The 54416-nt window shown below is 42.1% G+C and overlaps 5 protein-coding genes across 5 annotated transcripts; 2 read left to right on the top strand and 3 right to left on the bottom strand.

Moving 5' to 3' along the window:
* Positions 1-347: 347 nt before the first annotated feature.
* mespba (mesoderm posterior ba) lies at positions 348-2038 on the top strand. The gene is made up of 2 exons (XM_072660772.1): positions 348-1066; positions 1865-2038. Exons 1-2 carry the CDS (start codon positions 371-373, stop codon positions 1904-1906), a joined length of 738 nt encoding a protein of 245 aa, XP_072516873.1. The 5' UTR covers positions 348-370; the 3' UTR covers positions 1907-2038.
* Positions 2039-7092: 5054 nt separating this feature from the next.
* Positions 7093-8095, top strand: mespaa (mesoderm posterior aa). Its single transcript, XM_072660043.1, has 2 exons — positions 7093-7767; positions 8012-8095. Exons 1-2 carry the CDS (start codon positions 7093-7095, stop codon positions 8093-8095), a joined length of 759 nt encoding a protein of 252 aa, XP_072516144.1.
* A 2544-nt stretch (positions 8096-10639) lies between these two features.
* LOC140537649 (aminopeptidase N-like) lies at positions 10640-21965 on the bottom strand. The gene is made up of 20 exons (XM_072659774.1): positions 21372-21965; positions 20438-20580; positions 20104-20243; positions 19855-19981; positions 18820-18974; positions 18617-18730; positions 17955-18098; positions 17775-17840; positions 17621-17686; positions 17308-17483; positions 16779-16855; positions 16435-16565; positions 16272-16327; positions 14807-14954; positions 14628-14719; positions 13861-13971; positions 13075-13242; positions 12316-12456; positions 12149-12230; positions 10640-11115 (listed from the first exon to the last, which is right to left on the bottom strand). The coding sequence occupies exons 1-20, from the start codon at positions 21929-21931 to the stop codon at positions 10963-10965; spliced, it is 2850 nt and encodes a 949-aa protein (XP_072515875.1). The 5' UTR covers positions 21932-21965; the 3' UTR covers positions 10640-10962.
* A 3297-nt stretch (positions 21966-25262) lies between these two features.
* On the bottom strand, positions 25263-35262 carry LOC140537650 (aminopeptidase N-like). The gene is made up of 20 exons (XM_072659775.1): positions 34712-35262; positions 33774-33916; positions 33069-33208; positions 32855-32981; positions 32280-32434; positions 32076-32189; positions 31390-31533; positions 31210-31275; positions 31056-31121; positions 30774-30949; positions 30604-30680; positions 30262-30392; positions 30075-30130; positions 29140-29287; positions 28901-28992; positions 28709-28819; positions 27655-27822; positions 27139-27279; positions 26977-27049; positions 25263-25415 (listed from the first exon to the last, which is right to left on the bottom strand). Exons 1-20 carry the CDS (start codon positions 35260-35262, stop codon positions 25263-25265), a joined length of 2832 nt encoding a protein of 943 aa, XP_072515876.1.
* A 1006-nt stretch (positions 35263-36268) lies between these two features.
* Positions 36269-54181, bottom strand: anpepa (alanyl (membrane) aminopeptidase a). The gene is made up of 21 exons (XM_072659976.1): positions 54067-54181; positions 48545-49214; positions 46776-46918; positions 46398-46540; positions 45328-45454; positions 45076-45230; positions 44849-44962; positions 44494-44637; positions 43994-44059; positions 43823-43888; positions 43547-43722; positions 43358-43434; positions 42395-42528; positions 40923-40978; positions 40664-40811; positions 40477-40568; positions 40250-40360; positions 39865-40032; positions 39195-39335; positions 39004-39085; positions 36269-37398 (listed from the first exon to the last, which is right to left on the bottom strand). Exons 2-21 carry the CDS (start codon positions 49132-49134, stop codon positions 37246-37248), a joined length of 2886 nt encoding a protein of 961 aa, XP_072516077.1. The 5' UTR covers positions 49135-49214; positions 54067-54181; the 3' UTR covers positions 36269-37245.
* Positions 54182-54416: the final 235 nt, after the last annotated feature.

Below are 54416 nucleotides of genomic sequence, written 5' to 3'. Positions count from 1 at the left end.
TACTGTTGGCATTAAGAACATTTATTTTATCCAAATTATGATTGGATCAAATAAACATTATTCATAGCATAAAAGGTCTCCATTTTTTCAAACTAAGCTCATGTGAACATCCTACAAATATTGTATTACAACAGTGAACTAGACCGAAATTAAGTCTGAGAAGAAAACTGCACTGAAGAGGAGTCGAAATTCACACCTCTGCTTCTGTGGCCTCCCTCAGCCTTTCCCATACACAGCCCTGGAGCCCCGGCTGCTCCAAGCCTGCAGAGGTGTCACTTCGCACCTTCTGGTCCGGCATAAAAACCTCCAGCCTCCAGCTCCTGCCTTCATTCGCTCTCTAATCTTCTCCAAGCCTCTCCAAGCCTCTAGCATGGATCCATCCAGCCTGTGCTGCCACCACCCTCAAAGCCAGTGGAGCTCAGACTCTGAGTTCTACAGCATTTCTTCTCCAGAAACCGTCTCGCCAGCTCCGTCAATGGATTTCAACAGCTCCCCGTCCCACCAGGCCAAGCAGGCCAGGCCAAGCCAACCGGCACGATCAAAAGTGGCCAAAAAGGCAGCTTCCAGAAGATCCAGGCTGAGGAACCCAAGTGAGCAGCGGCAGAACGCCAGCGAGAAGGAGAAGCTGAGGATGAGGGACCTAACCAAAGCTCTTCACCACCTCCGAACCTACCTGCCACCTTCGGTAGCCCCTGCAGGACAAACCCTGACCAAGATTGAGACTCTACGCCTCACCATCCGCTACATCTCCCATCTGTCCGCTCAACTGGGCCTCACTGAAGAATACCTGTCCCAGAGGAAGCAGATGGACAGCTGCAGTGGATGGAGGAGTTCTCCAGAGATTCTTGGTTACTTTCAGTGCAGGTCCACACAAGGGCAAGAGTACAGTGACTACACTGGACAGCATCAAACTGGCAGCAGTGTGGTGTACAGAGACCAGAGAATGGACATGAACCAGGGCAGTGGTCAGCTTTCAGATCCGTGGACGGATCAGATCTACAGCTCAGATCTGAACCTGAACACCTTTCAGCCTCAGCAGTGTGCTCAACTGACGCAATCCTGCCAGGTATGCATGCTGACTTCATTACTGCAATTAAAACACTGCCCACACTATATATATATATATATATATATATATATATATATATATATATATATATATACACTGATAGTCCATAGGTTTTTAAATGATGTACTATACTGTTATATGCAACTGTACCATACACCACTGTTACACTGCCATACAACTGTACTAGGCAGTAATATGCATTACCATATAGCTGTATTTTACAGTTATATACAACTGTACCAGACCCTGTATACACTACTATTCATCTGCACTATACAGTGCCAATTAACTGTACTGTACAGTAGCATACCCCTATGCTATGTACTATACAGCAAAATTCAATTGTGGCATACACTTACAGTACTATACAGCTGTACTATATAGTACTATACAGCTATTCTGTAGTTATATGCAACTGCACCAGACACTGTATACACTACTATTCAACTGTACAGTAATATTTAGCTGTACTATATGACAGTATTTTATTGCACTATAAAATACTATACAGCGATACTATACAGTGCTATACAGATGTACTTTATAGTCCTCTACAGCTGTACTGTACAGTTATATGCAACTGTAACAGACATTGTGTACACTACTATTCAACTGTACTGTACAGTAATATTTAGCTGTGCTACATGGTATACAACTGAAGCATACAGGACTATTACACTGTACTATACCCTGTACTGTATCCAGCTGTACTTTATAGTGATATTCTGTAAATACATGATTTGTATGTTTGTGGTTGCCATGTCACTAATTCTCACTCTGTTTTTAATGTTTCAGGTTTACGGCTATCAGCTTGTTCCACCGGCTTTTTGGAGCTGAGAACTGCCCCACTACCGCCTACCAAATCTACTGGCAAGCCAAACCTGGTGGATACCCTCATACTGTGAAACTGAACAGACCAATTTATTTCAAAAATTATTGTCAATATATGTTTTAATAACGAAATACTAATTTATATATATGTTATCTATGTATGTCTTTTGTAAATACAAAACAACTCTATTTAATATGTATTTATAATAAACAATGTATTTTGAATTAATTTTTTGTAGTGTTTTATGTATATACATGAAACTAAACATCTCTAAAACATCAAAGCTTTCATGTTTATTTGTTCAAAGTTTATTTATTTGCCACACAAACAACAACTTTATCAAAGAAAAACAGAAAATGCCTTGAGATGACCAGAAGAGGGCGCCAAAATATTATCTTACAGTTTTGCTGAATTGCTGACACATTATTGAAATGATCAAATCTGTAAGTATCATCACTTCATTAGTTAAAATACATATAAATACATATTTCACAGCACAGAAATGTGCAGTCCATTTTTTGTAAATAAATATACAATCAGAGACAGTCTCACAGGGTAACCTGAAAGTGACCCTGTACCTCGTCTCTCATTGAGACAGTTACCCACTGTACAGTAAAGTCAAATGTGATCCATAGCCAGGTGATTACAGTAGCAATAGCAGTGGCCAATCAGATGCCACACCTGTATACTGGTACTGTGTCAGTCAGGTCAACACAGTCAACCCAATTCCTGCCAAAGTAACTGAGCTGAAACACAGCAGCTGATGTGTGTTGAGTGCTGAGTGCTGATGTCGGCATTTTTCATTTTCAGCTGGATGGACACAGTGGTAAATTCAGTACAGACAGACAGACAGACAGATAGATAGACAGACAGACAGACAGACAGACAGACAAACACACAGTCACAGTAACTCTGTCGTCAGGCTGGAAAGTTTAACTGGACGTAGCCTCCCCACATGTTCCTTTTTCCATGGGCAACTTCCTCAGGGAAAACAGCGTCACCTATGAGCTAAATGTGGTAATTAATTACTGTGAATCTGCCAGGTGAGAACACTATATACCCTCTCTGATCATTAATCAGTGTGATGCTTTAAAGCAAGAGACAAAGCTCCACTTTTAATAAGGAGATAAATCCTTAATTTATTCAATATATTCTTATTCATAAACAAGCAGACAGACAGAAAGATCACTAGAAAGACAGACAGAAAGATCACTAGAAAGACAGACAGAAAGATCACTGGAAAGACAGACAGAGAGACAGATAAGCAGGCAGACAGATCAACAGAAAGACAGGCAGACAGACAGAGAGACAGATAAGCAGGCAGACAGATCAACAGAAACACAGGCAGATGGGCAGATAAGCAGACAGACAGATCAAAAGACAGATAAGCAGACAGACAGATCAACAGAAAGACAGGCAGACAGGCAGAGAGACAGATAAGCAGGCAGACAGATCAACAGAAACACAGGCAGATGGGCAGATAATCAGACAGAGAGAACAACAGACAGATAAGCAGACAGACAGATCAACAGAAAGACAGGCAGACAGACAGAGAGACAGATAAGCAGGCAGACAGATCAACAGAAACACAGGCAGATGGGCAGATAAGCAAACAGACAGATCAACAGACAGATAAGCAGACAGACAGATCAACAGAAAGACAGAGAGGCAGACAGAAAGATAAACCGATAGATAGACAGACCAACAGACAGATATACAGCTAAAGACATACAGACAGGTACACAGAAAGGTAGCTAGATAGATAGACAGACAGACAGACAGACAGACAGACAGACAAATAGATAGACATACAGACAGACAGATAGACAGACAGACAGACAGACAGATAAACAGCTAAAGACATACAGAAAGGTACACAGAAAGGTAGCTAGATAGATAGACAGACAGACAAATAGATAGACAGACAGACAGACAAATAGACAAATAGACAGACAGATAGATAGATAGATAGATAGACAGACAGACAGATAGATAGATAGATAGATAGATAGATAGATAGATAGATAGATAGATAGATAGACAGAGAGATTGACAGATGTATGGATATGGTGGATATAAACAGCGCTCTGTGTGTGTGTGTGTGTGTGTGTGTGTGTGTGTGTGTTGTATCAGAGCTGTAATGTGTATTGAGTGGTCAGCGCAGGCAGGAGAAGCTTATTGTAACTAATGAGGCTTAAGTGTGTAGAGCTTCTTCACACTGCAGCGTCTAGTCACAAACCCGGCCCACGCATACCTCCACCCACCAACCCCCCCCAACCCCCCCCCAACATCCACACACCCCCACCCCCCCACACACAGCCCACACACACCTCCCACACTGGAAGTGTCCCAGAGTGAGAAGACTACATTTAAATGCATGGAACAGTGGAGTGTGAATGGAAGTGAAGTCATTAGGCCGGCAGGTTTGTTTAGCCAGTCAGTGCAATGAGTTTGATGTGCAAAACCCTGATCCCAATCCACACTGAGCCCTTTCATCTGCGGAGGAAAAACACACCACTTAAAGACTGAGTATGTAGAGCTGACGTGTTAATTAACTCATTACGACGTGTGTTAAACCACATTTGAGGAAACTGTCCAATTAAGCTGCAGCCTTTGACCTTCTCAGGTTTTGCTGTGCTCTGCTTTGCTGTGCTTTGGCCTGGCTGGAGAGCTGGAGTTTGACCGGTCCTCCACTTTCATCAGTTAAAGTGTTCATCATTACCAGTGGTGAAATCAGCCTGGTTATTTAGCTTTTAACAGCACTTTAATCTAATATGCACAGAAAAGGGGGACGGCAGCGTTGTGGCATTCCCTTTATCACCCTCCACAAATCGAACCCTGGCCTGAGAGAGGAATAATTCATCTGAAATTAGGCCAGTTTTAGTTTTTACCAGCAATCCACAGGTTCAGCACGGCTCATAATCTGACACACAGGCCTGTGCTGGTTTCTGTGGAGATTGTGATGCAGAATCCTTGAGTTCAGAGAGTGTAAATAGTGCTGGTGGGAACTTGACCCTCTCCAGCTCACACCTGTCAGAGGGTCCAAGGTGCCATTTCACACTCGAAACCAAGGGTTAATATACAAACCTTTCAGTGCAGCAGAATATATATATATATATATATATATATATAGTTGATTTTGTAAGTTTATATATTTTAGGTATATATATTCATACGTGTCAAATGTTTCAAATGTTTAAAATATGATGTTATACAATTGTAGAATGTATACATATACAAGATTATGAAAATTAAGTTGTATGTAGTAGGTATGTATGAGTTGTATGTATATTCTAAGTGAATTTATTTACATATTTAAAATGTTAAAAAAATTGTTATACAATTGCTTAATGTAATGTGTTGTTAATTTATTAAAGAAATAATGTTTATATACAAAAGTGCTAAACAAATCTTATGTTATGTTATTTTTTTCTCAATATCTTAAATTCACATATTTAAAATGTTTGTTTACAGCGAAGGATTTATTAATATATATTTATATTTATTAAAATATATTTATTTATTTATTTAAGTAAGAGTGGGGTGTGTTTGTGTGTGTGTGCATGAAAGAGAGAAATGGGGTAGTGGGTGGGGGGGTGGGGTGCAGGAGTGTGTGGTATGTGTTCTCTGAGGATTCAGGAGTAAAATGTAACACTTGTGGTTGTGGGAATGGCCGGAGCTGAACTAGTCCACCACTTCAGCCTGCATTCCCACGCAGGGGTCGGCTTCTGAGGTTAAAGGTTCAAAAATACACCGAGGCTCAGAACTCACCTTTCTTTCTCTATAGACATGAACACAGACCCACTGCTACCTGTGTAATTACAGGTTCCGTTCAGTTCAGGTTCTCTGGACCCTAAATGAAATACAGCTCACACACAGTACACACACAGTACACACACAGTACACATACAGTGCTGTAGGAGTCGGTATGCTTGGATATTGGGATTAACCTGAAATTGGACTCTAACCCACTCTCTGTGGAGAGTGGACTCTCATTTTACACAGATTAACGCAAGCCTGAAGTCAAGTCTGTCCAAAAGGAAAAAAGAGCTGAGGCTCATCCTTATTGGATGGTCCTCCAGTTTGGGCCTAAGCTATCCCAGAACACTATAGCTAACAGATAGTTAGCTAGCAAGCTATTAAGATTAAGTCTTGGAGAAGTTTTGTGTAGACATGAGCTCAGAAGCTCCTCAGCACCTCTCACCTCACAGACTTTTTACTTTTGAACTAGTGAGTCCATTCAGCTCCAGTGTCCCGCCGTCAAGCCGAAACACCAGTAATAACTGCAGATTCACAGCGACCAGATTTCAGTCTGACTAATCGGAGACACATTCGACTAGCGGGTGTAAATACACGTGGCTAAAATCTGATCAGGACACCATTCAGATTCTGTAATGGTGTAAATGGGGTCAGAATGTCGACCTTTGACAAGCTGTGGGTCATGATCGGACCCTTTGTTGGACCAGTCGTTTCCAGTCACCTTTCACATGACGTACAGCTTGATACATCATCATTTATTCATTATTTATATAGTTATTTATTATTATTATTATTATTATTATTATTATTATCATATATTATTATCATATGTTAATTTTATTATTATTTATACATTTCTTATAAATTATACGTTTTTCGCATTTTGGCTGTAGCGATATTCTAACTTTCTCACCTCGTCCTGGAGTAAAAAAAAAAAACATTTTTTGTAATATTTGGGTATTTTTTTCCAAATGTAGGGCTTTTTCTATTAAATTTTTTTATTTTATTTTGCACAGTTTTTGCAAACTGAATGGAAAAATTAGATTTATAAAAATATGAAAAACACCCTAAAGGACGAATGGATGCCAAAACCTGCTAAATCTTTCATTCCTTCACAAAAGAATGCAAAATAACATTGGCAACAGTTTCCAAACCGTTTGAACTCTCCTTACTTCAAACCTTCAGACATTTTCCTAAACATAGCTGTGAGAATGAGTTCTGAGGTGTTTCTTCTGGAGCTCGCACCTCAGCCTTGAGCCTGGATGAGCTGCTCTTTCCCATGGCCCCCCTGCCTGAGCTGTCACCTCAGCCTTCAGTCCTCAGAAACAGCTCCTGAAGGTGCCACCTCGCACCTCCTGGAGGATATATACTACAGATCCATGCTGCAGCAGCATCCACAGCCACTCTCAGAATCTCCTCACTCAGAGAAGCCATGGATACCTCCAGCTCTCTCCCTCAGCTCCAGGACTTCAACTCTGCCTTTCCGTTCGACTGTGAGAACCTTCTGGACCAAAGCCATGCAGCGTCCGACAACGGCTACTACAGCGCCTGCAGCAGCCTCTCTCCAGCCTCGTCCACAGACTCCTGCTGCTTCTCCCCTCCAGCGATTCACCATGAAAGTTGGCAGGAGAACATTGCGGACAGCTTTCTGGAGAGCCTTCCAGTGAGTTTTCAGTTGAAGAGCTCCAGTGACCAAGAGGACAAGAAGAAGGCCAGGTCAGCCAGGAGAACGGGACGCCCAAGGTCCAAGTGTCCAGGGATAAAGCGGCAAAGCGCAAGTGAACGTGAGAAGCTGAGGATGAGGGACCTGACCAAAGCTCTTCATCATCTCAGAGGCTTCCTGCCTCCCTCGGTAGCCCCCGTCGGACAGACCCTGACCAAGATCGAGACCCTACGACTCACCATTAACTACATCTCCCACCTCTCCGCCCAGCTGGAGCTCAGCCAGGACGAGGTTGCCAATGGGAGTCTTCCAGTGTTTTCTGGGCAGATGGAGGCTCCAAGTCCAGCAGCCTCAGACGTTTACTACCCAGAGAACTTCTGCCAGGCCAGCCCACCAGCCCAGAGCTTCCCCACTCAGGAGTTCCTGAACATGTCTTCATATCAGGTATGTACTCCCTTTCGGAGCAACACTCTAGAATTCTAGGTTTTCCATTTAGTTGTTGCAGCTGAAGTGGAATTTCAAAGCCAGACCTACTACTGAATGACTGCTGTTCGCAATGTATCCATTAAATTAAGCAGGAATTTGGGAAAATCTGTGGAATTCCCATATAAGGCTAAAAGTGTTGTATAAAGGGATTCATATACAACCATATATGTAACTGACGTTCCTTCTTTTTCATGTTTTGCAGAATCCAGAATGCAGCCTGCCTCCAGCTCCGGCTCAGGACTACTGGTTTTCCCAGCAGCAGTACTGCTACTATGGACAATCTTAATGGATATGGAGAACAATGTGACCTTCATGCAATGATATTGATTCTTTAAAAGCTGTACATAGTCTCTAATTTATATAATTATTTATATTTTTGTATTTTAACAGAGAGAGAGATATATATTTATTGATTACGAAAGTTAAATAAAGACATCCATTCTTATGATCGCTGTGTGGTTTTCTTTTATTTAAAAAACAAAATTAGACTAAAATATTAAATATTACCATCACATAATCTTCTTTATTTTGTAAAACATCCTTTTAAAAACACAAACCTTCAAGAAATCAAGTGTCTGTCTAATTCTGCCGAGATGCAGGCCTCTCCAAACACACCCTAACGACAGACAGGTGAGTGACAGTAAAATCAGGTTGTAATTAGCACCTTGGAGGAAGCTCCCCCACAGAGTTAAAAATAAGCTGGGCCGGATGGTAAACTAATTCTCACCATGTAGGGCTTTTAATGTGGCTTGTCGGTAAACAAAGTGGAGCATTCAGCTCGGTGGGATTCCCTCTCTGAAATGGGGGGAGTCTGATATCTCATTTCCTACTAGCCTAGTAGGAATAGGCTCCTATTAGAGGCACAGCGGGGGTCTAAAGATGAAATATGAGGACTGGCAGGATTGCTGCTGTTAACTTTCAGCTACTGTGAGTGATTGTAAGTTGTAAGTAATTGAACTTGATACTGCAATAAACAACATTCATGGAGAAACATTGCACTTTTTAAGATTATGAGATTACAGGCCGGCGTCCCAGACACTGCATTCAGTTTGAGCTGCGTCTCGTGAATGTTTAACCTTTGACAAGTAAAGGTCAAAGCAAATTCCCAATTCCCAGTGGGAACGTTTGGGATAGGTTTGTGAACTCACCATATGATGTCAAATCATAACATATAAACCATTTTTCTGCTTTTAAACAACAGAAGCTTCATAAAGTTTACAATAAACTTAAATTTTATTAATTTTGAAAAATTGAAGATTTCACATAGGTTAAAGTTATCAACAGCAGCTTCCATGGAGACGCCAATATTTTTTTTTTTACATTGTTACACATGTGAAGGTCAAAATGATGAAATCCTGAAGTCTGTCTTTCCACTTACAAGCCAAGTCAAACCCAGCATAAGTCTAAATCTACTAGAACTAGAAGTATTTCCAATGGTGATGCACTAGTAACATGGTAATGCATGGCAAGTCTACGACCAGGTCTAATCCTTGCCTAAAAACCAGCCCTATAAGCTCTATATAACTATTTAAGACTATATATTACTGCACTGGCATATCAGGCCACTTCACCTCTAAGCATTAGTTTAAAAACAAGCACTAATATTGTTGCCTTTTTTCAAATTCAATAAAGCTATTTCTATTTCCCACCTACTAGCTGGGGCTCCTCATACCAGACAATGCTACAATGGATGGTGTAAGTCAAAATGTGCTTCATCCAAGTCACACAAAGCACGCCAACCAACAACGTCCGCAACCATCGTTCTGTTGAATGAGCTAACAGATGGCCATGCTGGCTAGCATTGCCCTGATGGTGGGAGACGGAGAGACACCCAGACAGAACGAGGCCATGTATGTGGATGACTGTGGCATCACAGAGGAATCAACAATGGCCCAATGATAAGGCCAGCGCTTAGGCAGTTGCACCACCCGGGAGGCTTAATGTGTTCTCACATTGGGAAATATTAGCCATAGCACTTACAATTATGACACCTAAACATCTTCCACTTGCCCAAACATCTTTGAACTTACAACTAGGATATTTCTGCCTGAGTAAAAGTCAAAGAACAAGAGCACAGTCGGCCTCACAGAGGACAATTTCCCAATGATAAGGCCAGCGCTTGGACAGTTGGGCCACTCGGGAGCTCTAATGTATTCTCAAAATGTGAAATTATCTTTGAGATGTTTCCACTGGCCTAAACGTCTTATGCAGTGTATTTATACAGCTCTCTTCCTGTTGCACATGCCTGCAGTACTGCAGCGGCGACAGCTGCCTTCCTGAGGTCAGTTTGAAGGTGTGTGAGTGAGTGTATGCATGTGTGCAACTGAAAACACCCTACCCTGCAGCTGTTCCCAGACACAACAGTGACACATCGCACTTCCTCTGTCCATCTGTGCTGGGTGTCCTGTCTGCTTCCTCTCAGCACGGGGCTGTTAGAGCAGGGCTTAATCAGGGTCTGATTCTGGAGGATGGGCGGGCAGATGTAAGCTAAAATGGGGACGTTTTTATCTGCTTAACGCAGTCAGCTCCTTCACAAACACTAAGACTACACAAAAAGGGGGTTGAACTGGTTGCATAGATAATAAGTCAATGATTCAAAGGGGTTTGTATATATATATTATTGTATATATATAGTTTGTATATATATATTAGTGGTGTCAACTGAAGTTTAATGATGTCTTCTGATTAATCATAATTTAGCTAGCCTGTCCTTGAATAAATAAATAAATGTGTGCCTAATAAACTGTCTACAGAAACCTTTTTTCTTATCTTATAATATCTCAGTGTAGTTTTTTAAAGAACTTTAGCCACAAACATGACGAAGCTCGAACACAGAAGCTTTAATCGAAAATAAAGCTTCAACAGTATCAAGAGGTACATGAGGATGATCAGTCATTGGGCTGGATTAAGCTACGAGCTAAGAGGGGAGCAGCTGTGTGTGTTTGTGTGTTTGTGTGTGTGTGTGTGTGTGTGTGTGTGTTAGAGAATGAGAGTTAGTTATGAGATTTAATCCATATTTTAGCATAAATAAAGTTTAATCTACCCACTGGGCTCTGTAAAGAGAGAGGGACCTATGGGAGGACCTTGGGGCTAAACTATAGCCTATATATAAACTATACATATATATATATATATATATATATAAGAGCAGTCTCAGGCTGATTTCTCAGTTAGCCACCTCATCACTTGGTCCTTGTTCTCAGCCACCCACTTCATATTAGCTTTGGTCGTCTCTATGGCCTGATCCACCGCCAGTGCTGCAGACCCAAATCCAGCTGCAGCATTTTCTTCTTTAAACAGCTCTAACTGTTGATGCACACATGAAGAGAGAGAGAGAGATTTTAGAGAGAGTTCCCATCTGCATGAAGTAATGAAAACTAGCTGCAGGAAGTGTGCTAAATACTTCTGAATTCAGCACATGGATTTAATTTTGGCCCAAAAAAAGGCGAAAAATCTAAAGAAGACAACTGATCACTGAAAACAGATGCGAGACAATGTGTGCTTTCTAAAGTGTGCTTCTTTGAGTTGATTTTGTTTCGAGAGAGGCTAACTTCTTTTAGTCTATAAACACAAGCCATAATCAGTCAATTAAAGTAATTTAATAGAAGAAAAGTACTGCCAATAGAATAGGACTCTCTCTGGAGCAGATAAAAGGTAAAGGTATTTGTCACTGTACAGCGAAATGTGTCCTCCGCATTTAACCCATCTGTGGAAGTGAACACACACACACTAGTGAACTAGGGGCAGTGAGTACACACACACACACCCAGAGCGGTGGGCAGCCAACTCCAGCGCCCGGGGAGCAGAGAGGGTAAAGGGCCTTGCGCAAGGGTCCAACAGTGGCAGCTTGCCGAGCCCGGGAATCAAACCCACAACCCTGTTATCGATAGCCCGGCGCTCTAATCGCTGAGCCACCACTGCCCCTGCCACTGCCACTGGTAAACGTGAACCTCCCAGAACCATGCTGCCTAATAATGCCAGGATGGGCTAGAGGGGTATAAAGCCCCCCAGCATTGAGCTGTGGAGCAGTGGAAGAACTGTCTTCTCTGGAATGATGAATGGAGATCTATCCAATACTTTTGGGATGAGGTGAGGTGGTGATCATCATCCAACATTCTACGAGCAGGTGTTCTTTCTCTTCTTTAGTATTAGTAGTAGAAGCAGCATTGCTAAAGTCATAGCAATAGAAGCTTATCATATCAAGCAGAGAACCATTAAAGCATTTAAATGGTTCTCCGAGTTGCAGTGATCCATGTAGACCCACTGGCTTCACTGGAGAAAGGGAGTATTTTAATAGTGCTTACCCAAGCAGGGGCCTGTTGGGTCTACTTTTACGTACCTGTTCCAGCTCAAATTCTGTAGAGAACCTCTTAGTGACACCCAGAATAAGTCTTGAAAATGAGAGAGACCCCCCTCCATAACTGCAACACATAAAAGCCCACCGTTACCATCATACAGTTTATGGGATCTCAGACAGATTCAGGGAAATGGGTAGATTTCACTCACTCGTTGAAAATATGATTCCAGTTGGCTCTGATGAAGTCCCAGGCTAACGGCTGTCCAACCACATTGCCGGCGATGTACACAATGACGTAAGTGGCATCCTGCTTCCGTATCATGTCCGGGTTTAGTGCATATTCCAGATACCTTAAATAAATCACATTTTTTAGTTCAGTGACTAACATAAATGGGAATTTCCCCACTGCGGGACTCTTCTGAAATCAAAGATAATAAAAAGAGTTCCTCCTGCTTTTGTATGACTAACTGTCTCTACTGTCCAGGGAAGAAAGCTTTCTACTAGATTTTGGAGGAGCATTGCTGTGAGGATTTGATTGATTGCATTCAGTGACAAGAGTGTTGATGAGGTCAGGATGTTGGGATGTTGGATAATCACCACCTTACCTCATCCCCAACTCCCAACTCATCTCAAAAGTATTGGATGGAACTCCACCAACCATCATTCCAGAGAACATAGTTCTTCAATGCTGGGGGGCTTTATACCCCTCTAGCCCACCCCTGGCATTAGGCAACATGGTGCCAATAGGTTCATGTTTCAGAGAGTCTTATTCTATTGGCAGTACTTCTCTACAGGGACTAGACAAGCTGTCTGTGTGTGTGCATTTGCACATGTGTCAGCAATGGGGTGCAGCTTAAAGTAGCTGAATGCATTCTTTAGAAGAGGTGTCCACATACATATAGTCTGTCTGTCTATCTGTCTGTCTGTCTCTCTATCTGTCTCACCTTGGGTGAGTTTCATGGGCTCACCTGTTTAAAAGCCAGGGCTTTTTGGTGCATGACAAAGCGTACATCAGCTTGTCAGCTTCTGCAGCACTACTGCTGTTCTTGTACATCTTCCAGCCAAATTCCCACTCCTCCACACCTCCAGCAGCGATGGCGTTACAGTACACAGTCGACTTCAAGTTGGGGTTAATCCTGGAAGAAGGTTCAACAGGTTAATGTGGGAAATTAAATAATGTTAAAGCAACTGTATGTAGCATTATTACCTTAAAAAAACAGCTTCAAAATCAGGTTGATTGTACATTGACTTGTAATGGAGAGAATAGCATCTCTTTCCTTGCTACTCTGGGCTCAGCATGCCGAGAACTGCACTATGTAACTATGGTGAAGCGAGCAGGACAAGGGCTTGCAAAAAACTGCGTAACGCTGAGTGACCCGAGTAATATTACTCCACCGCCTCAGTCCATGTGCTTCTTTACCTTTTAATGCTGGTTCGGTATTTCTCAGCTTGTCAAGAAATGCATGTAGAAAGCATGTCCTTTAGTGGTGGTCTGAATTACACTTCCTGGCCACAGGGGTAGCTCAAGGGCAAGAAATACCAATTCTCACATAAAGCTGCTTTAATGAAAAAATAAAGGAAATCTATGTCAAGCGGATTCTTCTCCATGGAGACCACTATAAGGACAAATCCTTCAGTTTTGGCAGTAGTGAGTCCTCATGATCAGTACTGGGATATGACATTAGATCGAAAAAATACATGGAAAATTGTGTTTAAAGTGTTGCTTTAAAAGCAGAACTCAGAAAGTGTCTTACGGGTTCTTGTCTGGATTTTCCATCCACTGGCGGAACCACATTTTGGTGAGATCTGTGCATCCTTCTACTTCTGTTGTGCATCCCAGGGTGATGGCGTTAACCTGGTTATATCTGAGAAGATTGTTGAATCAGATGACGAAGCTCTGTAGTGCATGTGCAATTTTTGTTCATATAGATTCATAACTGCACAATTTTATATATATATATATATATATATATATATATATATTTATTTATTTATTTAATTTATTATTTTATTATTATTATTATTATTATTATTATTATTATTATTATTATATTTCTACCCATTTTTTCCCCAATTTGGATCACCAGTTACCCAACCCATACATATTCTCCCCCATCACATGCAACGCTCCCGACACATGAGCAGCCAGCCAGCGCCGACTCTGATGCATCGGCCAGCAGACGGCAGTAAGGGCCAGCACTGCACTAGAGTGATGTAGGGAGAAGGTGCCATCTACCCACCCTGGAGGGAGCAAGGCCAATTGTGCTCTCTCAGGTCCCGGCTGCCGATAGCAAGCAGCATGACTGGGATTCAACCTAGCGATCTTAAATGCACAAAATTGAGTTTTATATATCTGATAAATTACATACAAAAAAAATAATGTATAAATACTATAATTATATGAAACTGAAAATTGTATGTACACATCATGGTGTAAATATAATCTTTACATTTATTAAAGATAAAATGCACTGATTTAAAGTTTGCTTTTGAAAAACAATGATTTGAAGCTGGTCTTTACTGGTCAGTGTGACTTGAAGGAATCTCAGTCCAGTCAGCAGTGATGTTCTTGAAGTACTGAAACAGTGGCTGAACTTGGCCCTGCAGGTACTTCTACAATGATTAAAGGAAAGCGGGTTATAGTTGGTTATATAAGAATGCATGTGAGAACAGAACCACATTCATCTGACGTGAAAGTACCTGCAATGCTCCGTAGACTTCAGACCGATCAAACATCAGAAAGAAGAAATTGAGGTTCTTGATGGCGGCCTCCCATGGCATGTACTCCCTCTCCTCAGAGAGATACTTGGTGGTGCTCAGAGCCACAGTTGTGCTGATAATCTTCGCCCTTGAGAAGATTATGAAAAAAAAAGAAACAAGCCATGGTTTTATTTTAGGTAACAGAGATAAAGACTGAAGCTCCGTAGAACCAGAAGAAGGTCTTTAATGTAGTTGGTTGGGGATCTGTCCGGTTATGAAAGTATTCATCTCTGCAGTTTCCACAAATTACACACATTATGCCACAGGACACACTATAACAATAGCAACACATTGCCATTATTACTGTCAGACTAGGGTGAATTCATACTGGAGTAAAATCCCTCCATGGATAATACTGCCGTATTTGTCACTGTACAGTGTGGACTGTACAGTGAAATGTGTCCTCCGCATTTAACCCATCTGCTAGTGAACACACACTCACACATGTGTTAGGGGCAGTGAGTACACACACACACACCCAGAGCGGTGAGCAGCCGACTCCAGCGCCCGGGGAGCAGAGAGGGTAAAGGGCCTTGCTCAAGGGCCCAACAGTGGCAGCTTGCCGAGCCCGGGAATCGAACCCACAACCCTGTTATCAATATCCCGGCGCTCTAACCGCTGAGCCACCACTGCCCCTACAACAGATACAACAGATTCATACTGGGTTAGAATCTCTCCACAGTTATTTTTATCAGGCTTTAAAAAAACTACATACACTGGAAATTCATACTGGACAATTACAATTAATCTCAGACTGAAAATTCATACTGGGGTAACATCACCCCACAGTTATTGCTGCCAAAAAACAACATACACTGGAAATTCATACTGGATTAATTACTCCACATTTATAACTGTCTGACTGTGAAAATGACTCAAACACTGTAGATTCATACTGGAGTAAAATTGTTCAAAAGTTATTACTGTCAAATTGTAACATACAGCAGATTCATACTGAATTAAGTACTCCACATTTATAACTGTCCGACTGTGAAAACTACACAAACACTGCAGATTCACAGTGGATTAAAATCACATTGCAGTTATTACTGCCAGACTGTAAAAAATACATACACTGCAAATTCACACTGGATTGAAAATAACTCCACAAGTATTACTCTCAAACTGCAAATTCATACTGGAGTAAAATCACTCCACACTTACTCTCAAACTGCAAATTCATACTGAGGTAACATCACTCCAAAGTTATTACTGTTAAGGTCGCAAGACACTGCAGATTCATACTGGAGTAAAACCACACCACATTTATTACTATTAGACTGTAGAAATTTCACACCCTGCAGATTCATACTGGAATGAACCCCAATCTTATCAGTAATCACCTAATTTATAGTTTCACCCAGGTAAAAATAATCCAGCTCCAGCAGGACTTGAGAGTTCTTACCTTGCCAGGTTGAACGCATCATCTATAGTCTGAGCTCTGTTGATTACAGGTATGGCCTGCGTTTAAGAGCCCAACAACACAAGTTTATTAGCTTTTTATTAGTTTAGTCAGTTTATTAATTCCAGTGAGGTTGAAAATCAACTGAAATGACTGAAGATCTCACCGAATGATCCGTAGATAACTGTGAGAGAAGACGCTGCCAGTTCTCGGAGTCATAGTTGACCCTGTAAAATCCTGACACGTTCAAGTTGGCCAGCACCCACTCACTGTTCGTCTTCATTGGCTCATGAGTAGCTGTGAAGACAGAGATATGAGACATGGATAATTGGTCACAATGCAGACAGTGCTATTGTTTACTAATACTGCTGTAATACTCAGCAGTAGTATTTAAATTATCTTCAGAGAAAAAACTGCAATTACACATTTCTACCAGAGGGGTCTCCAAAACCCCAAACACTCCCAGCGCTGTTTTATTTGAAGGTAGCTTTTGCTTAGTGTTGTTGGTACCTGTTTTCTCAAGCAGCCAGTGCTGGTCCATGACAGTTCCATTCTTCATCCACTTGATGGGCACAAACCACTCATAACTGCAGCACAATAAAACAGGAGAGAGATTATATCCACAGTTCTACATCTACGGTTTTGCGTTTGACAATACAAACACAGTATATTCCCTGTGTCACTATCCAATACTCCAGCAATAATGTCTATTGACCTACAGGGACTAGAGAAGCTGTATGTGTGCATTTGCGCACCAGTGTCATCAGTGGATGCAACTTAACTTAAGTAGTTGAATGCATTTATTAGAAGGGATGTCCACAAACATTTGGACATATAGTATATAGCCCATTTTAATATATATTTTAGTTTGTGACATATGGATGTACATGCTGAATATGAGAGAGTTCCATTTTTTCGAATATATGTTACATATCTGACATCTATAAATTGCCATATGTCAGATTTCTGTATGGGTAATGGATGAAATCGATGAAAAAATGAGTATTATTACTTGTGAAATGCGGTGTCATAAACATACTTGTATACAGATGGTCTGTCTGGCTTGGAGTCTGCGTCCAAAAGGAAGTGATTTTGGGAGATGCTTCCTGTTTGGGTGTCAATGGTGACTACTGGGAAACCCATCTGGAGAATCCAGCGATTCATGATTTCAGTCAAGGTGGCTGGAAGCCTGACCTCTGGATCGGAGTCAACCACCTTCCGAAAGCACAATTTGCAAATTAGCATGAGAATTTCAGCATCACCCTATGGCTGCCCTTTATATTGTCTGGGCATGTCATCATTTCGTGGTGAGTGGACCAGTAGAAGTGGTCCAAAAAAATGTCAAAACGTACCTCCTGAAGTTTTCCCCACAGGTCAGTGTACACTGTGTTGCCATACGCGAACTGCTTCAGGTAGGCCTGTGGAGTCAGTTGAGTATTTGAGTAATTTCTCATTACTGAGTTCATTCAACCACACATCTACTGAACACACTGTAAAATAACCTACACTGAGTCCTCTGGCAAAGACCGGCTCAGACAAAAAGTCTGACAGCATCCTTAACACAGCGCCGCCCTGCAGGTCAGAACAGAGTACTGACTAATAACCATGAACCACATTTAATGGATAAATCAGACTTCAGTGTAGATCTTAGAGTGTTGTGGACAACGGGACTGGGTAGGGAAGTACCTTGCTGTAGGTAATGGTGTCAAACAGGGCATTAATTTGTGCAGGAGTGTTGACCTCCTCTTCCAGGGAAGACAGTGGGTGAGAAGATGCCAGAGCGTCGACTGCAAATGCTTTATGAATCTCCTTCAGCACCATCAGATCTTTCTAGAATAGACACATGTATAGGCATCAAAACAGATTCCGACGTAAAACTTGGGAAACGAATGATTTTTGTGATACACCAGACCAGCTTTTGCTGGTTTCAGAAGGTCTAAGTTGGTTTAAGATGGTCTAAGGTGGTTGAGAAGCTGGCCATCCAGGCGAAAACATACCCTATGTTTGAGTTTGAGGAACTAGCTTGTCTATCTGCATGGCCAATGTGACCAAACTGCTCATCAAGCTGCTCATACTAGGTGAATAGATTGGTAAAGCTGGCCATGCTGGTCATCAGGACCGGTATTGGTCAGGTTGATCGTGTAGCTAAACTGAAAAGACAAGACCTCAGCTGGTCACCAGCTTAACCAGCTTGGCCAGCTTGAACTTTTTAGAAGGTTAATAGGAATGTCAGTTATTTGTAAATCATTAAATATAATTATAAGATCTGAATTGTCACAATATCTGGTTGAAGTGGACATTTTTTTTCTTTAATTGACCAAATGATATACCGGTAAAAGAGCACTTACGATATTCCAGGTGGGTTGAGCCTTATCGGCCCCAAGGTACGAGGCGTAGGTGGCAAAGCCTTCATTTAACCACAGATCGTTCCACCATTTCATGGTCACGAGGTTTCCAAACCACTAAACAATGAAACATCATTTACAGAATTCAGTCATGGAACTGGACGATTAGACATCAAAAGATTTGAGATGATCTGAAATGTTCGTACCATGTGAGCAAGCTCATGAGAAATTACAATCGACACCCATTCTTGGTCTCCATTGGAGGACATACTGGGGTCATACAGAAGAGCTGTTTCTCTGTACGTGATCAAACCCCAGTTCTCCATGGCTCCAGCACTGAAATCAGGCAGTGCGATTTGGTCTGTAGGAAGAGGCAGAAATGTTTACAACACTGAATTACTTGTGGCGTCCCACAAGGTTAAATTTTAGGGCCTTTGCTTTTGTCTTTATACATGTTACTGTACCTCAAGGTAATGTCAAGGACAATTAGACCAATTTACATAGCTATGCAGATTAAATGCAGTCATATATTTACTTAAATATATAATGTAAATATATGAGCTCTGTACATAGTTTTAATAAATAGCTTAATGCAAGACATTGTTCTGCTGATTTTCTGGAATATCATAACAAACCTATAGCAACCTCTAGGGATCAAGAAATGCATTTTTGTAGTTTTATGTATGATACTGTTTATATTTTTAATATTTGGTTTCATTAATTACATTTGTTTATTACTGTTACTAAACTTAATTACTTGTATGTAAAACACTTCCAGCTGCAACTTGACTGAATAGTGCTCTATTAAACATAAATATATACACTTTGCTAGTTACTATATGATGTAAATATTATTTTAAATCTTATTTTTTTACTATTTATATGTCTCATTTGTTATATTATCATAATACACCCCCCAATTTTTTTTTTTATAATTAGAAATTATACAATTGAGATTTAAATAGTATGAAATAAAGAGGAACAATATATAAACAATATATCTTAAAACATTATATAAGAATAACAGATAACCATATATTCACAATTTCTTCTGAAATGACCTTTGGTTTGTCCATAACTTTTGAAAAAACAAATAGGCAAATTTTAATTGTTGCACATAGGATTATCATATGAGAATTTGAATATTATTTTTCTCAGCAGAAAATTCGATTTTTGGATTTCCATATTTCAGTACATTCACATGCACAAACCGCTAAATATTTTCTACTGAAAATTCACACCTGATTTTGGTAGTGGATATTTTGAGCTGTAGTAATTCTGAAAGAAATCAAGGATGGGACCAGTGATGTTCAAGGCATAGTCCCCCTGTCCAGCTTCAATGGCTGCCCTTCGAGCCCAGATTCGGATCTAAAGAAAGGATCATCTAACGTTAAACTTAATTACAAGAAGCAGCACATAAACTGAGTTTCAAAAAAAGGTGCAGCATTTGTAGGAAACACTGAACTACAAAAAAGATCCATCTTTCTTACCAAAACCTCGGCCTCTGCTGGTGTCTTTATAAAAGTAAAGTCACTGACGACAAAAGCTAGCAGGTACGTTGACATCTTTTCAGTTGGATCAAACTTGGTCTGTAAAACGTGTTGATCGTTCAGGGTGATCGTCTCTGTGCCTAAAAAATCCAAACAAGTAGATTTTTGTAGTTTTTATGTCTTTTAAGGCCTAGTTACTATGGTTACTATTCTAAATGATTTTAGCTGCTATAAAGTATTCAGTAACTGCTATAAAACAATATACACCTCATATCATTTGAGGATAAGGAAGTGAGGTTAATCATTTGTCAGCACTGATAAGAAGCCATCTTACCCTTTTCCATGCCGTTAGATAGAGCCACCGTGCCGGGTGGATGAATAAGCGTCATGTGGAAAACGGCCTTCATCGCCGGCTCATCAAAACATGGGAAAGCTTTCCTGGCGTCGGTGGGCTGCATCTGCGTGGTGGCAACGACTCTGCCCAAACAATCAGTAGATATTCAGCATCTGAGGCATGTGCTAGAACAACAAGTCCGATCTACAGTGGCTTTACATCACAACTTACAGGAATTAAAGGATCTTCTGCTAATGTAGTTTAGTGCCAGATACCACGGGACACCTTCAGAGGTATTGTGGAGTCCATACCTCTGCAGGTCTGGAGCTGTTCTGGTGGCATGTGGAGGACCAACAGCCCATATTTGTGGGGTTTTACTGGTATACAGTGGTCAGTACCTACCTAAAGTGCTACACTGAAGGTCAACCAGTGAACTGGCAACAGGGTCATGGGTGCACCAAAGCTTATTGATGCTCATGGAGGCCCCACATCATAGGGCTACTTATGTCTTTGTGCAAGATACCACAGCCAGACACCTGAGAGATCAGACCAGAGGTCTTTTGGAGTCCATGCCTTGATGGGTCAGAGCTGTGTTTGGCAGCTCAAGTGGGACCTACACAATACTAGGCTGGTGGTTTTAATGTTATGGCTGTTCGCTGAACATTCCAATGGAGGTCCCACCTCACAACTTACAGGACTTACAGGATCTGCTGCTAACGTCTGCCAGGTACCACAGGTATGTGGACCTGTGGAGTCCATGCCTGATGTTTTGGCAGCACAAGAGGGACCTACACAATACTAGGCTGGTGGTCTACACAGTGTTATCTCTCTCAATCTCGTTCAGGGTCCAATCATATCGTTCAAACTGCAGTTTCACAGTATCAAGCAACAGCCATTACTTTTTGCAACACATTTTAGTCTTATGCAGTCTTACCTCTTCACTCCGTCCTCAAAGTATTCACTTCTGTAAAAACCTCCAAGGTCATTGGCCAGCTCTCCTTGGAACTCCATGTAGAGCCAGTAGGTCTGTCCAACCTGCAGGGTCTCGCTGAGCTGAACCACCAGATACTGGGTTTCCACTTCAAGCCATGTTTTCTTAATGGCTGGAGCTTTAGCACCATTCAAACCGGTCAGCTTGGCATGGTGTCCGTCTGGCGTCAGACTGTAGTTCAGCTTGTTGGAATGAATGAGGATCAAGCCTGTTTCTTTCACGCATGCGAAGGCCACTCCTGAATGTCCGGTGAAGATGTACATGCCGTTAGCGTCCGCCACAAGTCGAGGCCACAGGGTCACATTGTAGTACTGAGAAGAGAGCGTGCTGGGTAGCCTGTAATTCTTCCACAGGTCGGTCTCATCTATGGAAGGATTCACCACGGTTTTGGACTTCTCGTTATGGTAGACCACCGACAGGGCGATGATAGTGGCCACGGCTGCAATGGCAAGGACAATCGCAACAATCCCCACGGGCCTGCTAATGTACAAGCCTTTCCCCATGTCTGCGGGTTTAAGGGAAGTCTAAGAAGGTATTTCTTTCTTATATAGTCTCTGGAGTCTCTTGAAGTGCGGAGGTAACGCAAGTTAATGAGTGACTAAGTGGGTGAGGAGGATTTGTAATCATAAATTCAGAGATAGGAGAGAAAAAAATCTGCTGACTGCTGCAGACCACTCTGACCACTTCCTTGTGCTGGAAAAATAAAATCACCAGTAAAAAGAGCTCGTCCAGCATCGAATATTTTCAAAATCTCAAAAATCTTAAAAAATGAAATTAATTGAAGGTTAATTGAGACTTCTATCTGTCAAGGCTTGCTGACAGTAGCCTAAATATAAGCCATTTATGTCATGTAGTGTAATGCATGAATTCACACTCATGACTTATGTGTAGCTACAGTCTCATAGCATAACAACGCACTTCAGCCTACGTAGAATTACATTGTCATTATTACTGCTCTTAATTTGGTTTAGAAGTTGCTAATATCCACCTAAGGCCATGTTACTCAACTCCACGGACTGGGAATGACAAAGAAGACTCCTCTGAAATAGGAAATATCGCCAGTAAAAAAAAAAGAGCATGTCCAGCATCATGTCCCACTTAATAATTGGTTGCTAATGATAATGCCAGGTTAACACCTGTTGATTTGAACATTTGCACAGGCTTCTGTAGCACAACCAATCACATTTCAGTTAGACACTACCATTTCTAACCTCTGTCTAGCCCTCAGAGGTAAAATAAGCTGACCTTTATGACCTTAATGATTGGCTGCCCTGTATTTCACCTCACTGAAAAAGCAGTCCGGACAGGCCCTTGAGCAAGGCCTTAACCCTCTCTGCTCCTGGGCGCTGGAGTTGGCTGCCCCACTCCTTTTTACCTTTGTAGCTGCAAGGTCCCACCCTCACACGTACACAGTGTCATCCTAACTACAGTGGATACCCGTATGTCCCCAGTGCGTCCAGAAATGTGGTCATCCCAGTATTTGGACCATAAGATAAGATAATGATCAGCACACATTCAACCAGGTGTGTCCAAACTTTTGACTGGTACTGTATGAACTGTACGGGCAGTGGTCAGTAGGTTTTATAGCACATTAAACTGTGTTATTATTATAAGGTTTTATTATATGTTATTATTAGGTAATATTAGGCTGTCCATGATGTCATTTATTTAATCATGTTAAATTCATTGAAGGTGTCAATCTGTCAAGGCTTGCTGACAGTATCCTAAATATAAGCCAAAAACATCCTTTGTGTCATGCAGTGTGATGCATGAATTTATGTAGCTACAGTCTCATTGCATAACAACGCACTTCAGTCTTCCTAGCATTACATCATCATTATTACTGCTCTTAATTTGGTTTAGAAGTTGCTAATATCCGCCGTGTTACTCAACTCCACGCACTGGGAATGACAAAGAAGACTCCTCTGAAATATAGGAACTACAGTGACATCATAAGCTGACCAAATATCCCTGCTGAGAAAAACTGCACAGCCAGCTGAAGGCCAAACCAGCATAGTGTATGTTTTCATTTGTGTTTGAAGGGTCGTCGGGTCTACAAGCATGATCAGCCTGAGCTAGACAACCAGTATGACCAAGCTTGACCAAGTTTGTTGACCAGCATGACCAAGCATGACCAGAAATGCAACCATACACTATGCTGGGCACAGGTTACCAGCACAGGTTCTGTTTTCTGGATGAGGTTTTCTTCTCAACCACCATCAAAGGCCATCAAAGATGAGCTTAGAACATCTGAAACCAGCTACCAGCAAAAGCTGGTCTTCAGCTGGACGTTTTAGAAGGGATGTTTACTGAAAAAGAGCAGTATAAATCTTTTATTGGTATCAAAGATCAAACCTCATTCCTGCCAGTTCTCCGCAGTGCAGAAGGCGTGGCTCTGTTGTAGGAGAATCCAGTGTTTGCCAAAGATTAAATACCAAACCAAGCCTAATGAAAAAACACTGTACATAATGTGGTGGTCCAAAAGCTTCAGAATCGCCATTCAGGTGGACTTGGTTTAGATGAATAACAAGTAAACAAATAACAAATGTTATTGTCATTTTAATAAATTCGTTTTAATAAAAAATTAAATTTTTCCCTTCTTTTTTGGTGCTGCCAATTAACCCACCTGTATGTAGCTCCCCCTAGCAATAGCTATGCTCCCGACAGCAAGGATCTAACACATGTCTTCTGCCATACATGCAAACTCAACTGTCGCCTTTTTTCGCCATCGCCAGGCAGCTGCTCTGACATGCTCTGAGGAATGTGCCGGGTCCCCAGCTCCACCACACCAGCTAACAGACACCTGTGCCGACCAACATCGCTTAAGAGTGATGAGGGGAGAGAGAGAGCGCCATCTACCCACCCGGAGAAAGCTCTGTTAGTTGTGCTCTCTCAGACTCCGGCCGCTGATGGCATGGCAAGTGCCATGGCTCGGGATTCAAACTCACCACCCCCAGGCCAGAGTGGTAGCACATTACACCGGTGAGCCTGATGTGCTGGTCAAGTTGGTCGATGAGGGTGGTCTTTGCTGGTCTGTTTTTTTTTTTTATTTTCAGTGATGACCAAAGGGCCTAAAAGTTCAAAGTTCAGTCCTCCCAAACACCTTCAATGATGTAGAGGTCAGGACTCTGGGGTGGCAACCCAACGTGGCCCTGTCAGAGTGATTGGTGAGACCTCAAAGACAATGCAAGGTATTTGATTGGTTGTTTGGTTTAGCTCAGTTGTGTAGCATGGCAGACTAGGGTTCAATTCCCAGGCTGGGCAGGTGCACCACTTGGGCAAGACTCCCAACACTATACACTACCTCTTATGAGTGTAACATGACTCAGCCATGGGTCTTTGTGAAGTGTTTAGGGCGCCCAGGGGTGCCAACCACTTATGGACAAACAGACTCTGTTATATAAAATCATTGCAAAGTGTTTTTAATTATTTATTTAATATATCATTTCTATTACATTATTATATTACAATATAATTTATTTTAATAACTTCTTCACAGGCCTTTTCAAATATTTAATACATTTTTTATATTAAATACAATTAAAATACATGATCTTATACCTTTAAAAGAAAAATAAAAAAATAAATATGAAATGTTTAAAGCACCATTTCTGGAGGGAAGGCTCTATTAGCAGAGGTCAGTCCACAGTACAGCAGAATACACCTGTGAATCCGAGGTGTTCCCAGCTGCTCCACTGTGCTGCAAAAGAGGTACTTGTGGAGGAAGCTGTACGGTGGCCCTTTACCATCATACGACAGGCCTGAGAGTGTAGGAGTTCAGCCATGATCCAATGAATGAACCATAAGCCATAACAGGAGGAAGGCGACTGGCTCTCAGGCCAGTTCTTCAGTTAGCCACTGCATCACTTCCCCTTTATTTTCCCTCATCCACTTCATGTTAGCTTTGGTCAACTCTATGGCCTGATCCACCGCCTGCACTACAGATGCAATTCCAGCTGTGGCGATTTCTTCTTTAAACTGCTGTAACTGTTGATGCACAGAAGGACAGAGGGGGTCATTTTAGCAGCTCTGATGTGCATCAGATTTTCACTGCTATCGTAAATCAGTCAATCAATCAATCAATCAATCAATCAATCAATAAAAAAAACAAGCATGAACATTTCACTGTGGATTAGCGCCAGCGTTTCCTCTAGGATTTGACATAAGAGATGAAATACAGTGAAATACAGTAAGGCTAGGATAGTAACGTTAGCTAAGGTAGCTAGCTAGTACACTGTAGGTCAGATGTGATCTACAGGCTTTAACTGAATGCAGTACTGTCTTAATGCTGTGTGGCGCTCTGGGGACTTAAAGATTTAAAGATCTCAACAAGAGCAGTTTGGTGGGAAAACTGCAAACTTGGCAACCCAGGAGCTAACACAGCCCTCTCAGAGTGATTGGTGAGACATCAAAGACAATGCAAGGTATTTGATTGATCGTTTGGTTTAGCTCAGTGGCAGACTAGGGTTCAATTCCCAGGCTGGGCAGGCGCACCACTTGGGCAAGGCTCCCAACACTCCACACTATCCCCTACGAGTGTGACATGACTCAGCCGTGGGTCACTCTGGATAAGAGGGTCAACCGAATGCAGTAAATGTGAAAGTTCAGTCGTTCACAGTGTTTGTGAAGTGTTTAGGGAGCCGCTGTGGTTTCTCATTTTTGAATGTGACATGCTGTGTCCACTTCCTGTGTCCGTTGTTTACAATGAAAAGCCCTCTGCCGAATTTTGTCATTGTGATTTTATAAAATTCTGACGCAGTGATGCAGTTGTGCGGGGCAGTGGTGGCTCAGCGGTTAGAGCACCAGGCTATCAATAACAGGGTTGTGGGTTCGATTCCCGGGCTTGGCAAGCTGCCACTGTTGGGCCCTTGAGCAAGGCCCTTTACCCTCTCTGCTCCCCGGGCGCTGGAGTTGGCTGCCCACCGCTCTGTTCACTAGTGTGTGTTCACTACCACAGATGGGTTAAATGCGGAGGACACATTTCGCTGTACAGTGACAAATACATGCACCTTTACCTTTTTATCATAATTAATCAACAGAATAAAAAAAAACTGTGAGTAAGGAATTAAGGTCTGAAATCAATTTTGCTGGTATATTTTTAGGTATGCACTCTAAGTAATAAAGGCTAGGCCTTCAAATGGAGTGCATCTTGGGGCGATGCCATAGAAGAGCCATTCTTGGTTTCATAAAGAAACATGTTTGTAGAGATGTGTTAGGAACCTTTCTAAGGTCTAAGGTCTAAGAGAACTATCAACAGATATAAAGGTTCCTTACCAAACTAAAGCCTTATCACATTCTCAGGGCCCTATCTTACCCCCTGCGCAAGGCTCGTAGTGATGTTCATTGCTATTTTACACCCCACCAACAGTCTATTTATACTTAAAAAGCCTTAAAAAGAGGCGAAGTCCTGGGATTGCCCCAAAGGAAGGGCGTGGTAACGATGGCCTCATGTTTTCATTAAGTGCAGCTGCTTCATTCATTGAAACTATATATTAAAACCCACATCAGCTACTGAAGCTGTTTTCCAAGAAGGGCCCCCTCTACGTACCTGTGTTAGCTCAACTTCTGTAGAGAAACTCTTGGTTCCGTAGTGAACAACTGTTGTGAATTCACTTCCATCCCTGGCGAAACACAAAAAGCCCACGGTTTGCGTCAAACAGTTAGCGGGACACCGCTGCACATAGAAAAAAATTGGGTCGAAATTACTCACTTGTTTTGAGTGTGGTTCCAGTTGGATCTGATGAAGTCCCAGACTAACGGCTGTCCGACCACGTTGTTGGCTACATGCCAAACGACAAGTGCTTTATGCTGCTTCTGGATCATGTCTGGATCCAGCGTGTAGTTCAGGTACCTTTCATAACATTGATATGACATTTCAGACCAACTTAAAGCTGAGCAAATAATCGGATGCAATCAAATAATGCGGAAGGGTATTTAGGAGAGTCTGAAGAGCTTTCGGTGGACTGCGAACACGGATACTGTGGGCTAACGTATAAAAAACTCTCAGACAAAGTGTGTATTTGTAGTAATTTAGGGGTTAAGCCAGGGTCTGCATCATGAAACTCATTAGCAGTGTCCGAAATTTAATTTTTAACTCATATGGAGTCATAATGCACGTTACACATTATGATGTTCCAGACCTTGGCTTTCGGAAAGTTTCTCTAACTGGACCTTTTATTGAATTTTAATGAAATACCCCTGCAGTGGGTGCGTTGCGTGGGCTCACCTGTCCAAAAGCCAGCGACTTTCAGTGCAAGACAAAGCATATATCTGCATGTTTGCATCAGCATCACTGCTGCTGTTCTTGTACATCTTCCAGGCGAATTCCCATTCCTCCACACCTCCAGCAGCGATGGCATTACAGTACACAGTCGACTTTAGGCTGGGGTTAATCCTGGAAGAAGGTTCAACAGGTCAACGGACAGTCCAACATCCTACCCATCTTCAGAGTATGATTGATTACCATAAACAGTAACATCTATGGTTCATCAGGAACCTGTAGACTCGAGAACATCCCTCATAAAACAGTGGGAAGCCACCAAATTCCATCAGTAAACATGATTCTGTAGAATTAGTTCTTTCGGAGGCCAGTTTTCCACATATTGCATTTAGTAAGTAAGGCTAATAAGTCAGGCTAATGTCCTGTTATGCCTGCTGCTTAGTCTAGCTGGCTCTTCTGGCTGCCTTGCCTGAAAGCAGAGTGTACATACACTCCTGAGATGTATAGTTCAAATTTGGGGAGGTCTTGCCTAGCCTGATAGGCCTCAGAGCCATGAAGTACAGGGGGACCTCCCATGATGTACAGCTGCCAGAGTGGTTGTACATCATGGAGGCCTCTGAGGCCTCATAAGGACTCTAGCTGGGCCACCTGCCTTAAGCGACCTAATACCTTGATCAGACTCAGACCTCGTCTTGACTTCCACAGTTCCCCTGAACTGCAATGTCTTACTGGGATTACAGTCCACACCGTAGAAAGTGCAAACTTTAAGGCTGGGCTATCTTTCTTTTAGCCTTGATTACTTTCAATTTCAGATCTTTAGACAGTTCAGCTCAGAGGGGTCCATGGTTGCAATCGGTGACGTGCCTCAGGCCTGATTTACTAGTTAAGCTCTGAGACCTTGCCAAAAATGTGTCTCTATAAGTGAGGTTGGAGTCACCTCCGTACAGGGAGATGGGCCAATGGCACGCAGCATTAGCATTAGTTGTAAACAGCTGGCAGATGGAAAAATGCTGGACATTTGCTGTAAACTGGGATAGACTGGACTCAAAATGCAGCTTACGGATTTCTGTCAGGATTCTTCATCCACTGGTGGTACCACCTTTTGGCGAGGTCTGCACAGTCCTTCAGCCCGGTTGTGCATGCAAGTGAGACGGCATTAACCTGGTTGTATCTGTGAAATGAGAGCTGGTTAGTTCTGTACTGATGCAGTTCTGGCTGTATTTATGTGCAAATGAAGAAAGCTGGTCTTTACCGGTCAGCGTGACTTGATGGAGCCTCAGTCCAGTCAGCAGTGATGTTCTTGAAGTAATGAAACAGTGGCTGAACTTTGCCCCGCAGGTATTTCTACAATAATTACAGGAAGCAGAAATCATTAGAAACAGAGGGAACTGTAAGAAGGTATGGAGCGTACTGCCAGAAGAATGTAGTGTACTGTGTTTAGTAATAGGCAGGTATATATCAGTTCTCAGGTCTCAGGTGATGTAAACATACCTGCATAGCTATATTGACCTCAGTGTGACGAAACTTGTTAATGAGATCTTTGAGATGTGTGGTGGCGGCCTCCCATGGCATGTACTGCCCCTCCTTAGAGAGATATCTGGTGGTGCTCAGAGCCACAGACATGTTGATAATATTTGCCCTTGAAAGAATCACCAATAGAGTTACAGATCAATCAGCATCCAAAAACTACACACAAACACACTGCAGATTCATACTGGAGTATTTCTCTACACACTGCAGATTCATACTGGAGTATTTTTTATAACACACTGCAGATTCATACTGGAGTATTTTTTATAACACACTGCAGATTCATACTGGAGTATTTTATCTACACACTGCAGATTCATACTGGAGTATTTTTCTACACACTGCAGATTCATACTGGAGTATTTTTTATAACACACTGCAGATTCATACTGGAGTATTTTTCTACACACTGCAGATTCATACTGGAGTATTTTTCTACACACTGCAGATTCATACTGGAGTATGTTTCTATACACTGCAGATTCATACTGGAGTATTTTTCTACACACTGCAGATTCATACTGGAGTATTTCTCTACACAAACTGCAGATTCATACTGGAGTGTTATTCTAAACACACTGTAGATTCATACTGGAGTATTTTTTATAACACACTGCAGATTCATACTGGAGTATTTTTCTACACACTGCAGATTCATACTGGAGATATTGCTAAACACACTGCAGATTCATACTGGAGTAATTTCTAAGCAGACTGCAGATTCATACTGGAGATATTGCTAAACACACTGCAGATTCATACTGGAGTAATTTCTAAGCAGACTGCAGATTCATACTGTATTAAAACTCCATAATTATTACTGTCAGTAATCACCTAATTTATAGTTTCACCCAGGTAAAAATAATCCAGCTCCAGCAGGGGTTGATAGCTCTTACCTTGTCAGGTAGAACGCATCATCTATAGTCTGAGCTCTGTTGATTTCAGGTATGGCCTGCGTTTAAGAGCCCAACAACACAAGTTTATTAGCAGGCAGAAAAACAGGAAGTGATTAATTACAAAGATGATTAATTCCATAATGTTCAAAATGATAAACACTGAAGATGTGAATGTTGAAGATCTCACCGAATGATCCGTAGATAACTGTGAGAGAAGACGCTGCCAGTTCTCGGAGTCATAGTTGACCCTGTAAAATCCTGACACGTTCACGTTGGCCAGCACCCACTCACTGTTCGTCTTCATTGGCTCATGAGTAGCTGTGAAGACAGAGATATGAGACATGGATAATTGGTCACAATGCAGACAGTGCTATTGTTTACTAATACTGCTGTAATACTCAGCAGTAGTATTTAAATTATCTTCAGAGAAAAAACTGCAATTACACATTTCTACCAGAGGGGTCTCCAAAACCCCAAACACTCCCAGCGCTGTTTTATTTGAAGGTAGCTTGTTTAGTGTTGTTGGTACCTGTTTTCTCAAGCAGCCAGTGCTGGTCCATGACCGTCCCACTCTTCATCCACTTGATGGGCACAAACCACTCATAACTGCAGCACAATAAAACAGGAGAGAGATTATATCCACAGTCTTTGTCTATCTAGCTGTCTGTTTGCTTGTGAAATGTGGTGTCATAAACATACTTGTATACAGATGGTCTGTCTGGCTTGGAGTCTGCGTCCAAAAGGAAGCGATTCTGGGAGATGCTTCCTGTTCGGGTGTCAATGGTGACCACTGGGTAACCCATCTGGAGAATCCAGCGATTCATGATTTCAGTCACGGTGGCTGGAAGCCTGACCCCTGGATCGGAGTTGACCACCTTGGGAATGCATAAACACAGTTGCCAGATTAGTATTAAACCATATTAGCGCAATGATTTTACTGCTACACAAACTCCCACAATCACACCACAGTTCAAAACGTACCTCCTGAAGTTTTCCCCACAGGTCAGTGTACACTGTGTTGCCGTACGCGAACTGCTTCAGGTAGGCCTGTGGAGTCAGTTGAGTATTTGAGTAATTTCTCATTACTGAGTTCATTCAACCACACATCTACTGAACACACTGTAAAATAACCTACACTGAGTCCTCTGGCAAAGACCGGCTCAGACAAGAAGTCTGACAGCATCCTTAACACAGCGCCGCCCTGCAGGTCAGAACAGAGTACTGACTAATAACCATGAACCACATTTAATGGATAAATCAGACTCCAGTGTAGATCTTAGAGTGTTGTGGACAACGGGACTGGGTAGGGAAGTACCTTGCTGTAGGTAATGGTGTCAAACAGGGCATTAATTTGTGCAGGAGTGTTGACCTCCTCTTCCAGGGAGGACAATGGGTGAGAAGACGGCAGAGCGTCGACCGCCAATGCTTTACGAGTCTCCTTCTGCACCATCAGATCTTTCTAGAATGGAAATATAATCAGATGTGAGGAGCCTTCCTCTATTAGCGTCATTCTACTGAAGCGACTACCTTACATAGGAATATACACTAACCAGCCATAAGATTAGTACCACTTGGTTAATACTAAGTAGGTCCTCATTGTACCACCACAACAAGACTTCTGAACGTGACCTGTGGCACCGAGTAAGTTGTAAGTCGTGAGGCGGACCACCCATAGAACACATTGACCCTGTAGCTGGTTCACCAGTTGTCTTTTCGTGGACCACTTTTGGTAGATACTGACCACTGCATACCAGATACACCCCACAAGACCTGCCTGAAGTTTCAGAGATGGCCTGACCCAGTCGTGTAGGCATCACAGTTTGGTTCCTGTCAAGGTGCTGCCGCTATTTGGGGGGGGTTAGTGTTAGCCGAATGCTAACAGCTAACACTAGTTTATTTCAGTCTTTCTCATGCATGTGCTACCATGGTACCACAGTTTGTAAAAGGTCAATATGTCCCTGGATTGGCTAAGCTGGGTTGAACTTGTAAAAGAGCACTTACGAAATCCCAGGTGGGTTGTACTTTGTCAACTCCAAGGTACGAGACGTATGTAGCGAAGCCTTCGTTTAACCACAGATCGTTCCACCATTTTATGGTCACGAGGTTTCCAAACCACTGAACAGTGAAACATCATTTACAGAAAATTATTCGTGGAACTGGATGATTAGACATCGATAGATTTGAGATGATTGGAAATGTTCGTACCATGTGAGCAAGCTCATGAGAAATTACAGTCGACACCCATTCTTGGTCTCCATTGGAGGACATACTGGGGTCATACAGAAGGGATTCTTCCCTGTACGTGATCAAACCCCAGTTCTCCATGGCTCCAGCACTGAAATCAGGCAGTGCGATTTGGTCTGTAGGCAGAGAGAGAGAGTAGAATTCTCACAACACCGAATGTATATAGTGCTGAGAGGTTTACATACACTCCACATACAGTATATTGGCAATACTGGATTTTCATTGATTTCTGAACTGTTCTTGATCTGGGATAGCAGAAAGTGTGGCATCCCATGTGGGGCCTGTATGTGTGGCCCAACTGTGAACCAGAACATTTCGGCCTCAGGTTTCATGTTGGCCCAAAATATGGATGTCCACCAGGGTCAGTGATGGGACCAGGAGGGGTTAAACATGGGCCCCATTTGGGTTGTACAGTGCATACAGGGCCTTGTATGTATAGTTTTGACCCTGTGTTGATTTCTGAAGAACCTGAGGAGTGTATGTGACCTTCTGACCACAACGGTTTACCACCCAACAATTCAATGCGAGATTCACACCTGATTTTGGTAGTGGATATTTTGAGCTGTAGTAATTCTGAAAGAAATCAAGGATGGGGCCAGTGATGCTCAGGGCATAGTCCCCCTGTCCAGCTTCAATGGCTGCTCTCCGAGCCCAGATTCGGATCTAAAAAAGAAGCATCTCACATTAAAACGTACATGAAATTAATGAGGAACGTTGGATTTGATGCCGTGAACACTGGAAAGTTCTTACCAAAACCTTGGCTTCTGCTGCTGTCCTGGTGGAGGCGAATTCACTGACGACAAAAGCTAAAAGGTACGTCGACATCTTTTCAGTTGGTTGGAAGTTGGTCTGCAGAACCTTTTGATTTCTCAGGACGATCGTCTTCATGCCTAAAAAACAAAAACAGATGGTCACAGAAAGTCCACTGAAATACAGGTATACTAAACATACAGTCCCCTATATCAGTCACCACCAGGGGCAATACAACACCCCAGCACCATAACAACCACCTGGGATACCATACCAACTGGGTAGCGATCATCAGGCAACTACTTAGCAACATCCAAGCAACCACCCAGGATACCACAGCAATCACTTATTAACACTATAGGAGCCACCTAGAAACACCACAGCACCTGCCTAGCAACCCCATATAAGCACTTGGGATATCATAGCAACTGCCTTGCAACCACATTACAACACCCTAGCAACCATCTAACAAACATTTAGCAACATCTTTGCAAACACCTGAGATGCCATAGCTATCACAACTAGCAATCACCTATTAACACAGTAGAAGCCACTTAGAAACACCACAGCAACCACCTGGTATAACATAGCAACCACTTAGCAATGTTGTTTTTTTTTTTAATTCTGAATATTATGGGTTTGAATGTTGTGTGGAATATCTGGCAACTCTGGGATGTCAGTACTGTGATAGAAATGCCTGCTTACCCTTTTCCATGCCGTTAGATAGAGCCACCGTGCCGATTGGATGAATAAGCGTCATGTGGAAAACGGCCTTCATCGCCGGCTCATCAAAACATGGGAAAGCTTTCCTGGCGTCGGTGGGCTGCATCTGTGTGGTGGCAACAACTCTGCCCAAACAATCAGTAGATATTCAGTCATATGAGATTCCAACAGCAGGATATAGAACTAGATCTAGTTCATTTCTGATACCTTAATGCGTTCAAACACATGAAAAATATTCACGTAAATGAACGTAAATTAACGCAAATTTAACGTAAATTAACGTAAACATGCCAAGACATAAAAATTTGAGGTGTTAACACAGATGCAGTACTAGAGGTTATGGACCAAACAATGTTCCATATGAGGCTGTGCAGTGAGTGGAGTTTGCTTCTGTAACGTAGCAATAAGTTTCTGGTTAAGGAACTAGCTATAATTTGGCAGAAGGAATTTTCCAAATATGAAATGCTACGTTCACGACTCAATTTATACATTTTTTACCGAATTTATTTCCCGGTTTTATATGATATGATGCTTTACTATACATCATATATACACTGTACTAGTCAGTAGACCATAAGTGTCAACCCATAGTAATCTGGGCTTTCACAGGTTTGGGGCTGATAAAGCTGGTATATTGTAAATCTAGTGTAATACAGTAGCTAATGCTAAATTACAGGATCTGAGCTAACGCCTTGGTGCCGGAGACCTTCTGAGGTCTTGTTAAGTTAATGCTCTAATGAGTCAGAGCTGTTTTGGCACAAGGCAGACCTACACAATATGAGGCAGGTGGCTGTGTCCTGGTCTGGTGTAGTCTGGTGGAGGAGTGAAGGGTGGAGAGTGTGGGTATCAGTGAAATGACATCAATAAGTCAAATAACATATTTTACACATTTTACCAGTGAAAACCAAAACACGTCTTACTTCTTCACTCCAGCCTCAAAGTATTCACTTCTGTAAAACCCACGGAGGTCATTGGCCAGCTCTCCTTGGAACTCCATGTAGAGCCAGTAGGTCTGTCCAACCTGCAGAGTCTCGCTGAGCTGAACCACCAGATACTGGGTTTCCACTTCAAGCCATGTTTTCTTAATGGCTGGAGCTTTAGCACCATCCAAACCGGTCAGCTTGGCATGGTGTCCGTCTGGCGTCAGACTGTAGTTCAGCTTGTTGGAATGAATGAGGATCAGGCCTGTTTCTTTCACGCATGCGAAGGCCACTCCTGAATGTCCGGTGAAGATGTACGTGCCGTTGGCATCCGGCACAAGTTGAGGCCACAGGGTGATGTTGTAGTACCGGGGTGAGAGAGTGCTGGGTAGCCTGTAGTTCTTCCACAGGTCGGTCTCATTTATGTAAGGCTTTACCACACCTCTGAACTGGAAGACCACTGAAATAGCGATGATAGTGGCTACGGCTATGGCGGCAAAGACTAGCGCAGCGATCCCCACGGGCCTGCTAATGTACAAGCCCTTCCCCATGTCTGCGGGTTTGAGTGAAGTTTGAGGAGGCATTTCTTGCTTATATCTTTTTAGGAAGGAAGTGACCTAATTTAATGAATAACTGCGTGTACAGAGGAGGATTCATCACTGAGTGTGAAATATACAAATGCTGACAGTCGAAACCCACTCCCCACTCCCTAACCACTTCCTTACACTAAAAATTAGTCATTACTCACAAACTGGCACAGCAGTCATCAAATATTATATCCTTTTCCTGTTTCTCCTATTTCTCTTATAATATTATCCACGTGTGACATTTATCCCCTAGAATTAAACATCTGCTCTAACTGGCTGTTTATATGCTCTTTCTTAAGAATTTACAGAACAGAAAGATGACTGTAATGCACTCTGAGTTTAATCATTTGTTGCTTGGGGTGAGGTTCCCTCTGCTATACAGTGTTAATGCTGTATTTTCTGGTCCTGTTTGTAACCAGAGAGTTACAAACCAGAGAGAAGAAGCAGCATTTGACTAATAACACTGTTTTTAGATTCAAGATTGAAGAGTTTATTGTCATGAGCAAAAACAAGCACAAATTACACTGAAAATTCTTACTTTGCAGTTCCTCCATTTACATAATCACAACATAATCTTATGAATTTCAATAGAAAAAGAGAGAAACAGAATACGTATAATATTATATTAACATAAACTGGAGTACAAGTTTAACATATTAACATAAACTGGAGTACAAGGTTTCAAAAGGGGAAGGTTTGCAGCCCACATGCTTTTTAAGGGGTTTATCTTAAATATGGACGAATTTAAGTATCAATAAGAGTAAACACTGTCTCACGTGAAGTAATGGAAGTGCGTCACACTATCCTCGAGAACACTGAGAACGTAAGCAGTTCTGTTCAGGATTACTGGTGATGTAGACCAGCAGTTTGCACAACACTGTTCATGTTCACAGAGCCTCTAATAGTGAAGCCTTACTCATCTCAACCCATCAGCAACGGCACAGAAGAATCGTCTAAAAAAAGAGGAACCTTTTCATTGGGTGACCAAATATGTTTATTAAAAAGAGCAGTATAAATCTGTTACAGGCTTCAAACTCAGATCAAACTCAGCTTCAATTCTGCCAGTTCTCCGCAGTGCGGGACGTGTGGAGCCGTTGTAGGAGAATCCAGTGTTCATCAAACAGATGGAACAAATTCCTTTGCAACCTTAATGCGACAGACAGGGAATACCTGCTGTGCTACCTGCGGTATATGGGTTTCACAGGACTGCACACGATATGGCGTCAAACAGATGCTGTTCGCTAAGCTGCCGAAGCGATGCTGTTTTTGGTACACTGTTAGAAATGTAAAGTCAGGGCAACTTAAAATGATGCAGTAACTGATTACAGGGTCTTTTTAGACCGTAGGGCCACTCCAAGAGCTGTGAAATTACACTACAAAAAAAGTTACTGTTTTTTCTCGGACACAGAAATGTACACGGCTTCACAGCTCAGGAGTGGAGCAACTGTCTAACTGCCTGCTTGTTTGTCAAGTTCAAATCCCTTCAATACCACAGTCCTCCATGGTCAGGAGTCTGAGAATATGAAGGCCTCAGCCCATGCGATAGGGGGAGTACTAACCTGCTGATGGGAATAAGCAGTAAGGGGGAGGAGCCATAGACTAATCATCATACACACTATTTAATTATTGGCATTTCAACATTTTTTATGTTAAATTAGGTTCTGTGGCATAAAATGACCTCTATTATGTTTCATGTAGCATTTCCTGTGACCCTGCCTGGTAAAGGGCCCAGGAACACATGAACTCGGTGGCGATGCAGGATGAGGCCTTCTGCAGCCGACATGATAGCAATGCTAATACCACAGTAGCAAGGCTGGGCAAGGCATCACTTACTCACTTACTCACTCAGCCCATCGTTAAGCGAAATGGCCTCTTCTAGGCAATGCAAGTTAAGTGAAAAAACCTGCTGTAATCAGTTACTGCATCAGTTTAGCTTCAGGCTATTGATCAAGCTGACTGTGAGATGAACCACTGCAGAACCTGCTCCTTGTTATCTTCCAGCCATTTGATTCTGGCCTTCGTCTTCTCAATAGCCTGGTGCAGAGCCTGCGTCCCAGAGCCAAAGCCAACTTCGGCATTGTCCATTTGGAACTGCTTTAACTGCAGAAGAAAAAAAAACACACAGCACCCGTTGGATGTTACTGTACTGAAATTCAACCCAGTGACACATGGGATTTAACACAACACCCAGAACCTTAGATGGAGAAATGGCTTCAGAACTTTTTGGCTAATATCTGTAAATGTTTCATAACACATCTATTTATTCATTTTATTATTTAGAATTTAATTTATTCATTTTATTTCTGCTGCCGTCAGACTCCACAACCAGCACTGCTCCCAGCAGACCACATACACACACACTTAAACTATACACACACATGTTCAGGGAACAGAGATCCCTCAATGTAAAAAGTATCAGTAAATAATCTGTATATAATATTGTTATTGCTTTTTTTTTACTTATTTTATTTATATTGTGTATATACTGGTAATTTATCTACATTTTTGCATCTGAGTGTCTTGCTATCCCTTTGCTGCTGTGACACTGACAATTTCCCCACTGTGGGACTAATAAAGGATTATCTTATCTTATTCTGCTGCTAAAAAGTAACTTGTGATTCCATCTACAGACACAGTGGCTCTTTAGCATCCATAACAGCGTAATATGATCCTGTTGCATTTATAGAAGTTCTCCTCTCAGAGCCCAAAAATACTAGAAGGCAAACCATCTACTAGCTTTCCCAAGGCTTGGATTCTGGATGCTGTTCACCGCTGTTTAGAACCTCAGCCATGACGGAAGTGCATCCCTGTTTGTGCTTTAGAGCACGATTGAATACAAAGAATGGTCACCAACTAGTGAAATAGAAGTCCAGCATGATTCTAAGGGGCCCTGAAATCTCCTACAGTTTACTTGTAATCAGTAGCACACACCACAGATCCCTACATCAGCTAAATGTGGAGCAAAATGCATTGTGAGTCACTGAAAAAGTGATGAGACTGAATTTTACGCTAAAGAAAACAACAGCGGATCCGATAAAAACAATGACCACTGACAAGTTCCTGCCTGCTGCTCATCATAATACAAAGACAGTGACTGATAACTGCAGGTAACTGCACCTGTGGTCGAGTTTTCTACTCTTTCCTCACCTCCTGCACTTCCCAAGCATACGGTCATACAGGTCTACCAGCAGTGGCAGAAATCCTAGTCTACAGGGAATTCACCTCATTCTCCATACGTTGATGGTCTGCAGCTCCCTGTGGAGTGTTCAGTCTTTCAGAAGTTGGTGGTGAAGAACCTGGTGGTGAACGAGCCGCTGGCGGCCCACAATTCTGACAGGAATTTCCTGTAGACTGGGATTTCTGCCACTGCTGGTAGACCTGTATGACCGTATGCTTCCATACACCTGCAAATTCAGCTACTTTCTTCACACTATGGTCTTTGGCCATGCCAAAATGCAGTCACTCCTTTTAGTCAGTCATTAACTGTATCTGCTTTGGAGCCCATTTCCACACATCCAACAAAACACTCACTGCAATGTACCAACTCTTCTCAATCTATGAGTCCTGTCACAGACACAGCAAGCATTAATAGCCTGGCCATCTGCAGGAGCCTGAAGTTACTACCACCCTAAACACACAAGGTGACTATTTGATTTTTGGAGGAGCGTGTGTATATATATATATATATATACACTCAGAAGTTACCTGATTGAGCTCAAATGAAGTGCAGAATCTGGAAGTAATTCCATTTATCAGGTTGGAGAATGCAAATGATCCAGCTCCATATCTAGAGAATAGAAAATTGCATTAATGCATTAATAACATTCTCAAATGAATAAAGACATTTTGCTTGGTCACTCTTGGTCACTCTTGCAGATTGTGATTTGCACTCTTACTCTTTGAACAGGTATCTCCATCTCGCTCGGATGAAGTTCCAAGCCAGAGGCTGGCCAACCACATTGCTGGCAATGTATTCGATCGTGGTAGTCGCATCCTGCTTGCGGATCTTTTTGGGATCCAACGTGTATTCAAGGTACCTGGTTTTTAAAAAAGGAGAAACATTTTTTATATATTTAGATTATAATATAACTCCATATTACGCAATATATTCTGCTATTCGTGTGAATTTTATTCACCATTTTATTAAGGTTTTTTCTTACTGTGCATTTATTTAAGACTAATACGTGTCAGTGACCTCTGTTCTGATTGGCTGCCAAAAGCAACCAGAGCAGTTGAGCTGGGTTCAAACTGAAATCCTCAGGTTGCTTAGAAGGCTGCAATGATGAACGGTCAGGAACAGTACTTTCAATCTTTTACAGACTACAGCGTCTCAGTAACTGCAGTACCTGGCCTATATGGAGGCCGTATGTCCAGAAAATGCGCTCATGGTTGTGAGCTCACCAGTTTCTGCAGCAAAGTTTCCATTTATGAGCTACACTGTTACCTTTAACACTGTTAATGCAGCACATCCATCCCTTTCATTTCAGAAATCGAGACAAATTCTATTTGTGATATGATATGGGTCCTTTAAACTATCCCCTTATAGTTAGTTAGTACAGCCTGTACCTGGTAAGCAACCAGGGCTCTCTGGTGCAGGCCAGACCTGAGCGCAATTTGACAGCCTCGGCCGCAACCGTAGCCTTCTTGAACATCCGCCAGCCAAAGTCCCATTCCTCTACCCCTCCAGCAGCCATGGCAAAGCAGTACACTGTGGACCTCAGGTTGGGATGAATCCTAACAGACATTACAGAACAGATATATAGTTCTTATCCAGTCTTGTTTTTGTAAATACCCCAAAATAAAGGTTATATCAGATACAGTTAACATGCCGATTAATAATAACAGCAGCAACTACTGTGCCTCTGCTTGTTTAATTGAGCCATGAGCTATAATTACAGCATGCTTTTCTGACTGCATAACTGTGACTGCTATGAATGAAAGCCACACTTACTTATTATTATCAGGATCCTGCATCCACTGTCTAAACCAGGCTTTGGTGAGCTCATGGCAGCCCTGTATGCCGGTTTTGCAGGCCAGGGACAGGGCGATGATTTGTGAGAACCTAAACACAAGGAAGGCGAATACAACACACACATCAGTTTCACACCTTCGAAGCTTATATGACTGAGAGAGAGCCTGAGTTGTGAGAACGGTGGAAAAAACGCTGAATATCCTTACTGGTCGTTGTGGCCTGGAGGCACAGTCGCCCAGTTTTCAGTAACTGTGGCAAAATGATCAAACAGAGGCTTGACCTGCTTTCTGAGGTAGGCCTGAGAAGAAGAAGAAAACCACACAACTGCTGTATTTTCTCGTTTTGGTCACCTTCTGAATGTCAGACTGCTCTACCTGCTGAAAATGAACCAACCTGCATGGCCCCATAAACTTCAGTGCGATCAAGCAAGAGGAACAGTGAGTTCAGGCTTCGGTAGGCCGCCTCCCATGGAATGTATTCTCTCTCCAGGGAGAGATATTTGGTCGTTCTCAGAGCAAGAGTTATGTTAATGATGGACGCCCTGGGAAAATGTAAAGCGCTGGATCTCAAAAAGGAAACTGAAATACGTTCCTGAACAGATTTCATGGCAAGTGTTGAGTGAAACAGATGCTGAATTCAGCTGTTATCTCACCTAGCGAGGTTGAAGGCGTCATCCAGTATTTGTGCTCTGTTTATGATGGGTATTACCTGAGGAAACAAGGGAAAATTAAATCTCACTGGTCACTGGAACAACCTCTGTTTTAACATTTTATGCACTTTGCGTCAGCATATCTGTAAATCTGTATTTTAGCTTGAGCTGGAGTAGTTTTCCCAGGGAAGGTCCTGTAAAATTGCCATTTTTTGAGATTTGATCTGAAATTGGGCAGATTGTAAAACTATACACACTGCAGATTCATACTGGACTAAACATGCCCTAAATGGATTGATTTTAAAGTGTAAAAACTACAGACACTGCAGATTCATAGTGGATTACAATAATTTCAAATGCATTGCTTTCAGACTGTAAACAACTGCTCAAAAAGCAGATTCACACCGGATAACAATCACTTCACAAATATCACTGTCAGACTGTAAACAACTAAAGCAGATTCATACTGAAATTAAAATAATACAACAGTTATTAATGTCAGACTGTAAACAACTGAAGCAGATTCATACTGGATTACAATAACTTCACAATTATTACTGTCAGACTGTAAACAACAGCACACATAGCAGATTCATACTGGATTTAAACAACTCCACAATTATTGCTTTCAGACTCTAAACAACTACTTACAAGGCAGATTCATACTGGAATTAAAACAACTCCACAGTTATTAATGTCAGACTGTAAACAACTGAAGCAGATTCATACTGGATTAAAGCAACTTCACAGTTATTGCTTTCATACTCTAAGCAACGACTTATAAGGCATATTTATACTGGGTTAAAATCACTTCACAAACTGTAAACAACTGCTCAAAAAGCAGATTCATGCTGGAATTAAAACAATTCCACAGTTATTAATGTCAGACTATAAACAAGCAAAGCAGATTCATACCAAATTACAATAACTTCACAAATATTACTGTCAGACTGTAAACAACTGCTGAAAAACAGATTCATACTGGATTGAAACAAAAAAACTGCTCAAAAAGCAGATTCATACCGAATTACAATCACTTCACAAATATTACTGTCAGACTGTAAACAACTGCTGAAAAACAGATTCATACTGGATTGAAACAAAAAAACTGCTCAAAAAGCAGATTCATACCGAATTACAATCACTTCACAAATATTACTGTCAGACTGTAAACAACTGAAGCAGATCCATACTGGATTACATATAACTTCAAGGCTATTTCTTTCAGACTCTAAAAAACTACATACAAGGCAGATTCATACTGGGTAAAATCACTTTACAAATATTAATGTTAGACTATAAACAGCTGCTCGCAAAGCAGATTCATACTGGAGCTAAAATAACCCCACAAATATTACTGTCAGACTGTCAACAACTCAAGCAGATTCATACTGGATTAAAATCACAGATCTTGTTGGTAATCACGCAAAAACAGTTCGAAACCATGCCAGGATAACACAGCCCTGTTTTTTTACCTGATGGTTGGAATTCAGTTGATTGAGCAGCCGCTCCCAGTTCTCAGGGTCATAGTTGACTCTGTAGTATCCAGAAATATTTGTGTTGGCCAAAACCCATTCACCTCTGCTGACTTTCACAGGTTTGTGCACAGCTTGGAGGAACCATAGAAAGTGGTACATTCAAATACAGAGAACAGCTGATAGAATAGAACTACATGGCAAGTTATGATTAATGTTATGAAGTGTTTGTTGGTTTGCTGAATCTTTCTCATGTTTGATAAGATTCATACTGGATTAAATTGTCTCAATCACTATAACTGTGCTTACCTACACAAACTAAAATTCATACTGGATTAAAATGTCTCCATACTTATAACTTTCATACTGTAAAAACCTAAACATACTGAAGATTCATACTGGATTTGAATCTCTCTGGAATTATTACTGTCAGACTGTACTTACCTACACACACAAAAAAATCATACTGGATTAAAATCTCTTCAGAATTATAACTGTCAGACTGTTCTTACCTACACACACAAAAAAATCATACTGGATTAAAATCTCTTCAGAATTATAACTGTCAGACTGTTCTTACCTACACACACTGAAAATTCATACTGGATTACATTTTCTCCATCACTATAACTGTCAGACTGTACATACCTTCACACACTGAAATTCATACTGGATTACAATTTCTCCATAATTATAACTTTGATACTGTAAAAACCTAAACATACTGCAGATTTATACTGGATTAAAATCTTGCTAGAATTAGAACTGTCAGACTGTACTTACCTACACACACTAAAAATTCATACTGGGTTAAAGGTTTCATTTCATCACTAATCCTTTCAAATCACAGAACTACCCCAAGTAAAGATAATCCAGCTGTAATAGGGCTTCAGTGTTTACCACACCTATTCTCCCGAACAGCGGTACAGTCAGGTGGGGAAGTAATGAGGCAGTCTGAGGTACCTGCTTTCTGAAGAAGCCAGAGCTGGTCTTGTTCTACACCTTTCTTCATCCATTTGATTGGTATGAACCACTCATAGCTTAACAGAAAAGGCAGAAACACAAACACTGACAGGCACTGCTTATGCAATTAAAGCGTCTACAGACGGTTCATCTTATGGCAAAAAGCTTGTGCTTCAAGAAGCATCCTACTTGAATTCAGACGGTCTTTCCACCACAGAGTTTGGATCAATCAAGAAGTGCTTCTGGCTCACGTTTCCTGTTCGGGTGTCAATAGTGACCACTGGGAAACCCATCTGAAGAATCCAGCGATTCATGATGTCATGGACTCTGTGTGGTAACTTCAGCTGTGGGGTTTTATCCACTGCCTGGAGAACACATGGTATTTATTAACCCCTCTCATTGAACAGCAAGGCTTTTCCACATACAGCACAAATCCCCAGAATCCGGCCCACTGTGGCTCCTTACTTTCTGAAGATGGTCCCAAAGGTCTGAATACACAGAGTTCCCAAAAGCAAACTGATTCAGGTATGTCTGTAGTGGGAATGTGGAAAAGATGCTTTTACTTATCATGACTTACAAAGGAGAATCCACATGAACACCATCCATTATGAGGAGTAGCATAACAGTAAGACTTACACTAAGTCCTTTGGCAAAGACAGGTTCAGTCAGGAATTCAGAGAGCATCCTGAGCACCGCAGCCCCCTGTAATCACAAGCACATGCAACACGCTCATCATGGGCACCAGCATCTATCTCAGAAAGGACGGCAGTGACCTTGACTGTTGTTTATTGAGCTGCAATCTCAAGGAGTTCTCAACATATTGCCTGGCTCAGACATGAAATGAGATGTAAACACATTAAAACCTTCTCCAGATATAGTCAATTAGTTTAAGTAGCATTGCTAGTAGCAGCAAAATTGCTGGATTTGCTAGTCTTGCGCTTTGCAGAGCTCAAAAAACAGTAGTAGCACTAATCCTGAGGCCTAGAGTGTCCCTTTACTTTTGTCTGTGTTCGTAACGACTGATGTACGCAGTGCAAAATGGTCAGATGTTCCATAGCTCGGCTAAATTATCCATGTAGCTCCTGTGCAAAACTCCAGCATAGTTGCAAAGCCTTGCAGGACACACACTGCTGTACCTTGCTGTAAGATATGGTGTTGAACATTTGGCTGATTTCTGCTGGTTTGTTGACCTCCTCCTCTTTGCAAGACAGTGGGTGGGAGGAGACCAGACTATCCACAGCAAACGCCTGATAGATGTCATACAGTATGATCTGGTCTTTCTGTGGATACACAACAACACAAGTTCTAGCATTAGTGAAAGAAACCCCAAGCACAGAAACAACTCAATGCTGGTCTAAACTGGTTTATGCTGGTGTGGTACTGGTACAGTCATTCAAGCCAGTCAGCATGGTCAAGCTGGCCGACCAGCACACCAGCTTTCAAAAACACAACATCATCAGAAAAAATAAATGTCCCGCAAGATGTTCTTACAATGTTCCAAGTTGGCTCTGCATAGTCTGCACCAAGGTACTCCACGTATGAGGCGAAGCCCTCGTTCAGCCACAGATCGTTCCACCAGTTCAGAGTCACCAGGTTTCCAAACCACTGGAGGCCATAAACCACATCCACCACAACAGGATGTCAGGAAAACATACCAAGATTACAGATTTATAAAAAAAAAAAAAGGAGAACATACGAATTAGTGGACTGTTACGCACCATGTGAGCAAGCTCATGAGAAACCACGACCACAATTCGCTGTTTGTTGCCGTTGGCGGAGGTTTCGGGGTCGTACAGCAGGGCCGTCTCCCTGTAGGTGATGAGACCCCAGTTTTCCATGGCTCCAGCATGGAAGTCAGGCAGTGCAATCTGGTCTATAAAAGAAGGCCCAGGAAGACTTGCGTCATTTGAGAATCAACATTTCAAATTAATAAATTAATTAATCAATGAATAAATAAAGGTTTAAAGTACCTGACTTAGTGAGTGGATAGATGGTGTTGTAATATTTCTCGAAGAACTCCAGTATTGGCTGGGTGATGCTCAGGGCGTAGTCACCTTGGCCTTCCTCGATAGCTTTTTGCCGTGCCCATATACGAACCTTCCAGAAAAGAACTAAGTAAAGGATCCATTCATCTCCTTTACTTTCCCATTAACTCAGATGATGTCCGTCTGAAAAGTCAGGTTTGGTGTCTGGAATGGGTCTCAATTGTCCCAAAGCTGTCCAAAGCTAATGTAGGCCACTGTACAATGGCAAAAAATACTGGAAACTTCCAGCACTGCTCAAATCCTCCAGAATCAAATCCAATTAGCATCATTTGCCATTACTGTATAAATCTAGCCCACAAAAAGCCCACAAAAAGCCACAGTGTATGGCATGTACTAATACTACTATTAATGTACAAATACTAATGATAATCAGCTGACATTACTAGCCTAGCCTTTTTGGTCAACCAGCTTGGTCATGCTTGGTTATGCTAGCTAGTGATGCTGGTCAGGCTAGCCCACCAACTTGGTGATGCTGGTCATGCTGGTCATGCTGGTCAACAAAATCAGTGATGCTGGGTTAAGCTAGCTTAGTGATGCTGGTCATGTTGGTCAACCAGCTTGGTGATGCTGGTCAGACTAGCCCACCAACTTGGTGATGCTGGTCATGCTGGTCTACCAGCTTGGTCATGCTGGTCATTCTGGTCAACAAGCTTGTTGATGCTGGTCAGGCTAGTCCACCAACTTGGTGATGCTTGTTGACAAGTGTCGTCATACTGGTCATGTTGGTCAACCAGCTTGGTCCTGCCGGTCAAGCTAGTTTACCAGTGGCCTGAGTCTTTTTTTCCAGCAGGGAAAATATAGGCATGCGGTTTTCACAATGCTAAATGGTGTGGGCTAAGTTTCCATTATTTGTTAGCTACATTAGCCTTGTAGCACAACTAAAGAAGCACACTTCAGATACCAAACATGTCTTGGCTGAGGGACTACACTTAGGCAAGGGGAACTGATGTGTTGACTTGCTGGACTCATTCATTTATTCAATAATGCTAAATTACCATGACGTCCTTGTTGTCTTTTTGTTTGCTGACGTAAGTGAAGTCACTGACGATGAACGCAACAAGATAAGTAGACATCTTCTTTGTGGGTTCAAATATAGTCTTAATAACATCAATTCCATCCATCTGAAGGTTTTCTGTATCTAAGGGGAAGAAATCCGATATGATCAGATATTTGGAAGTCCTAGGCTTACTGAGGTCTGCACTGGAGCAATGAGGTTAACGTTACTGTAACTGTAACTGAAGCCATGGAGCTCCAGTGCAAAACTGAAGCCACGGTTAGTCTAATGAGAAACTGTATAGCTAAATTATTCCAATTTCCAGAGAACCAGTCCTTTTCGGACGCTGTAGTCGATGTGATTTCAGTGATTCTCTCACCCATCTCTCTGCTGTTGGACAGTGCGACAGTTCCTGGCTCATGAATGAGAGTGATGTGGAATATGGCCTTCATGGCTGGCTCATCGAAGCAGGGGAAAGCCTTTCTGGCGTAGGTGGCTTGCATCTGAGTGATGGCAACAACTCTACAAAAAAAAAAAAAATTACAAATTAAGAGACAAATCAAATGTAAGCATGTCATCTAACCATGGAACCCAACCCTGGTTCTGGAAAGCCACAGCCCAGCTCAGTTACAATGCACCCAGTAGACCTAATGAGGAGTATCCTTGGTTTCCTGATTAGAACCAGGAACGGTCTAAGCGACAATGCACTGAGTGACCTCTGGTGCGGCAGAGCACCTATTCATTTTGGGTTTGGACGTCTCTCAAATATGTATTGGATTTGGGTCCGGCTCATATTTCATTTGGACTTCTTGTAGGCCATCTCACACCTCTGGATTTCTGAGCCTACATTGGATTTCTTTTCTGATGTTTCTCAACTTTTACTGAATTTGGCACATAAGGTCCAGCACATGTGCAAAAATAGATGAAAATGAAATATGACAGTGTTCTTACATAACAGTGTATCATCATTAGCAATGGAAAAGTATACTCTGTGTTTGGCAGTGGTCAGATTTTGAACTTGGTGCTATGGATGAAGTTAAACTCAAGCAGATTGTTCTCGAGCTACATTCTTTTTCAGATCAAAAAGCCAGAAGCTCTACTCAGTGGCAAAACTATCCTCTTGTGGGCCCCTCCATCTGAAAATGATCAAAAATTAGCTCGTCTACTCTCTATTATTACTCTCAAACCAGTTGATGCTCTCAAGGCTTTAGCATCTACAGTTAGCCCTAAAGTTTATTTTTAATGGACGCTTAATTGGGCCTTTTGGGGGCCCAAAACAAGATTATTTTTTTTAGGTGTTCTCTTTGGGGGAGTGACTGCCCAGGGCTCTAAAATGTATTGGAACATTTTCTTGGGGTAGTGGAGTGGTGGGGCCCAGTGTAATATCTTTTCATGGGGGCCAAAATTCCTGGCAGCACCCCTGTCTATATCCTCACTGTCCCTCAAAAATGTCAAATCTCCAAAATGGCAACTTAGCAGATCAAGGAAAAAAGATGTTTAATGGAAGTCAATGAAAAAAGATTTGATATCAAGTCAAGAATTTATTAACTTCTGATTTCTGGAGGGAAATTAAAATGGGCCAATATTAGCACTGGGAAAGTGGCAGTTGAAATTAGACACTAGAGATGGAGAAGAAAAATTAGAGGAGAAAAATTAGCTGACAAATGGTTGGTTGGTCAAGACCAAGTCCATGCTTTCTACAGTCATTGAAGGGCCTGGTAAAGTTAGTAATTGCCCAGCCAACACCCAAAAGCTAGACCACTGGCTCTACACCCTTCCACTGGAAATTGGGTCGCTGTACTGTGAAGGCAGCCAGACGGCTGGAGGTTCTGGTAAGTAACTGTCTGCTACACTGTTAATACTGCTAACATAACCATGCCATAGACATGTAATGACAGGTGTCAGGTTCTTGTTGGCGCTGACATATGACTATGTCATATGTTGACGTATGCTTTCATATTTGGTGCCATGACCCTAAATTAGCATCTGACATCAAACACTGTAGCATCTGTTGCATTACATTGCAGTATCACTGTATGTAATCTGGCAGCTTATGGCATCTTCCATAGCATGTTTATAGCATGGCTATGTCAACGTTATGTAGCAGGGCAAATTTCACTTTTGCTAATGTCCTCAAAACCCCCTTACTTTTTTACGCCGTCCTCTTCATATTCGCTCCTGTAGAATCCCTCCAGGTCATCCGCCAGCTCTCCTCTGAACTCTGTATAAAGCCAGTAGGCTTTTCCCGGCTTTAGCGTCCCCTTCAGCTGAACTACCAAGTACTGTGTTTCCAACTGGAACCAAGTTTTCTTTATGGCTGGAGCTGATGCTCCGTGCAGGCCTGTTAGCTTTGCATGTTGTCCGTCGAACAGAGTCAAGTTGAGCTTGTGGCAGTGAATCAGGATCAAATCGGTCTCTTTCTCACATGTGAAAGCCACTCCAGAACTGCCGGTGAAAACGTACATACCCTTAACATCCACAGTAAGCCTAGGCCACAGGGTTGCGTTGTAAAATTGAGGCTTCAGGGTGTTGGGAAGTCTATATTTGTCCCAAGGTTCATTGGAAGGCGGCGCAGTGGGCGGCATGCGCGATGTTGGCCCATCATTGACCTGAAGTGACTTCTTGGCCTTTTCTTTGGAGTAAACTATGGATAATGCTACGATGGTGGCTGCAGCTACAGCAGCTAACAGTGCGGCGGCTATGGCCAGGTGCTTGCTGATGTAGAAGCCTTTCCCCATGACTGGATGACGCTTTAGAGGCGTAGGACGGTTTCGGGCGAGGCTGTTCTCGTCGTCTTCACGCTAACATGGAGACATGGCTGTAAGGAAGGAAGGTTGAGAACATTAGCATCCAAAACTCTTTGCTGATAGTACCTGCAAGACAAATGTGAAGCTTATTTTGGACACTTAAAAGGGACACTCGAAAGGAAAAAAATGAGACCCTCACTAGATCTGCTTGTTTGTCCTGCTAGTGGTGCCACAACTGTCCTGAGAGTGAACTGCGTTGTTGTACACAATATGTCCAAATGTTTGTGGACACCCCGACTAATGAATACATTCAACTTCTCAGCAGATATGCATGAACCTATTGTCACCATGACTAATGCCGGGGTGGGCTAGAGGGGTAATGGAAGGATGGATGGTACTCCATACAATATTTTAGGACAAGGTGAGGTGGATCATCTGACATTCTGACCTCGCTAACGCTCTTGTTGATGGATGCAATCAAATTCTCATGGCAGTGCTTCTCCAAAATCTTGAAAGCCTTCTTCCATGGACAGTAGAGACAGTTACTCCAACAAAAGCAGGATAAACTCTTTTTAATACCCTTGATTTTAGAAGAAATAAACAGATGTCTCAATACTTTTGTCCCTATAGTGTCTCTTGAAGGGAGGGGGGGTTTTGAAAAATTACAGATGCTTGTCTAGTCCCTGTAGAGAAGTATTGCCAATAGAATAGGACTCTCTGGAGCAGAGAAACATGAACCTATCGGAACCATGTTGCCTTAAGCCAGACGTGAGCTAGTAGAGGGGCACAAAGCCCCCCAGCATTGAGCTGTGGAGCAGTGGAAGAACTGTGTTCTCTGGAATGATGGATGGTGGTGCTCCATCCAATACCTTTGGGATGAGTTGGGGATGAGGTGGGGTGGCAATCATCATCCGACATCCTGACATCGCTAATGCTTATTACTCTTTTTTATTACCTTTAATTTTGGATGAAACAATGAATAAGCAGGTGTCCCAATACTTCTGTCCCCATATAGTGTACAGCTGAATCTGATTGCTTAAGGATTTTAGCCTGTTAAAATGGTTCTTTCCATACAATAAAAACCTCTAGGAGACAGTTAGAACATTTAAGAAAAGGTTTCTAGTACCCAAAGGGGTTCCACTGTTTCCACAGTGAAAGCTTTGCCATGAAAGCTTTGAAAGGACAAGTGGTTTATCCACATCATTACATGGTTCTCTTTCCAGAACCTAAAGAATCGTTTGATTGCTTAAATAGTTCTTCTCCTGGTTAGAAGGTTCTTCTCAACGTGTTCAAGGCTAGCTTTAGGCCGAAATGCTCCTTTAAGCTTAACATCCTCAGCCTTCAAAGCAATGGTCACCATTGACCACCCATGGAGAAGAAACCGAAGAAGAACCCACTCGTACGTCTGTGCTGAAATTGAAACCTATCTAATCATAACCTGATAATGACACCAATACTGAGAGCCGTAGATAATCCACTTTATGGACTCTCACAGTTCACCGGCAGTTCATAGGATGTTTATGGCTCCAGAAACCTGCTGTGTCATACAGTGCTAAGTTTCAGTTAGCATTAGAGTAGATCTTCGGTGGATCAGCATTAAAGAATGCAACGCCACATGGAGTCGACCACGCCTGTGATAACATGCCTTAACCCACTGTGGTTCCACACTAATTGTACACTGAAATTCCACCCAGCGCTTCAGATGAACCGGCTGCCAGCCTCAGTCGCCTCAGTCAGAGGTCATCCACCTGGCCTGCCCACAATCACCATCCACCTGGTGCTTGCGCTCTTTCGCCACTTCATGGCCTTATAAGTTCGGTAAAATGAAAAGTTCTGACTCTGACCGCATGGAGAGGTCAGGCAGAAGCCTACGCTGCCTCAGATCTTTAGGGAGAAGTCGTGGGGTGGAAGATTTGGGCAAAAGTTCATCTCACAGATTCTCTGGTGTGGAGAGAAATGCCTTCGGTCTCGTGAGGGGGCAGTGAAAACGTCAGCGTTGATGCACTGCCGGCTGGAACAACACGGAATACGCTTTACTGCTCTGAAGATAAGATCAGAAGACACAATCACAAAACCGAGGAAGACTACGATGATGGACATATCCTACATTTTTGGTGCATTTTTTATTCTTTGAGATCCATTTTTTGTTTATTTCCCAAAAACAGACGTGTTTATGTTTACAGAAGCGCTTTCGAACCTGGTTTATTTAACAGAAATAAACACACTGTTTTGGTTACTGTACCTTTAAGACCAGTATATCGTTACTGTCAAGAAAAACCCTTGTATCTCCATTGTATCTCCATTTCTTTTAGTTTTTTATCTCAGTTTTTACACAATGTGTTTTTTTTACATTGTGTCCAAATTTCATAAAGAACGGACCAATAGAAATGATCCAAAATGACTTGGGATAAAATCTTTATCCATTAAAAGTTAAGAAGGTTTTTCCTTCTCCTGTAAAGCCCCCGTACTGGAGATAGAAGGTTTATGCTTGACAATGTACAGTAATGTAAATGAGCTCTGTTCTGATTGGTTGCCCTGTGTTGTGACCGTTCGAGGCATGGACTCCACAAGACCTCTAAAGGCATCCTGCGGTATCTGGCACCAAGATGTTAGAAGTCCTGTAAGTTGTGAGGTGGGGCCTTCATGACTATCCTTGAGCATTAGGAGTCCATGACCCTTTCGCCGGTTCATCAGTTGTCCTCTCTTGGAGCACTTTTCGTAGGTACTGACCGCAGCATATCCAAAAAAAAAACAAGACCTGCCTGAAGTTTTGGAGATGTTCTGGCCCAGTCGTCTAGCCGTCACAGCCTGGTTCTTGTTAAAGTGGCTCAGATTCTTACACTTGACCATTTTTTCCTGCTTTAAACACCTCCATCACCTTCAAGAACTGACCGTTCTCCTGCAGCCTAATAGATCCAATCCTTGACAGCTACCACTGAAGATGAAGATTGGGGGTTCTCCTTACCATCTAACTGATTTTCCTGTATGTCAATAACATTGCTTTGCCTTAACCTCTAAATTGTAAGTGCATTTTTAAAAAATGGGTTTCCTGAGGGTTCTTTGGTAAAGGGAATGGTTCTGTGCAGAACCATGACAACTGAAAGAACCACCTGAATGCTTGGTAAAATGGTTCGTCCCATACAGTGACACAACCTTCTTGTAGGAAGTTCCTTATTGAACACTACAAAAGGTTTCTCTATAGCACAAAAAGGGATCCACTATTTGTATAAACCAGAGAACCCTTTTAGCTGTTTTGCATGGTACACTTTAAATAAAATAATAAAGGGTCCTAAATGTTTTTGAGCCTAGTTCTAGGAAAAAACATTGAAAGCTTTGGAAGAACAAGTGGTTCAAGTGAGACAAGTGGTTCTTCCACACCCTTACATGGTTCTCTTTCCAGAACCTAAAGAATTGCTTGAATGCTGAAATAGTTCTTCTCCTGGTTAGAAGGTCCCTCTCTACATGTTCAAGGCCAGCTTTAGGTCGAAATGCTCTTTTAAGCTTAACATCCTCAGCCTTCCATGGAAGGCGTTTCATGGACGTAAAACTGATATGAGATGAGATACTAAAGAAGAACCTTTCTTTCTTTTCTTTCTTTAGGAACGTACGCTGGAAAACATCTAGCATATGGTACTGTGCAGGACCGAAAAAGGGTTTCACCCATTGTTACAGGCCATAGAACTCTTTCTCAGAGCTGTACAGTGTCCTTTTTGAAGACTGCGGCTCAAAAGAACCCTTTTGGGAACCGATGTTTTGAAGAGTTGCCGTTTCAGGTCCAAAAAGTTCAGCTTTTTTGATTGCTTAAATAGTTCTTCTCCTGGTTAGAAAGTCCTTCTTAACGTGTTCAAGGCTAGCTTTAGGCTGAAATGCTCCTTTAAGCTTAACATCCTCAGCCTTCAGAGCAATGGCCATAAACCACCCACGGAGAAGAAACCGAAGAAGAACCTTTAAGAGTTCTTCAAGGGTTCTTTGGTAAAGCAGTAGTTCTATACAGAACTTAAAGAACTGTTTGAATGGTTCTTTCTCTGTCTAGGCAGGTTCTTCTCTATATGTTCAAAGCACAAAAAGCTTTAGACAGTACTGAGAACGAGTTGCAGAATCGCAATGATGATGGAACCCTTTTCGCCCGTACAGAACCATTCTTCTAGAACATCTAGAACATCTACATAGAATCTTCTTCCCTGGACATCAATTTGAGGAGCCTTTTAACCAGACAAATAACCACTACAGCATCCAAATGATATGTAGAACCTCTGCCTTTACTCAAGAACCCTTGAAGAAACTTTGTTTTAAGGAAGTAGACGAAAACACCTTTGATTCCCTACAAGATTTTACCATGGAAGGTGTTTCATGGGCGTAAAACTCTGATATGAGATGAGATACGTTTTTCCTAGACCTGTCCAGACCCACAGCCTTGGAAGAACTCTCAAAGAACCTTTCTTTAGGAACGTACACTGGAAAACATCTAGCATATGGTACTGTGCAGGACCGAAAAGGGTTTCACCCATTGTTACAGGCCATAGAACTCTTTCTCAGAGCTGTACAGTGTCCTTTTTGATGACTGCGGCTCAAAAGAACCCTTTTGGGAACCGATGTTTTGAGTTGCTGTTTCAGGTCCGAAAAGTTGAGCTTTTCCCTAACTGTGACCACCTGGAAGTCGCATGAGGCAGCTAAATATAAATAAACAAATATCTCAGGGGCCATTGGGCAACTCTCCACAGTGAACACCCACATGCAGACCTCAGCCAAGAAGCGGCCAGGCTACGTCCCGGCTATCAGTCCACGATACACTGGATCCATTTACAGCAGGAAAGTAGAAACATACACACACATGCCCAAGAGCGTTCTCTGAGAAGTTAAAGAGGTAGATTAAAGACGGCTGAGGAGAACAGAGTGGGGCTGAGAAGGTAAAGCAGGACGTACCAGGTGTTCATGTAGAAGAAGTTGCCTCCACAAACCACAGAGGTGCAGACGGAGTTGAAATGATGGAGCTGATGAGAAACACACACTGCTTTTCTCTCGCTCTTGCTCACTCTCTTTCTGAATTCCCATCTGGTAGAAGGGGGAGGTGGTGGCTTACTCAGGTCTTCACACACACACACACACACACGTTTGCACACATTTCCTGTCAATTTCTTTGAAACCTAGCTGTAATTGGACTGGGGTTTGTGTGGGGGTAGGGAGTCAGAGGAATGTGCTTGCAGAAATAGAGCTTCAGACCTTCAGACCATGCATAAACATGAAGTCAACAAGCTTGCTAGCACAAAAACCCA

This window comes from Salminus brasiliensis, chromosome 17, assembly GCF_030463535.1.
Source record: "Salminus brasiliensis chromosome 17, fSalBra1.hap2, whole genome shotgun sequence".
Lineage (NCBI taxonomy): Eukaryota > Metazoa > Chordata > Actinopteri > Characiformes > Bryconidae > Salminus > Salminus brasiliensis.
The sequence above is the reverse complement of the archived record's forward strand: the minus strand, read 5'-3'. Positions and strand labels throughout refer to the sequence as shown.

Excerpts from the sequence above, each read along its gene's own strand:
- anpepa (XM_072659976.1), bottom strand. The coding sequence starts at position 49,134 with ATGGGGAAAGGCTTCTACATCAGCAAGCACCTGGCCATAGCCGCCGCA. Across the intron at positions 46,541-46,775 it reads GTCCAACAGCAGAGAGATGG|ATACAGAAAACCTTCAGATG; the intron begins GTGAGAGAATCA and ends TCTTCCCCTTAG. Across the intron at positions 39,086-39,194 it reads TGGAGATACCTGTTCAAAGA|ATATGGAGCTGGATCATTTG; the intron begins GTAAGAGTGCAA and ends TCTATTCTCTAG.
- LOC140537649 (XM_072659774.1), bottom strand. The coding sequence starts at position 21,931 with ATGGGGAAAGGCTTGTACATTAGCAGGCCCGTGGGGATTGTTGCGATT. Across the intron at positions 20,244-20,437 it reads ATCTAACGGCATGGAAAAGG|GCACAGAGACGATCACCCTG; the intron begins GTAAGATGGCTT and ends TGGATTTTTTAG. Across the intron at positions 12,457-13,074 it reads AAGCCCTGGCTTTTAAACAG|GTATCTGGAATATGCACTAA; the intron begins GTGAGCCCATGA and ends GATTTATTTAAG.
- mespaa (XM_072660043.1), top strand. The coding sequence starts at position 7,093 with ATGGATACCTCCAGCTCTCTCCCTCAGCTCCAGGACTTCAACTCTGCC. Across the intron at positions 7,768-8,011 it reads TGAACATGTCTTCATATCAG|AATCCAGAATGCAGCCTGCC; the intron begins GTATGTACTCCC and ends CATGTTTTGCAG.
- LOC140537650 (XM_072659775.1), bottom strand. The coding sequence starts at position 35,262 with ATGGGGAAGGGCTTGTACATTAGCAGGCCCGTGGGGATCGCTGCGCTA. Across the intron at positions 27,280-27,654 it reads AGTCGCTGGCTTTTGGACAG|GTACCTGAACTACACGCTGG; the intron begins GTGAGCCCACGC and ends ATGTTATGAAAG. Across the intron at positions 25,416-26,976 it reads CAGAAGTTGAGCTAACACAG|TTACAGCAGTTTAAAGAAGA; the intron begins GTACGTAGAGGG and ends GTGCATCAACAG.
- mespba (XM_072660772.1), top strand. The coding sequence starts at position 371 with ATGGATCCATCCAGCCTGTGCTGCCACCACCCTCAAAGCCAGTGGAGC. Across the intron at positions 1,067-1,864 it reads AACTGACGCAATCCTGCCAG|GTTTACGGCTATCAGCTTGT; the intron begins GTATGCATGCTG and ends TTAATGTTTCAG.